At 37.1% G+C, this 71,663-nt stretch overlaps 3 protein-coding genes, 1 long non-coding RNA gene and 2 pseudogenes across 9 annotated transcripts; 3 read left to right on the top strand and 3 right to left on the bottom strand.

Moving 5' to 3' along the window:
* Positions 1–848: 848 nt before the first annotated feature.
* LOC148847243 (protein argonaute MEL1-like) lies at positions 849–11,242 on the top strand. 3 transcript variants are annotated; one of them, XR_016100860.1, is made up of 24 exons: positions 876–1,323; positions 2,585–2,790; positions 2,903–3,052; positions 3,147–3,289; positions 3,449–3,558; positions 3,764–3,867; positions 4,020–4,158; positions 4,273–4,389; positions 4,524–4,631; positions 4,728–4,799; positions 6,082–6,201; positions 6,273–6,444; positions 6,525–6,646; positions 6,808–6,945; positions 7,034–7,176; positions 7,259–7,321; positions 7,424–7,487; positions 8,055–8,190; positions 8,271–8,344; positions 8,427–8,521; positions 8,608–8,639; positions 8,731–8,974; positions 10,518–10,632; positions 10,742–10,979. XR_016100860.1 is itself a non-coding variant. In XM_088950211.1 (22 exons), the coding sequence occupies exons 1-22, from the start codon at positions 922–924 to the stop codon at positions 8,910–8,912; spliced, it is 2,892 nt and encodes a 963-aa protein (XP_088806337.1). In that variant the 5' UTR covers positions 849–921; the 3' UTR covers positions 8,913–9,101. The 3 variants fall into 3 exon arrangements, 1 of the variants encoding a protein (XP_088806337.1); XR_016100859.1 differs by having other exon boundaries at positions 10,518–11,242; XM_088950211.1 differs by lacking the exons at positions 10,518–10,632; positions 10,742–10,979 and having other exon boundaries at positions 849–1,323; positions 8,731–9,101.
* LOC148847244 (cytochrome P450 71A1 pseudogene) lies at positions 9,620–10,832 on the top strand (annotated as a pseudogene).
* Positions 11,136–28,680, bottom strand: LOC148847245 (cactus-binding carboxy-terminal, cactin). 2 transcript variants are annotated; one of them, XR_016100861.1, is made up of 14 exons: positions 28,123–28,680; positions 27,917–28,008; positions 23,387–23,486; positions 18,732–18,803; positions 18,492–18,554; positions 18,155–18,295; positions 15,791–15,886; positions 13,269–13,553; positions 13,045–13,180; positions 12,811–12,956; positions 12,316–12,492; positions 11,954–12,220; positions 11,661–11,841; positions 11,136–11,418 (listed from the first exon to the last, which is right to left on the bottom strand). XR_016100861.1 is itself a non-coding variant. In XM_088950212.1 (13 exons), the coding sequence occupies exons 1-13, from the start codon at positions 28,300–28,302 to the stop codon at positions 11,722–11,724; spliced, it is 1,875 nt and encodes a 624-aa protein (XP_088806338.1). In that variant the 5' UTR covers positions 28,303–28,680; the 3' UTR covers positions 11,430–11,721. The 2 variants fall into 2 exon arrangements, 1 of the variants encoding a protein (XP_088806338.1); XM_088950212.1 differs by lacking the exon at positions 11,136–11,418 and having other exon boundaries at positions 11,430–11,841.
* Positions 28,681–33,388: 4,708 nt separating this feature from the next.
* On the top strand, positions 33,389–34,599 carry LOC148847246 (gamma-glutamyl peptidase 5-like; annotated as a pseudogene).
* Positions 34,600–52,122: 17,523 nt separating this feature from the next.
* On the bottom strand, positions 52,123–53,004 carry LOC148847247 (uncharacterized). Its single transcript, XR_016100862.1, has 2 exons — positions 52,622–53,004; positions 52,123–52,491 (listed from the first exon to the last, which is right to left on the bottom strand). It is a non-coding gene; the product is annotated as an uncharacterized LOC148847247 (long non-coding RNA).
* Positions 53,005–54,261: 1,257 nt separating this feature from the next.
* On the bottom strand, positions 54,262–65,400 carry LOC148847248 (polyadenylate-binding protein 7-like). 3 transcript variants are annotated; one of them, XM_088950215.1, is made up of 11 exons: positions 65,282–65,400; positions 64,642–65,032; positions 63,688–63,806; positions 63,409–63,602; positions 62,652–62,911; positions 62,441–62,547; positions 62,163–62,352; positions 60,421–60,716; positions 60,101–60,253; positions 54,944–55,147; positions 54,262–54,856 (listed from the first exon to the last, which is right to left on the bottom strand). In XM_088950215.1, exons 2-11 carry the CDS (start codon positions 64,832–64,834, stop codon positions 54,659–54,661), a joined length of 1,914 nt encoding a protein of 637 aa, XP_088806341.1. In that variant the 5' UTR covers positions 64,835–65,032; positions 65,282–65,400; the 3' UTR covers positions 54,262–54,658. The 3 variants fall into 3 exon arrangements, with proteins under 3 accessions (XP_088806341.1, XP_088806342.1, XP_088806340.1); XM_088950216.1 differs by having other exon boundaries at positions 65,156–65,297; XM_088950214.1 differs by lacking the exon at positions 65,282–65,400 and having other exon boundaries at positions 64,642–65,177.
* Between the last annotated feature and the right edge of the window lie 6,263 nt (positions 65,401–71,663).

The following is a 71,663-nucleotide window of genomic DNA, read 5'->3' on the forward strand; positions in this document are numbered from 1 at the left end:
GATTATTTGATGCTCACATCACATCTTCCGAGCTGAGCTTCGTTTCTTTCCGCTTCCTCGTTTTACCCGACCCAAGAAGAAAGGAATGATTTGTCCCTCTTTGTAACAAGTCACGAAACTTGTCCTTTTTATTACACAATTACCATGTTAACAGCTGGTGTTCCACCAATGACGTGGACATGGCCATATGCATCGTTCATTCGAAAACTCGTCCTCTAACTAGCCACATGTACATACAATCCCTCAACCTCGTGCGACGCAGTCAGGATTTTGGTTGTCTCGACCGTAACACTCTGTTTCCTCATTGACTCATAATTGCTGAGCCATTGACTCAACTCTCAATTCTTTTAGGTTGCGTTTGGTTTTGGGTAAAAACTCCCTACATTTTCCCTCCTTTCCGGAGTTTTAATTTTGCTCCGTCTCGGAAATACGTACTTCGTATTTTCCTTTAAACCAAACACAGCATTAGCGTTTTATCACAGATTTTACCCTCAACCTACATTTTATTTACGGCAACACCAACATACCACACGATCAAGTGCGATCTTTGGCTACCAAAGTTTTTAATTTTAACCAATGTTTTTGATTCTTTTCAGGTCAATCATCACCGTTCTTTTACATTTCACATCATCCGTTCCCAGCTCCAGTTATCATAGGGTCGACGTATCCAATTGTCTCTCACTAGTAAAAGTTTTAGTAGCAAAAACGAGCTATACGAAGTAAAATAAAGAAGGAAAATAAAAAAAGAAAAAAAAGGGAAACGCTTTTATATGGTCTTTTCGGTATTTAAAGAAAAGCTGAAGGGTGAAGGAGTCTTTTTATTACTTCCCGCTACAGAAATATATTACGATCAAGCTTTTAGTTTCGTTATAAAGCAGTGAAGCACGCTCTCTCCTACTCTTCGTTTCTTCTCGATCAACTATGTCGCGTCGTAGAGGTGGCCGGCGCAATAATCCTCCATCCGAACAACCGGCGCCGGTGGCGTCATCTCAGCGAGGTAGAGCTGGAGGCAGGCTCGGTGGCCGGGGACCAGGGGGAAGATCTGCAGGCGTCTCCGCCCCAACTCCTCCTCCATCTATTCGTTCTGCTGCAACTTATGAAGTGGGATCGACTTCGTCTACAGTTTCTGCTTTGTCTCAAGAAATAGAGCAGAAGCTTAAGGTGGAAGCTCCGTCGGTTTCAGGGTCTGAAGTTACTCCGGCCTCGTCAAAGGCAGTCAGTTGTCCCGCTAGGCCAGGTTCCGGTCGAGTGGGAACTAAGTGCTTTCTAAGAGCTAATCATTTTTTAATTTCATTTTCAGAGAAGAACCTTCACCATTATGACGTGAGTATCCTCTTAATTACTACTTATTTAATTTTTTTTGACATTCTCAAATATTTATTCTGTAATTGCGTTGGAATTTGTATATAATGTGTTCTATCTGTTGGACCATTTTTTCTTTGATTTTATTCCTCACTTTTTGAGTTGCCTATTATGTTTTCATTTTTGAATTGCCTATTATGTTTTCATTTTTGAATTGCCTATTACTTTTTTCTTGAGCCATTCTGTGATGCACATCATAAACTTACTCATTCCACGTCAAATGTCCTCGAGTTCTGGATTTTCTTGGGTTGTCTAATTATTTATTGACAATTTTTATGATGCCGGAAGGGTATTGAATGGAAGAACTTTGATTGATAAGTTGGTATAATTGTCTTTAATTAACACCAGTTGATTGGTTATCAGTTTTCCCTATTGCTTATTGGGAATCTAGCCGATATTTTCTCCCATATTCATTTTTTTATTACTTGCGTTTTGTGGCCTACATTAAATGCGTGTTTTTCCTTGACATATTTCTTTTTGACAAATCATTTTTTTTTCTTGATTTTGAAGCTTTGAACAATTTCTAAGAAGTAATCACGGTTATTCTTTAGTCTTTAAGATCATAAGAACTTACGACCAATAAATTTCTTTCCCATGTTTGAGGTATTTGGAGACCACATGGAATGAAAAATTCTTTTGGTCGTGTTGGAATCCCACATCGGAAATGGATTGTCTCGTGGATTTTAAGGGCGGAACAAAGTCATTTTAAGTGTTTTTTTTTTTTTTTTTTTTGAAGATTGACTCACCGCTAAGCTTTAGCAATATTCGGATTGATTCACCTCTACCATCATACTGATGAATCTGTTTAGAAGATCTCAACATGCATTCAAATGCTTAAAAAATTTAGATTAATTGATTATATTTCGTACGACTTCTGAAAACGCAAGGATGCTTGGGGAAAGTACTTCCCATGGTATTAGGAAGTTGGTACACTTAAACTGAGGTGCTAATACGTTCTCAATTACAAATCCTACTCTTTGCCCAAATATTATAGTTTCTATTGCACATAAAGCATTAAGGTTAACAGCTGTGAAAAACACTTGTATGTTGAAACATTGAGTAACCAATCTGAACCAAAACTTGGTATAACCAATCTACCGGTACTTGTGGTTATGACCTACGGTTTCATTAAGCTTTTAGTCTTTGTATCTTTGCTTTTCTAGATTGTTTCTTTAAAGGTTGCACTTTAAAGAATGTGCTCTTCTTGGATTGAATGGCATAGGTGTCAATTACTCCAGAGATTACTTCCAGAGTAGTTAATAGAGAAGTCATGACTCAGCTTGTTGCTTTGTATGGCCAAACTCACTTGGGTAGAAGGAAACCAGTTTATGATGGCAAGAAAAGTCTTTACACAGCAGGCCCATTGCCCTTTACCTCAAATCAGTTTGTCGTCAAGTTGGTTGATGGTGATGCAAAAACTGGACCAAGGTTTGATAACTGTATTCCTAATTCAGTAATCTCAATGCATCTTTGGTTGTTTGTTTCTTGTTCTCCCATCGGAAAAAACATGCTTGTAATTACATGCTTTTTTGGAGTGTAGAAAGGAGAGGGAATTCAAGGTGACTATAAAGTTAGCGTCCAGAACTGATACATACCACCTACAACAATTCTTGAGTGGCAGACAAATGGACAGTCCTCAGGAAACCATACAAGTTCTTGATGTGGTTCTCAGAGAGTCACTCTCCAGAAAGTAATTTAATAGTCTTCAATGATGTTGACAAGATCATAGTGCTACAAAGGTACAAATCTATGTTCACTAATCCTTTTCCATTCTATGGCAACAGCTATACTATTGTTGGAAGATCATTTTTCTCACCAAAATTTGGCCAAAGGGGTGAGAATCACGAGATAGGTGAGGGATTGGAATATTGGAGGGGCATTTATCAGAGTCTTCGTCCTGCTCAAATGGGTTTATCCCTTAACGTCGGTATTCACTTTTTCTTGTCCCCTATTTCAAGTTTGGTTCCAATATCCTATTTTTTGGCGATTAGTTTTAATTGCTTAATTGTCATACTTGAGCTTTCTCATTTCTGTAAATCTTGTATTGATAATGATTCTATATGTTGTACATTTTTATTGTTTGAAGATGTATCAGCAACATCCTTCTACGAGCCTCTTCAAGTAGTTGATTTTGTCTGCAAATATCTAAATGTTAAAGATCTCTCAAGGCCAATGTCTGATACCAATCGCATTAAGGTGCTCTGTACTATTTTTGCCCCTGTACATTTTTTTTTAAATATTTTGCATTATTTATTTAGTTTTTCTACGTTACCTCTTAATACTGTTTATACGTCTGTGTTCTTACATTTCTATGCTTTGTCTGTCCAAGTTGTGTGGTGCATAAACTTCTTATAATTTCTCCTGGTTTTCTCTAACAGTGTTACCCTTCTCTCTGTGTCAGATTAAAAAGGCCCTAAGAAATGTTAAGGTTGAGGTGTTGCACATGCAATACAGTAAACGTTACAAAGTTACTGGGATTACAACTCAGCCTACAAGCCAGTTGATGTGAGCTTGTTGGCCTTTCCCAGTTTTTATTTGGAGTAATCGTATTGGAAATTTCATGAACGAGTGATGGATTATATAACTTACAACAGTCTATTATGTTCTTCTTGTTTTGTTTGATGACCATGTTTACCATACCACTTGTGTCCACTTAGGTTTCCCTTGGACGAGAGTGGGAAGAACATGACTGTGGTCCGGTACTTCTTTGAAAAGCATGGAATTAAATTGAAGTATGCCTCCTTGCCAGCCCTACAGTCTGGAAGTGATACAAAACCTATTTATTTACCCATGGAGGTTTGCTTGTTTCTACCTATATTGTATTTCTGATCTCTCTTGTCCATCCAAAATTAGTTTTGCATTTTACTGGCATTTTCTTTCAACAATTTTAAAGGTTGATTTTCATTTCAGGTGTGCAGAATTGTTCCAGGGCAGCGATATTCCAAGAAGTTGAATGAGAAGCAGGTAACTGCACTCTTGAGAGCAACCTGTAAACGTCCCCGTGAAAGGGAGAGTAGTATTCTACAGGTATAGGCAATTTTAACTCATCTTTCTTCTTGATAGTTGCCATCATTTCTTCATTTGTAATTAGTCCTAGTTGTAAACTCTTCTCATCTTGTGCTATGTCCATTCATAATCGTTATATCTGTCATTATATGCAGATAATGAAGGAAAGTAACTATAACAAGGATGAATACGCAATGGAGTTTGGAATTCGGGTAACAGATACGCTTGCAACAATTGAATGCCGAGTTCTACCACCACCTATGGTAGTCATGTGGTTGAATCCCTCTTTTATCCATTGGTGTAATTTGTTATTTCCGATTTATGGTTGCATGATATGCCTTGTACTTTGCCTATTTCAGCTCCAGTATCATGAAACAGGGCGAGAAACCAAGGTTCAACCGCGTGTTGGCCAGTGGAATATGATTAATAAGGTGAAAATAAAATTCTTAACATTTTACTCGTTGCATCCGTATTTTATCTAGTAATTATGATCTTTATGATAGATTTCCATTCAACTTATGCTTTTTTCTATCTTAATCTGTCTAAATTTTATGATGTGTTTACTTTGCTAGGAATCTTATAATTTGAATTTATAATAGACTGCCTTTCCGTTTTTGCAATGCATATTTATCGACTCAGCTTTTTGGGGATACATGAGGGATGAAACATTAAGGAAATTGGAAGCCTGGTGCAGGAAAACTCAGCAAATTAGATGTCAAGGTGTTGCCTAGGTCATCAATAGTGCCTGGCCTGAATGCCATAACTTGTATGAAAAAGGGGCTTTTCTAAGTGATTGAATGTCCATTTGTGTGACAAAATTCACAGGGTGGGGCTGCAGTGCCTTGCTGTAATATTAGTACTATGGATGCTGCTTATTAGTTTGTCTGTGTGCGTGTGTGTTTTGAGAAGAGAGAAACGAAGGGTTAAAAATGGGGCTCTGCCTCCTTGGTTCTTTTTCCATTTTTGCCACCGCCAAAATTTTTAGTATAAAATTATAGCCTACTCTAGTTGTCGATAATTTGTGACGTGTAATTGCTTGATTAAATAGCGTTTTGTGGGTTAGTTGACTTTGATATGTGAATTGGAGTAACTTGTTTGTACAGAAAGATCAGTGAATTAAGAGTTCTGATAGAAATAGAAGGGAATGAAAATAAAGTGGTTGGTTAATGCCATGTTGTTATTAAGCGAGATAACATGGGGATTAAGATTTAAACCAAAGCCAAAGGGAATGGGTTCTTTTGACATTTTAAAAATGATAAACAATTTAATTGCCCATGGTAGGACCATGCTTGGGGTTTCTTGGTGCTTGCAATGATGTTTTGAGCCCATTAGCATCCTGGGTCAAATGGATTTGCATGTTTGGCACCTGTTTCAGTATCCCATGTGTTTTCTCTATTCTCTTTCTTTTAAGACCATGTATATCTTGTGCAGATTAGTAGTTTTATCCTATCTTATTTGATGAACCACATACTGTAGAACCCATTATGTCGACTACTCTTCGGTATTATTCTTTAACATGGTTGCTAGCTTTGCATCTATTACACCCTTTGCCACCATGAATTGTTTTGCTGGATGTGTTCTATGATGCCTAGGATTAAGATCTTTATGCATTTTGTATTGTCAGATTTTGCATAAGGTATTCTGATACTTTCTGTCTATTGGTTAGTGTTTTGGCATCAGGCTTACTCTTTGTTATCTGTGAAACTGGTGCAGAAAATGTTCAAGGGAGGAACTGTAAATTACTGGGCTTGTGTGAATTTTTCACGTTTGAATAGAGACGTTGCAATTCAATTTTGTCAGGAGCTGGCTGGCATGTGTACTAGTAAAGGAATGGTAAAACTTTTAATTCCTCTTCTACAGTTACTGTACACACAGTTAATGAAGATCCTTCTCTTTCTTGACAGGTTTTCAATCCAAACCCTTTACTAAATATGGTTCCAGCTCGACCTGATCAAATCGAGAGGACTCTTGCAGAAATTGAGATCCAATCCAGGAAGACACTAGCAAGCAGGGGAGTGACAGGAAAGCAACTTGAGTTGCTGATAATAATTTTACCTGATGCTAGTGGTCATTATGGTAAATGTAACTTAAGCCTGGATTTTTGGCTGCATGAAATAATTCTTTTCCTCAACTTATGTGTTTCTATTTTCACACAGGAAGAATAAAACGAGTGTGTGAAACAGAGTTAGGAATGATTTCTCAGTGCTGCCAGCCACAGAAAGCTGGAAAGCTCAGCAAGCAGTATCTAGAAAATGTTGCTCTCAAGATCAATGTGAAGGTTTGGAGTTTTATCTTGCCGATGATTCTGTAGTTTAAACCTGAACGTCTGTGCCCTTGATGAATTCCATTGCCCTTTAGATAAAATCAAAAGCTGAATTCTGTTTATCTCAGTATCTTGGCATTATTATTGTTATTATTATTATTATTTTATGATTTTAGGCTGGGGGGCGGAATACAGTTTTAGTCGATGCCGTAGAAAGAAGAATTCCCCTTCTTACTGATCGCCCTACCATTATCTTCGGTGCTGATGTAACACATCCACCTCAGGGAGAGGATTCAAGCCCTTCCATAGCAGCAGTACGTTTTTTTTTTTTCTTTTTTTTTTCTATGTATATAATCCTATTGCAGAAAACTTGTCCTTTGATGATGATGATAAAAATCATAGGTGGTTGCTTCAATGGACTGGCCAGAGGCAACGAAGTACCGGGGGCTGGTTTCTGCTCAGGGTCCTAGGGAGGAGTTGATCAAGGATTTATATAAAGTTGTTCAAGATCCTCAAAAGGGTGTAGTTCATGGAGGATTGATTCGGTAAGAAAATGTTATGCATGGCATTTTCGTGTGTATTTTTTGTGCATGTATATTCTATCATCTCCTTGTTGGCTCTTGGCAGGGAACTACTGATTTCTTTTAAAAGATCAACTGGGCGAAAGCCTGATAGGATCCTTTTCTATAGGTATATATTCACTTAATGAGTTCCCAATAAATGATATTTGATATTTATTTTAGAAGTGGTTAGATGTTTTGCTTCTAACATTTTTCTTTGTATTATTCTTAGAGATGGCGTTAGTGAAGGACAGTTCAACCAGGTTTTGCTTCATGAGGTAGATGCCATCAGAAAGGTGAGAAGGCAGTGGTCGTAGAGTAAAAAAATATTCTCTTCTTTCTACAAGTAAAATTAAATACAAAGAAATAATGCAAAACTTTGACCACATGATGAGCTTTACTTATGGAACAATAACAATTATAAGAATTCCAAAAGAAGCTCAAAGTGAGTCGGTCCTAATGCAGATATATGAATGGTACGGTAGATCCAGGCTCGCTACAACCAGCCAGAGAACTTGCCTACTGAGCCACCATTAATTGGTGCCTCCTACATTGGATGACTGGAACAAGATTATGTTTCGTCCTTGAGGCAGGGAATTTTACATCTCTACTAGAAGTTACCCAATCATAATGTAGGACAGTAGGAGATATGACCTTGAAGAGGAGTATGGACTTAAGCTATAATTGAAACATTGATACCTAATACCTACATTGTTTGAAGAAGATGTAGCCTAGCCAAAGTCAGTTGGAAATCAAGTCCAACACGATTTCATTGAGTCATAATTAGAAGTGCCAAGAATTTTTCTATCTTTGGTTTTTGCCCCCAGTCATATTTCTTTATACTATGAGGTCTTATTTTTCAGGCTTGTGTATCATTGGAGGAGGAATATCTACCTCGAATGACATTTATCGTAGTGCAGAAAAGACACCATACACGGTTATTTCCAGCAGATCACAATAATCGTGATCTTACTGATAGAAGTGGCAATATTCTCCCTGGTATCAAAATTAGTCTGATGAAATTATGTTGATCCGTTCTCATCTTTGCATCCATCCTTACAAAATGTCCTTGTTTTTAGGTACTGTTGTGGACACTACTATTTGCCACCCTACAGAGTTCGATTTTTACCTCTGTAGCCATGCTGGAATACAGGTTGACCCATATGACATTTTGCATGTTTGTTCAATTTGTCGATTGCTTCCTTTCTTCTGACTTGTGTATATTACTTGAGAAGGGTACTAGCCGGCCCACTCATTACCATGTCTTGTTGGATGAGAACAAATTCAGTGCCGATGCCCTGCAGACACTAACCAACAATTTATGCTACACGTAATGCTCTCCATACATTTCTCTTATTAGTTAGAGTTTCTTGAAGCAAAATCAACTGATCTGATTCTATCGTCTGTTTTATTTAGATATGCAAGGTGTACTCGGTCAGTGTCAGTAGGTTTGTCTCAACTTCGCTGCTTTGAGTTCAGTCGAAGCATTATTTACGTAGGGTGGTTATCTGATAATTGTATTTCCCATGATGTTTGCAGTCCCTCCTGCGTACTACGCACATTTAGCGGCATTCCGTGCCAGATATTACATTGAAGGGGACTTATCCGACAGTGGGTCTTCTGGTGGAGCTAGAAGCACGAGGGAGAGGGAGAGGAGTGGTACAGTTCGGTCTATTCCTCAGATAAAAGAAAGCGTCAAAGATGTCATGTTTTACTGCTGAGTTGAGAGCAGCTTTCTTTTGAGTGCCTTGAGTTACTACTGTCTTTATGTCGGGGCCGGGAGGTGAGCTTTGTTGTTCAGTTGGTTCTATTTTTTTTTTTTTTTGTTTTTTTCTGAAATACCTGCCCAGTTGTGCTCTTCACGGAGGATTAATGAAATAATGTGCTTTTATATTTGGGACCCTGGAAAACTTGTTTACGTGGCCGATGAAAGAATACGAACTATTACGGGCATGACGAATGTGAGCTATTACGGGTCCGGATGTAGTAGGCAATTAGGCACGTTAGGTAAGCACAGCGAGTGAGGGTTGACCTATTCCAGTTAATGCGCCTTTCTCTCCAACCTTCTGCCGTTTTGGGTTCTCTCACCTCTTCACTTTCAGCCGCTGCAACTGATTGGTTGGGGGGCATTCCAATGGCCGAGCAGTTGACCTGCCCCTGCCGCTTGGAACATCCGATGGCCGAGCAGCAAGGAATTCTGTTGCCTTGTTCACTCCCTCTTCTTCTCTTCTCTTTTGTCTTCCTGTTCAGACTCCGGGGATGTTCGGTCAAGTTGCCACCGTCTCCAACGAGGATTCCAATCATCGGAAATGTTCACCAACTTGGCACGCTTCCCCACCGCTCTCTCAGGGCCCCGTCTCAAAAGTATGGGCCGCTCATTCTATTGCATTTGGGCAGTGTCCCTCTGCTCGTCGTTTCCTCCTTATAGATGTCTATGGAGATCGCTAAGACGCAAGATACTAACTTTGCAACTGGGCCTTCTACAACTGCTGCAAAGAAGCTTCTCTATGGCTGCAATGACTTGGGGTTTGCACCCTACAGCGAGTACTGGAGACAGATGAAGAAGATGTCTGTTCTCCGCCTCTTGAGCGTCAAGAGAGTGCAGTCATTCAGATTTATAAGGGAACAAGAGGTTGCTCCTTTGATCGAGAAGATATCTCGCGCATGTCAGTTGCGCAACTCAATTAATCTAATCGAGTTACTTACCATTCTATCCGATTACTTGATTTCTTGAGCCGCTTTCAGTAGCAAGTTTGAAGAAGAAGATGATGATAGCAGACGGATCGGGCCTTTGACAAGGGAGGTAATGTCACTTTTGGGAATGCTTAGTGTTCAGGATTTCTTCCCTTAGGATGGATCGATACAGTAACCGGATTGGATGGGAGGCTAAAGAGGACGTCTCAAGAGTTGGATAAGCTCCTGGATCAAGTGATCGGAGGTCATGTTAGTACTACTGATGACCAAAGAAGCAAGGACCAGAGGGATGGAGAAGACTTTCTGGATATTTTGCTCCAAGCTCAGAAGGATTCAACGCTCGATATCCCCATCACTCGAGACAATATCAAAGCAATCAGTTTGGCAATATTCATTTCCGTTTCTGAACTACCAAATATTAATTAAGAACACTTTTTGATCTTCCCAGTTTAGGCCTCCTTTAAATGACATTACAATTGTTGGCTTTCTCGGATATCATATCGAAATTGATCCATGCGTCGACCTACAAATGCAATTTTGTACTCATTTTGGCTTTTGCCCTCCAAATAATGTATTTCTTAACTAATTTGCTCATGTATCTTATATGTCATGTTCCCACTACTGCTTCACAGGACATGTTTATTGGTGGAAGCGATACGACGGCCATTATTGTGGAATGGAGCATGACCGAACTCGTCAGGAATCCCAAAGTGATGAGAAAAGCCCACGAAGTTAGACGTGCTGTGGGTAAGAAATCCAAGTTTGACGAAGATGACATTCCTCAAATGGCTTATTTAAAAGCTGTTATCAAAGAGACTCTAAGATTACATCCTCCTGCTCCCTTTTTGATTGCAAGAGAGTCCATTAGAGCTATCAATGTCAATGGCTACCATATCCCAGCTAAAACCAGTCTTCATCGATGTTTGGGCAATTCAAAGAGCGGCTGAAGGTCAAGAGGTGGGAGAACCTAAAATGGCAGAAGGTTGGAGAGAAAGGCGCATTAACTGGGACAGGTTTTTCTTTTTTATTGTTTTTTATTTTAATTATTTTGATACAAATAATAAAATAATAGATAATTCCCAAGGGAACAAAAACGTATAGAAGAAAGGTGCATTAACTGGGACAGGTGTCAAACAACTATTAGGTGCTCCCTCATTGTGCTTACCTAACGTGCCTACTACATCCGGACCCAGTCATTACGGGAATGATGCTTGTCATTCGGGTTCGCGTTGGGTTACGCAGATTCTGAATTTCTTTTTTATTATTATTATTATTATTATTGCAAAATGGAAAGGAACCATTACAAAGATGCATAATAGACAATCATTGCTTTTTTTAGAGTTTTTACAGTTGAAAACAGTGACAAAATGGAGGAATGTATCACAATTTTAGTGATCCGCTGATACCTGAACACATTACTCCATATGGGCTTTAGATTGTTGCAATAGTCCTCGACTGCTGTCTGCATTTCTCCATGCTAGAAGGTTGGAAACCAACACATTATTCTCTCTCTCTCTCTCCCGGTGGAATGAGCTGAAAAAGAATTTCCAATAAATTCAACTCTGCTTTATTTAAAACTAAAAAGGCAATGCATTGCAAGCTTACTTTCGAACAATTATCAACATTGTAAAAAGAAATATATTGTTACACTGAACCTATGAAGAATAAACTATAAAGTACATCTTCAACGCCTTAAACCATTTTGGTTCAGTACTCGGTAGATGCAAATAGATCAAGAAACCTCCCGCAGTGTAGGCAGGAGGAAATATATATACCATTTGTCGTGGGGCTTCTTTGACGTTGTGCTGTTTAAAGAGGAAAACCATGAAGCAGATTTCACCGCCGATAACGGTACCGTTTGAAGTTGAAATAAACATGCAGTATACCACGTTCAAATGTGCACTTGAAACCCTTCTTGTGGGAGTACTCCCATTCTTTATTCACAATCCGAAATGCCTATAATGTGGTTGGTTACAATAAATCAGTTCACAGCACATTGATAACAAATTTAATTCAAATGGAAACTCAAGCACATTGCTGCAATTAAGGGGTAAAGCGTATAACTTACAATGTCCTCGTAGGGAGGTCCTGCATGAAATCTTATGATGCACGTCTCACTATTATTTCCATCCTTTTCAATGGTATATACTGGAGCTTTGGTTTTGTCAACAAGGTCTGGATAGAAAATATTGAACTTGTAGCCCTGCACGATCTTTGGAGGTGGGTTGTCATGGTCATAGTGAGTCTGGTTGTATTTATTCCACTCGTACCCGGTATGAACACGATTGAAATACTTGGGTTTTCTTGGGCGATACTTGTCGTGCCACCAATATACCTGCGTGTCCATGTTGAGATGGTGAACTTGCTAAATAGGAAGGAGATGATTACCAAGTGATGCAACAAGTTTAAATAGTTGAGTTAAAATCACACCTGTGAATCCAGGTTCACTTCAGCACCAGACCCAAATACTGCATCTCCTTCCTCCATAGCTCCCATAGCTTTCATGGCTTTCAGTTCCATGTTATCTTCTGCAGGAGCTGGCTTTGATGCCATTACTTCTTGAATCCGCCTTTTCTGTTCTTCTAAAACAGCAACACGTTTACGTTCCTGTTGAAATAATCCCAAGTTATATACAATATAAGGAGTCCTAAAGATGCACTATATAAATGGTGTGGCCATTCGAGGACTGAGCCACAAAGCTTTTTAGTGTGGGTCTCTGTCTCAAACCATGGGCTAGGATTTTGTTCCTTGGCCACACTATTTATCTAGTCAGAGTTATCTTTCCACAGTAATGCAACTGCAAAAGTATATCATCAGATTTAGTACACTGCTAGGTGTAAAAAATTAGTTTTGCAACAGTTGACTGCAACACGATCCTTTTTTGAAGGCTGAACTTTAATAGAAGAAAGCCATTATATAGATTACCAGCTCGGCCTTGTCCTCCTCAGGGTCAATTGCTTCCTCATTCTCATCACCATGCAACAACTCGGGTGAAAATGAACCAGGCTCCACTTCTTGCTCACTAGTTTCTTCATTCATTATAGGCTCAGGAGAGTAGGGTTGGACATCATCTATATAAAGAGAAAAATATCAGCTAGAGCGCTCAAAAAAGGGCTTCTCAAAATTTAAAGAATATGGGCCATAGCTGAGAGTCCATACCTTCAACAGCAAGCTCAATATCCTCTCTAGGCTTTGAATCATGATCACTTTCCAAGTTATCTTCACTTCCCACAGGTTGCTCTAGTCGTTGTAGATGTTTACGCAATAGATCACTGTGAATCTCCTTCAGACGAGCCTGTAATTTTAGCAATTAACCTGTAAGTTCTCAATCAGAAGTTGCAAATTAGCAACCAAACCATTCAAAAATGTGCACAACTATGTACCTTTGCCTTGTATATCGTGAGACGTTTCAGAAGAGCCTCCCAATATTCAACCACCTTGGCTGCACCAGAATCCATTTGTGACTCAATCTGGCACTTTAATGCTTCCAATTCCTTGGAAGTTTTTCCTTGCAAAAGGCTCTGAACATCAGTTTCAATGCTTGAATGTAAGCCCCTTTCTTCAGCAAGCAACTCGGCAGGTGGTTCTTCTCCACGGACCCTAGCTCGATCTAGTGCATCTCTTTTTCGAGCTTCAGCTAACTCCCAGTCACAAACCACCATTAATGCCTGAAAACAGAAAAGATTATCATATACATGCATTTAAAGTTACTATAGCAGCAAGGGAATGTGCCAAAAATTGGAAAGATGTAAATAAATAGGGCAATAGCGCCTTCTGACAATGGTACAATGATTCAAAGCAGTATTTCAGGCAATACCTACGATATCAAACAAGTCTCTTTTTTTTATGCAAATCTATAAATTAAATGTATTATTCAAATTACATACCAATTCAGAGTTGAAAGACATTCAAATAAGTTTCATTAACGTTCTAGGATATTCGATGTAGCCATATAGGTTAGAAGGCCTCCACCCTCGAGCACCTAAAAGTCTAGACAAGTCCTTGGCCTAAAAGGACAGGTTTCCTACAGACCTGTATATCTATAGCTGGAGTATACTTGCAAAATTTTACTTTAATTATTAATATGATTTTGTACTTCACCATTTCCAAAAAAACAGATATTAAGAAAAACAAAAAAGTATACGGACTTAGAAATGGAGAAAGAGCTGAAACTGAAGCATGGTTTTAAAAAGCTATAGGCAATGCATTAAGGCACACGCCTTGAGGTGAGGCAGAACACCTAGCCTCAAGCACCTTGTTACAGCGACAAGATGCTACAGCATATGGCTTCATTACTCCCCAAAAATTTAAGAAAACTTGATATTTTAGTTGGTTATAGATAAAACAAGACAACTTAAAATCAAAATTCTCATAATCTCTTTCTTAACCCCAAAATATCTCTTTTATTTTCTCTTACTAAATGTACATGTTAGAACAACATCTCCACTCACGTGAGAAAAGCATATCCAATCACGTGTTCACCCATGACATGTGAGAGTAGGACCCATTTTTTTAATTTACAAACTAAAATTAATAGTTATGATTTTCTCTGATAAAAATAAATAAAATAGAAGAATCAATATAATAAAATTGAACACAATTCTAAACATTTTTTATCCACTCTCAATTACTTACAAGCCATTTAGTTCCAATAAAGAAATTGTATATGACAAAATTTCATTTGAAATTTTGTAGAATCTAGGTTAGTTTGTATTGAGAAAAATATTAGAATATATGAAAATTTATAAAATTATTATTTTATTTAGGTAGAAAAGGTTATACTTGTAAAAATGAAATGTAAAAACTTTTAAAAAGTATCATGTTAAAAAGAATATAAATGTAAATAAATCATATCTGAAAATATAAAGAAATTACAAATAATTTCAGCTTGTTGTGTACATACGAATAAACTAGGATGTATGCCAATTAAATGAGTGGATTATTTTATTTAGGTAAAGAAGGTTACAACAATGAAACAAACTAAAAAATAAATTTTCAAAAAACATACTATTCATATTAAAAAGTACATATGTTAATATGTATATGTGTGTAATTGAATTTTTCACAGAATTACATATTCTGGTTAAGAAAATGACAAGCTGTATGTTCATGCAAATTTTTCCAGCAGGCTCCAAATAAACAAAGAAATGTAAACAGCATGTATTGCATTTTTTATCAATAACTAATGCTATTCATCAGTGTTTGATTATTGTTAAAAATGGTGGGCAATCTGTAGCTGTGCCAAGCACCCCTTCACAAATAGCCTAGCCCTGCTACACATCTCACTTTTACAAAATTTACAAGTTACAGATTATATTCCTGGGGGTCACTCCCCAAAACAATATTGAGATCTATTCATTTCCAGCCTGGTGAAAGAGTTGGCTGATCTGCTGGTCTAACAAGTACTGCAATTTTGAGACCACACAAATATTATTATGCACAACTAAGGTTATCAAACTGAAGTCCTCTCCAAAATCCAAGCTCATATGGATCCCAAAAATATCTGTTTATCTAATTAGTAAATCCGGTTTTGATATGATTGTACTACTATATGTATATTGTATAATTAACAATTTATTTTGAAGACACTTTTAATTGATTTTGTCAGTAATTCATAATATATGGAACTGATCTGGGTCCAATCCTAACTGGATAAGTTGGAAATTTAAATCTAAATTACTCAATGGTGGTCCAGGATATCCAGGATCTTGAGAAGGGTGGACTGGAAATGGACCTAACCTCCGGCACTTTTAGCAGAAATTGGGCACTCAGATTTGGATTTGCATTTCACGCTTGTCAGCCCAAGATTTTACCATGAACGGAGCAAAATCTCCTATGCACAATGTAAGACCAATAGGCCATTCAATATTTATATGAGATTATGGGTATCTGAGGGGGGAAATACCTCCCAAAACTCTATATGTGTTGGTGTTGCTCTGTCCAGATCAAGATGCATTTTTATGTCATCATGAAGTTCTTCCATTTCTTTCACTGTCAAACCCTGTAGTATGCATTTCAAATGTTAATATCACAAGTGGTCAGAACAAATGCCATCAAAAAGAAAAAAATGTGGGCATGATTTAGAACTAAAGAGCATAAGCATACATCACATTTACAAGAAGAAAATGAATGGTCTAAGTGTATGATAAGAGAATTATCTCGCAGAAACTATAGGCTAAAACCAAGTCAATGCATATGAATAATGCTTGATAGTAGTTAGACACTTGGCAAGGCAATTACGGATAATGTTCACTTGGATTCAGAGAGCAGCAAATAGTCTATCTGATGCTCTATAGGGGAGAGTTCATCACACATACTTGGCAAGGAAATTAAGGATGATGTTCATTTGGGTTCAGAGACCAACAAATAGTCTAGCTGGTGCTCTATATGGGTCTTCATAATAAGATTTGAAACCTGATTAACCATTAAACACCTAACCTGGTTAACTCCTCTCTAAGTTGTATGTTATATGGGCTTTCTAGTGCCCATTTGGGAGGACATTCACGAAACAGCTTTTGGCATTGTATAACCCAAGAAACCCAGAAAGTAAAAAATAGGCTTACATGAACCCAAAAATTGACTTTTGATGAAGCTATTGTAGGTAACTTCTTGGAAGCAGCTCTGTCAATGCAGATCAATCATCGCAGAAGCCCTCCCAAACGGGCTCCTATTTGGTTAGGCCCAATGGAGCCCAAACTGTATTAGAAACTGGACCAGGCCATAATAAAGCAGCCTGATCTGGTCTGGTTTCTATACTAAAATGTTTTGTTCTGGTCCGAAAATTTCTCAGACCATAATTTTATGGTTTGGTCTGAGATTGTCTGGAACCAAACTAGACTGGACCATGAGCACCCCTATGCACTGGTCAGTAAAAGAGCACAAAGAGACTGTTTATTTAGAGAGAGATTTATCTAAAGGTCAGAATGGATTATACAGAAGTATGGAATTTAGTGTGTGAGCAGCAGGGAGCTAGCCTATATTTGTACCAAGGCACACTTGTATATCATTCTTTATCCACAATTGATAAAATGTTCATTTGTTATTGATAATGCTTGAAGGTCTTGCAAAAAAAAAAAAAAAAAAAAATCAGATTCTGATGGAAACCAGTCCCTATGTCCATGCCAAGACGTTCCAAGTGCCTCTCAATTATATGTTGCACATTCTCAAGGATACGGCCTTGAAGTTTAGTTGCTATTTTTTCTAAATTCTCTCAGGTTATATTCTTCAAAGAATCTGGTAGAACTGCAGATGGGTAATAGAGCTGTGAATCTCTCGAATTGTCAAACCATCCCATTGCTAGGTTTGGAGTTATTTATTAAGTGTTTGATTGGCTTCTCTCTCTTGATTAGTAATCTGTTTCATTTTAGAAGAAACAAGAATTAATTAAGTAGTTTCTTTCTTGACTTTTAGCCCAAGTGATATTTTCCAACCTGTCCAACAACCCACTCCCTATTATATTGCATGCCTTATCATTTTATACAAACTTCCCTTTTATCCCTAGTGATTTCTCCAGCCCTGTCCATTTCTTCTTTTGATCAATAACCAACCATTTTATTAATAGTAATTTAATGTACGAGTATACATCCATCCATCCATTAGAGATTAAAAAGAACTTTTTGTCTCCCCATTCATTCTTTTCTTACAATTGTGCCCAGAAAATCTGATCTCTCCCCACCCTTTGTCTGGTTAATGCATCAGCCATCTGTTTTCTGTTCTTTGTACCCATTTGAAACTTACATCCATCTCTCTAGCCATCCATCTATTTTTTTAATACATTTTTGTACTGCCAAAAAGCTCCCTCTCCATTCTGCAGCCACTCCACCATTTTTTAATTTCCTTCAACAATTAGCTTGTTGAAGTTCATCATCCTTGCCCTTTGTACACCTTCATGACAACCATTATCTCAGCTCTTAGAGAGTCTCCTACTCTAATTGGACCTGAAAATATGGCCACTATATGAACTTCCTCATCCCTAAAAATGCCTCCCAATTCCATCACCACCTGTCCATTTCAACCATCTCATTCTAATTACACGGTTGGTATCCTATTAATCTCTCCCTTGTTATGCCATGTTATTGGCATGTAACCATAATATGACAGGAGAAGCAATGACATACTGATAAAAAACAAATGATTCATTCATATCCTCCTTTGTGAATTGCCTTTCTCTTTTCCTGAAGAGAATCTCTACTCTCAAATATCAGAAAATTATATAGTACTAGCATACTAAATGGAACAAAATGGAATTCAATGAATATGACATATTTACCTTGAAGACCATGTAAGGTTCATTTATTTCAACGTCAAAATCATCCGATCCATTAAGGTTCTTGGATAGAATATCAATAGGCTTTGTACGCCCCTCACGCAGTCTAATTTCTGACCTGATTTTGCTTTGATCAAAATGGAACTGTAGATTAAATATGTTAGCAACTAAAGGATTGGAATATTCAAGAATGCAAGAGAATTAAGGACTACATATCATAATTACATCAACAAAATGCTAAAACAGAAACCATCATAACTCCAAGACAAAAATAGATACATAATTATTTCAAATGAAGCAATAGCAGGAAAATGAGTGATGCAATGAATCTGCTCCATACCTCTTCTTCTTTCTTTTCCCAGTCTTGGAACTCAGCCCTAGCCCGTTCCCTTGCCAACAATGCCTGCAAAATCAACAAAGGTAATTTTCCCATAGTAACCTGTATTTGTCTATGACTCTATATACAACAGAGAAAAGAGAAAAAGGAACCATAAATTAACTTGTGCTTTGCATAGTTCCTTGTTAAACTTTATCCTTGATGGGAACAACAATAGTACAAAATGTTAAAAATTGAACTAACCATTTCCTCCTCATGTTGTGCCTTTTCAATTGCCCTTTCCTCCCTCCTCTTTTTCACCTTTTCGATCTCTGCCTGCACCAAGAATATGAATGTAAGTGTTGTAGAGTTTATTATTAAAGGTTAGGAATAATGCAGGAGCAGAAGAATCAAATATGGAATTTTCCTAATTTTTTTGTATTTTTTGTATATTTGGACAGTATGGGTATTTTCGTCATTTTAACTGGTCCTGTGTGGGGCCTGGGCTATAACATCTTCTTCCCCTAGTTTAGTAGGGCTTATCTTTCAATTTTCAGTTTATTTGCATTAGTAGATAGAAAGTTATTGTGTTTCTTCATGCACAAGACAAGGAGTGGCATTTTTGTAATTACGGTGAACAGTATTCCGGGCCACAAGTCACTCTATATAAATAGATGTATTATCTTCCTCTTGAAGCTAATGAATGAATGAATGAAGATTTCTTAAGAGCTCTCTCCTGTTGTATGGAGTGGTTCCTACAAACCCTAGAGTGATTCTAGGACCCCTTGGAGTGATTCCTTGGGATTTCTCTCTCTTTTCTCTTTCTCTACCCTTTCTCCTCTCTCTTTCTGTCTTGTGTTAGTTTGTCCCAGCCCTACTACATTAGTTTTGGTATCAGAGCTAGTGGTTAATCACCATGTTCTCACAAAGTGACCGATTCTATGGGCCTAGAGTATCATTTAAACAATCTCATGGGCCTAGAATCAATGATGATAGGGTTTTTGAACCATATGAAGGGTCTATGGTTGATTTACTTGAGAACTTGGTGGAAGAAAGTAGTTCTAGTAATGTTGGTTATAAGAGTAAGGTTTTCAAGAATGTTAGAAGAGAAAGGGAAGTGCCTAATTTCAAAGGAGATGAAGACAGACAAGCATTCTTTAATTGGATTGCTATACTAGAAGAATATTTCAATTGGCATGATATGTCTGAAAAACAAAGATTTAGATTTGCACACATGAAGCTCGCGAGTATTGCTAAAGTATGGTGGAGAACTCTTGAGCAACAACTAGAAAATAGAGGTGAATTTCCTATTACCACATGGGCAAATATGAAGATAAATTTGCAAGAAAAATACATTCCACAATACTTTCATGATGATCTATATGTGGAGTTGACTAATTTCAAGCAAGGTATGCTATCTATAGTTCAATATATGCATAAGTTTAATGAATTATAATATTAGATGTGACATTATAGAAAGTGAAAGGCACAAATCAGTTCATTCCATGAATGGACTATGGGATGATATCAAGAATGAATTGTCTACAATTCAGATTTATGACTTAAATCATGCATTTGAATTGGCTCTTAAGATAGAGAAGAAGCAGTTGATTACAACAAAGAATTTGAAGCCAATGAGAAGAAAGTACAAAGTTGAAGATAAAGAAGATGATTTCTTGCATGTTGATGCCCATCCTAGAGATAAAGTTGTGAATGAAGAATTTCAACCTATAGAAGTTGTAAACATTGAAGATCAAAAGAGTGTAGCCAAGAGAAGATTAGAATGGTTGAAGAATGAACTTCCAACACCCATGATCAACTTGAGGTTAATGATCAAGAAGAGATAGAAGTGGGGCAAGATGCAAATGTGTTGGTTGTAGTAGATGTTAGTAAGGAAGTAAGTCATGACTTTACCTTGCAAGTTCAACTCGATTCAATTCAAGAATTACAAGTTGACATAGTACAAGTTCCACCAACATCAATAATGGCAGAAGTTCAAGATTTTGCTGAAGAACCAAGGAGAGGTGGACACATAGAGATGGAGATTTCTCAACTAGAGATTGAAGGAAAAGTTCCAAATGCTGCAATTGAGATTTTGGATGTGAAAGCTCATAGTGATAAGCAAGGGGAAGATTCACCACAAGATAGGTTGATTGGTGATGTAAGTGGTCAAGAAGCTAATGTTATTGATTATTTAACAACTAAGGTTATGGAAGGCAATATTTCATACATATAATGCTTTCAAGATCCATTTATAGCTTTGTGTGTGACATCTACTCTACAGTCCAAGTATGTTGAAGTAGTTATGGGAATTACTACTCCTTTTGTCATTGAGGTACATCAACTTTTCATCCTCAAGATCTTCAAAACTCGACGACGGGTTTTTTTGAACCAGGGGAGAATAATGCAAGAGCTAAAGAATCAAATATGGAATTTTCTTAAATTTTTGCATTTTTTTGTATATTTGGAAGTATGAGTATTTTTGTCATTTTAACTAGTCCTTTTTCATCCTCAAGATCTTCAAAACTTGACGACGGGTTTTTTTGAACCAGGGGAGAATAATGCAAGAGCTAAAGAATCAAATATGGAATTTTCTTAAATTTTTTGCATTTTTTTGTATATTTGGAAGTATGAGTATTTTTGTCATTTTAACTAGTCCCGTGTGGGGCCTGGGCTAAACATCTTGTTCCTCTAGTTTAGTAGGGCTTATCTTTCAATTTTCAGTTTACTTCCATTGGTAGATAGAAAGTTATTGCGTTTCTTGATGCACAAGACAAGGAGTGGCATTTTTGTAATTATGGTGAACAGTATTCCGGGCCACAAGTCACTCTATATAAATAGATGTATTCTCTTCCTTTTGAAGCTAATGAATGAATGAATGAAGATTTCTTAAGAGCTCTCTTGCTGAATGGAGTGGTTCCTACAAACCCTAGAGTGATTCTAGGACCTCTTGGAGTGATTCCTTGGGATTTCTCTCTCATTTCTCTTTCTCCACCCCTTCTCCTCCCTCTCTCTCTCACATACTCTCTCTTACTCTCTCATTTCTGTCTAGTGATAGTTTGTTCTAGCCCCACTGCATCAAAGAATCATAATGATTAAATAATGACAAAAAGAAAAGACAACAGAGCCATCTGGCCCTGATCAACAGCGAAATACTTGAAAATTTATGCATGCCCTTGCTTGACAGAACTTTATGATGTAATTCTCTAATCTCAACAGAGCTTGCTTCTGTCAGGAGGGAGAAAAATAGCAAATATAAAATATAAATTGGACTTATTCCCAATATGACTTTGAAACTTAACTACACATATTTCCTCTCTACATATCTTTTCCTCTTTGTGTGTGTGCATGTTCTAATGTCCCTTTAGCCCCCACGGGGGAGAGGTGCTATACACTAGACCTAGTCAGTCAGTAAGTGAAAAAGTGCATGCAGAGCCCACAGGCATAATGCAAAAAGCCTGCCTATCTGCGGGTTTGAACCAGCACCTCCTCAGGCCAAGGGATGCTGTGCGATCAACTCAACCATAGGGGTGTCACAAATCTGCATGAACAACTATTGTGATTGCTCCGCTAATATATGCATTTATTTATGGGAAACAATAACTTTCATTTAATTTTAAGGAAAACCAGTACAACTGCCACCTTCATAGGCAAGGTGACCCCTTAACACAAACAGTTTATGAACATGCCCAGAAAAGATTTTCCCTACTAACTCCTTGCTTCGCTAAGGTATCGGCCATTGCATTGGCTGACCTCCTAGTCCATTTGTGTACTTCAAGCTCCCTCATTAGGTGCATAATTTCCCTTACAGGCTGTCCAAGGGACCAAGTGCCCAAACTGTTTGTTTGCATCCAACCTACTACCAATTCTGAATCTCCCTCCACTTCCAATTGTTGAAAACTCAGTTGTTTAGCCAATTTGAGCCCCTATAAGAGTGCCAAAACTTTATCTCTAAGAGAGTCCCCAAGCCTATCAGGCCAGAAAACAGGGCCAGGACTCTTCCTTCCCCATCTCTAAAGACACCTCAATTCCAGAGGGCCAGGATTACCTACAAAGCTGCCGTCAAAATTCAACTTTACACCACAAAGTAAGGAGGGGACCAATCCTCTTAAAGAGTTATAGATGAGCAGGAAGAGCTTGCCCTGGGAAAATTATGTTATTTCTCTCTTCCCACACTGCCCAAATAATTTCTGCCCTTGTTGTTCTCCCCATCTCTAGTGTCCTTGATCTCTGCAGCTAAGGGTCTTCAGCAGCGTAATCTAGTAGCTTTGTTGAGGACCAGAAAACTGTGGGAAAGGTTCAAAATTTCGCAGCATATAGGTCTGTATCAGTGACCCCCCAATATGCCCTTTTTTGGATAGGTTTCGGGGTTTGACTTTAGGGGGTATAGAGGCCTTAACCCCCCCCCCCCCGAACAGGTTCGGGAAAAAAAACTAAAAAAAAAAAAAACGCTCAATGATACAAACTGATACGCCCCATCTGTGGGAGTTGTAATTTTGCGTGTGCCTGGCCAAGGGCATTTTCCTTGGGGGCCTATTGTACTTTGTTCTATTAATAAAAGCTACCTCACTTTTTTCCAAAAAAACATAAAGAAAGATTCCTCTTACTCAACTAAACCTTGTCCCAATTATATGGGGCCTGCTACATTTTTTTTCTTTTGATGGATAACTTGAAAATGTTACTATTAAAAGATGTGTTTTGTATGACTATTTACTAAATACTTGACATCTTTACTATTAAAAGATGTGTTTTATATGATTTTGACAAAATTTTCTCTAAAATTTGAACTGTTGATATAAGCCCATAAGAAATTAATAAACATTAAGTATGATCAATTTATCCCTGGTCAGGAAATCAAGTTATTCAATATTTCAATGTAACCGATCATCAAGCACTTAATCACAATATAAATTGCTTACCATCCTTTCTTTCTGTCTCTTTTTCTCAGCTTTGACCGAAAACGTTTCAAGCGGTACACCTTGTGCAACATCACGCTCAATCTTCTTTCGCCACACAAACCTACATACACAATGAACATATCAGAATAAAATATAAACAACAAAACAACTATTTTTGTTAGTTTATCATGTTAAGCTTGTTAAGTCATTAATTCCATCCATTTGTAACATATGATCTATATATAAAAAAAAAATGAACTCCTAAAAAATACAAAATTAAGAAAACCAGATACTCCAAATTGCAAACAAAACTAAATGCAATTTGAAAAGTGAGAAATAACAAAGAGAGTTCGAAACAGAAGAATCACATATAGGTTCTCCTTTGTCACAATGAAAGTACTTTCTTCCTTTTTGTTGATAAAAAAAACATTATCAGAGAAGGAGCAAGAAGGATACAAAGAAGGAGATCAAAGGGATGGCCATGAAAGGGCAAATAAAGAAAGAGGTTGCTCAGAAAAATTTGACTCACAATCTAATTGTCACTTAAACCTCCATCCTTGGAAAGTATGTGTCATAGCATTAGTTGACCATGGTACTCAGGAAAAAGATATTACAATTGGGAAGCCAGAAACCAATTGGATGCTATGAGAGAGGTGCCTAGAAAATATATTGTCAATAGATCAACAATATATGTATTTGTGCTTGAGTACATGTGTCACCAAAATACATTCTATTAGATCATTGATTTTCAACAATGATGTCTAGGAATGTGAGGGCCTTTGATGATCTTGAAGGAAGAACATCTTGTTGCCAGATTGGAACCCCAGTTATCCATGGCATCGATAATGCAAAACCTCTCAGGCTCTCTGGAGTCTGGCCTAGGGACACTATCCATCTCAATTCTTAGGTCCAATCATGTCTGCATACACACAATCATATAATATGAGGAAAAAAAAAAAAAAAAACTTGCGTTCCCAACTTCTCATAAAAACATAACCAAGGGCCACCCTGGCCGGCCCAGTGGCACAACTAGCACCTTGTAAACTATATAAAATATAAAGAATGTCCAAGAGATACCTTGCCCAGCAGAGAAGAAGGAAAATACAGGCCACTCACCTTATCCCTCCTTAGCAAGATAAAACTTGATGCCAAGGAACTTGTGTATTGTAGGAGATAACAAGATGTAACACCCAAAAAATGAAGCTTGACCGTAGTGCCCAGAACAATTAAAAGGGGATCATGCCAACCTTTGGAGCTCTTTAGGAGTTGGCCTGCAAAGAAGTACCTAATGACCACTTGACCATGCATCAGCCCCTCTTACTCACTTTCTCTGGCATCATTTTTTTATCAATAACTGGAATTTAATTAAAGATTAGAAACAGATACATAAAAGGACACAGGGAGAAGTAAACTCGCTTAACCCTCCCCAAGTAAATGTTCAATTACAACAAATCCCAAAACAAAATTTCCCTTCCCAGCCCTTGTTTTGCAAGTGCATCTTTTTTCTATCAATAGCTTTGCAAGTGTATCTGCAAAACAATTAACAGTCCTCTTTACCCACTGTAGTTCTATCTCCAAGTCCCTGGTCAACCGCTTAAACTTCTTTTTCATTGGCAAAATTCCACATTCCATTCTCCTCCTTTTGCAGCCATCCTATGACCAATTTAGAGACACCTACCACAATCAGCTTTCTGATATTCAACTCCTTTGATCTTTTAATCCCTTCCATTGCCGCCAAAACCCCAGCTCTAAGTGAATCACCTACCCCAAATGGGAACCAAGTAAAGGGCAACAACTTTCCCTCTTCATCCATGAAAACTACTCTTATCCCTGAGGAACCTAGATTACCTTCGTTGCTACCATCAAAATTCAATTTAGTGAACCAACATCTGGTGGGGACCAAAGTGGACATGTCACAGACTTGAGGGGAGCTGAATTAGCCACTACCTTCCAATTCTTGAACAGATCATCTGAAGATATGCCCTCAAATAATTCTAAGGACTTCACCCGATGAACCACCCTAATAGTCATGGTTTCAATGATGGACGCTCTACTTCTTTCCTTTTCAGAGAAAATTCTTTGATCCCTTTCCTCCCAAACTGTCCAACAAATAGCAGCCCTTGTACATCTCCAAATCATTCCCCCTGCCCCCAATCCTCCACCTGTTGTTCCAAGATGCCTAAGACCACTTAAAGATCATAATACACAAAACTAAATTTATTGTTAAAATAATCAATCCATAATTATTTTAAACTAACAGTATTTATAGTATATTTTCACATGTATCACTCACATGCTTCATCAACAGCCCAAAACTTTGAAACTTTCTAAATTTGGCACTCCAACATATTGATCCCAAACAACTCCATGAGTTGGGGCACTCAGAGCTGGACTAAACAAAGATTGAGAAATCCAAACAAACGCCACAGCTGGCACTTTTAATTTTCCTCGATAAGTAATAATTTTCAAGCCAATACTGCCTGCCATAACCATTTAAACAGAAGGGCCCTATTCATGACAGAGTCTGGATCTGCTAACAACAAGACTCTGTTGCTGAACTCAGGATCCCAGTAATGTTCAATTACAACATTTACTGTAGCCCAACATGGCCCACATTACACCTCTAATATCGTCCATCATCTTACCACCCAAACTAGCCACAATTAGTTGAACAACATTGTGTAGTTAGCAGCACCATCGGTCCCAAATGTCAGGTATTTCTTCTTTCTTCTTCCTGTTTCAAATAGAATCAAATCTCATCTCAAATGCCAAACAGATCTCAAGTTTTGGACTTCTCTCAATTTCACTCTTATTCTTTTTTTCTTTATCTTCTTGTTTCAATTCTCAAGCCTTAAATTGACAAAATGGGATGTCAAATGTCAGACCAACAACCAATTTTAAATTTTGAGTCTTATTATTTTGCAACTTTCAATGAATAGGATGTAAGAATCCTCTTTGAACTTTCATTTTGTTTGGTGATAATCTAATCGGGTCTCATTTGGATATCCGTAACTTGATCAAATCGAATTCAAATCTAAAGATTTTTTAGATCCATCGAATTTGAACATCTTGTAATTCCTAACAAATTGAATTCGGATATAACCCTATCCAAATTTGATTCAACCCGTTTGCATCCCTACTCTCACTTTTTTCTTTCATTTTTTTTGTTTGATTTCCTTCTCAAGAACATTCTTTTTCAATAATCTTCAACCTACAAATACCAATTTAATTGAACAGAAACAGTATAGTTGTTTTTTTTAAATAATGATGTTTTATGGTGGAGATTATTATTGTTTTCAAACCGAGGAACAAAGCATCCTTTAGATGATTCTAGCCAGGATGAGGATATTGAGTTGGAATTATGGTGAGACTAACAAGATTAAAATTAAATAAATAAATAAATAAATGCATTTGAGGAAGATTGAAGGTAGCACAAAGTGATGATGGTTAAGATAAAGTTAACTGAGAAGGTCTAGTCTAATGAAATGAAGGTCATTGACTGAAACAATGAGGGATAAGGATAACAAGGAGGATTGAATGTATGCAGTAAGAAAAGCTCCAGAAATGTCCTTTGGAAGAAGATAATAACCCCAGTTGGAGCAAAATGGAGACACATAAGTCCTGTATTAAACACTGCATACTATAAGGCTGTTGCTGTTAATGATAACAATGACAACTTGGTTAAGAGGTTCAATGGAATGTCATACACCTTATTGTATCAGAAGGAATGCAAAAGAAAGGAATTCATTCCCGACCATGGATAAAGACACCTAAAAAGAGTAAAATTATGGAACCTTCCAAAAAACAAGCAAGGTAGCCTGCCCTGCAAAACTTCATTCCATCTCAACCAGAATACTGAGTAGCAAGGTTCAAAGCATTGATATGATACACCCCGCATTGTATGGATAGAAAACGTTAAATACACATAATTAGGGCACCTGGCCACTTTTAAGGGTCAATACCTTTGGTATACTGTCCTGACCCAATTCATAAAATTCTAGTTAATTTTTTACCTATGTTTAAAGGCCATTTGAAACGTCTGATAGACAAGAATTGCATATCGAGCGTATATACTTTGAACCTTGCTGACTAGGTAACAATATTTAAAGAACACACTTGAACCTGTGGTTGATCTTTTCATCCAATGGCTTCTTCTTCAGCTGAATTTCTTCAAGGAAGAACCACCCACCCATACATGGGGCCAGCTTATCTAAGTCCTAGGGAATTCTTCAAAATAAGCATCTGACTCACCAACTTGAGTTTTACACTATCAAAAATAGTTACTAGGGCTCACACATATGTATGTGTTGTATCTCTTACAACAAACACAAGGCACCGACACTCCAACCAAATATAAACTCGACAAAACTAATGAATGCAAAATCAATTGCAAATCATAGATAAAACCAAATGCAACTGACAAACGAATTCTCCTCTTCATGGGAGAAACAATACAAGAGAACCAAAGTAGAAATAAATGCTTGCCATTGCTTAACAGTGAACATATTTACGGCCACAAAGGGGCGAATTCATCAATGGAGAAATACTTACTTCTCATTGAGATTGGAATCGCCGAAGGGATTCGAGTCATTGGAGTAACCAGAAACTGTCTGCGACTTCAGTTTCTTCGCAACTCTCAATGCCTAAAAATCAAAAGAGAAAGAAGGGGGGGGATTAACACAAAGAACCCTAGAAAATAATCAGAGACAAATAAAGAGCCCAAAGCCTGCAATACAAATGGAAAAAGAGAGACATACTTTCCTCTGTGCTTTCTTCGCCAAGTACTCGGTGATTTCTTCCTCTGTAATCTCCCGTGAAGACCTCTTCTTCTTACGCCGATCACGTTCATAGCTGCTTTCAGAAGACTCCGAGTCCGAGTCACTCGACCTCCTCTTCTTCGTACTACTACTACTACGACTGCTTCCATGCCTCCCCATCAACCCTCTTTAGCTAAACTTCACAATTAACCCTAGAGATTGCACAGAATACTGAACTCAGCCGGCTAATTAAAGTTGCGACGGGCGAGAGGGGCCCCGCCGACGGCGGTTGGAGAGTTTCCCCGAATGGGGAATGGACACTTATATTCGGCTATTCGGATTTAGGAAATGGAAACGGGAGCAGTGACTCAGCGAATCTTCTGGCGATTCCGTTGTCCGTGGGTGGGACACACACAACAGTTTAAATACGTTTCTTCAAGGGGAGTAGATTCCAATCAAAGAGTAGCGATAGGAGGACCGCAAGATTGAGGCGTAGGTCTCAAATAAGGTGTTCAGCCCACAGCGTTGCACAGTACATCCCCGCTGTATATTCAGAACATCTCTCAATCATAAATTCGTAATATCAGAAATAACGATATGATCTGACGATGTTTCTAAGACATGGCGGGGTTGTGCTGTGGGAAGCTGTGGGGCGCATTCTTGTGAGGGCTGATTTGAACTCCCAAAAAGCATCATAATTTTGAGGGTAAATTATATATTAGTGGCAATTACCCTGTGAACTTTTATTTGCAACAAAGTCTCTTGAATTTCCAAATTCAGACAAAGACCTTAAGTGATGGAAGAAGTTAATTTACTAAAATACACATTTAAAAACTTTTATAAAATAGAAATCTTTTGCTTAAAAAACACAAGAAGCTTCTCTTAAAATTTAGAATTTCAACAAACAATTGATATTAACTAAACCAATAACAAATAGAAATGAAAAAAAAAAAAAAAAAAAAACACTAAACTAAATAGAAAATTCTTTATGAGCACCCTGTACTTTGGCTGGACTGACAATTCGGTCCCCTAACTTTGAAAGACATTTTAGTACTTGACAATTCGACACCTGTTGTTAAGTGGCATATAAAAAGACACAAATAACCATCAAATATCATTTAATTTTCTTTATCAACCATTCCCTAAAATCAAAACCAACCTACAGACACACGAAAATAAGGCTAATTATGTAGAAAATTCAAATTTCAGATGTGCACTCAATGCTTTTTTAACCAGCTTTCAATTTCCCCCAGTTGTAAGTGATGAAAAAGGTGCTCCTTCAGCAGCTAAAACGAAACCAGAAGAGAAAATCTCAAATATCTCGTCGCTTTAGTGTTAACTGAAAACCAAATGGAATAAAACATAGTTACCGATTGACACTTTGCGTGTATCTTTTAGAGACTGATGATGTTATACATCTCTCTTCCAGCCACCTAAATACTGATAGTGGATATTGAATCTTCTACGAATACGGCAGAGAAAATTTGACCTGTTAAAATGAAATGGATCCCCATTAACTGTCCTCCCTACTCTTCCCCTCTCAATCGGATAGTCCAGCCTTGCTCTTTAGGTGCTGCTTGAAACCCAGTTGAGATGGTTGAATTCATAAAAAATGATTTTGCATTTTAGAACAGAATAAAGTAATTGAGTGAAGATAATGCCAGAGACACACAGATACAAAGGGAGATGCGTTACAGAGCAGAGCTTTGGAACTGTGAAGAAACTAAGCACAGTTGCTTCTTGCATGCTTGGGGCAGCAGAAAATGTTAGCAAAAAAATGGTTTTGTTATACAGTTGCTTCTTGCACACTCGGCATGCACATCGAAGCTATTGTCCATCGACAATCAGGGTGAGGGAACTAGCTAGGAAGGTTTCTGCTTTCTGGGCTTTCAGGATTCACGCTCACAGAGATCGCCTTGAAGTAATAGTAATGCAAGTAGAGAATCCAGAAGGAGATTTTGTGGCTTGAGTGACAATTTGGTCCAAAGACTGGGATTTTCAGGACTGATGTGTTATGGTTACAACATCCGGCATCGCATTGCTCTACAGTCATAGGTAGCGGCACGCACAGCAGACCACACAACAGTAGGCACCGTCTGGCAGTGCTGCACAGTAACACGCACCGTCGATAGCTTGCAGCATGCACCGCACAGCACACACCGCGCACACGCCCGGCACCGCATGGCAGCGACACCATGGCATGCAGCATGCACCGCCAGGCAGCAGCGCGCACCGCGCACACGCCCGGTACCGCACGGCAGCAGCACCATGGCGCGCAACACGCACTGCCAGGCAGCAACGCGCACCACACACACTACACGGCAGCACGCACCGCGCACACGGCCGGCACCGCACGACAGCGGCACCATGAGGCGCGCGCACGCACTACGCGGCAGCAGCAATGTGCGCATGCACCGCGCGGCGGCGGCACCATGAGCCGCGTGCACGCACCCAGCAGCAGCAGCAGAGCGGGGCCCACACAACAGCTCATAGGGGTGGGTCCACCCTTATCTGGACACGTCAAGCCAACTCGCTGCTAGCTATCTTATCTCTTTATCCCTTATCTTATCTTATCCTTATCTTATTTTAAGAGTTAAGAGTTTTAGTTTGAGTAGGAAATTATGAGTTTTAGTTTGAGTTGGATTACCTTAGCTTAGCCGAATCCAACAAGGAATTCCCTTCTATAATATCCTATTTAAGGAGTTACGAATTGAAGTAAAGCATTCAGTTTTGCAGTCAAGAAAAGAGTGAGAAGAGTTTGGGTAGTCTCTTGGACAAATCACCCGTTCAGTTTCCGCAATAGGGTCTGAACGCAAGGGAAGGCGCAAGGGAAAGTAGAGCTTTCGCACCGTGGACCGACCCGTGACGGAATCCTACGTGCGGGACCATAACAATTGGTATCAGAGCCAAATGTCATGGGCGATATGGAGCAGCTGTCTTCCAAGGTGCACGAACTGAAACACCAACTTGCAGAAACCAGCATGGAGGTTCGTGAAGTTAGGGAAGACGTCCAGGAGATGCAACGCCTGCTGGAAGCATTCCTCTCCAACAAGGAAATGAGTTCGGAGGGAATCGCCAACACCAACAGATGCCGTCCGGACTGGGCAGAGGCATGCAACGAACAACAGATCGCTGCCCCTACAGCCGTAGTTATTTCCAAAGATCAGCGCACGGAGGATGAAACTGTAAAGTCTCCTCTTTTGGTCAGGGACAATGTCACGAACATTATTGTAGAACCTGCAGAATGTGCTCCTTTGACAAAGACAGGTGGGCTTGGCGATTTTAAATTTGACTGAAGTCCATATTGAATTTACAATTAATGGTTGTTGGTTGAAAGTCCATTGTAAGGTTGCAACTAATATCAAGTTTATCATGATATAGCGAAACATCATAGATCTGCATTTTTTTGTAGGCTTAATGTGGGTCCGAGATGGGCCAGGCCTAGGAGAAATATGGGTGCCTAGGCCCAAAATTTTGCAAGCCAGATAGGTAGGCCAGGTCAGGTCATAAACAACCATCCCTAATATGTTACTGACATTACCATCCATGCCTTATCCTAGCTATATGGGGTTGGTTACATGAACCATGTTTTGCCAATCCATTCAATTTAAAGCCATATCTACTATTAAATTATTAGTGCCAATTCATTTCTTACTACTGCCCATGTTCTTTTTGGTCTACCCCTAGCTCATATGTGTCACCCGTCATTGATCTCTTGAATTTTAGATCTCAGAGGCTATGTAAATGTGAAATATAACTGAATTTTGTTTTTCCTAATTCTGTATTTCATGATTTGTGGTTTATTGCTAATTCTCCACTTCTTTGGCTACATGAAATGTCATTATTAAACTTATTTTCAAATGTAATATGTGTAGTGTGTACAAATTCTTAAATGCGTTACAACAAATAAGAGCATGACACTATATCCAATAGAAAGAAATAGCAAAGAAGAATTTCATAAATGTATTTGTAATGTATAAAACACTCAAAGGTATTCCCACTATTTATGTATTGCATAGCTTAGTTGCTAAAACCTTTAGAAAGTGGGCATAAGTTAAGCAACAACCATATCTAATAAACAACTTTTCACAAAGAAGTGTTAAGCATGAGTTGGATAGAAGTAAACTTCTTGAAAAGTTCCCTGAATTCTACTTCTGGATGAAAGATATGTGCACTCTCATATCATGAGAGTGAGAGCAACCACTTTGTTCAAAAGAAAATGCCAAAGATTAGGAGATAGGACTATCTAGTCTACCCCTCCCAAGACCCCAGATTTCAGGGACCACCATTGAATAATGGACTTTTTAGATATGTGCAATTCTACATTGTTTGTAGGGAAATCCCAACTATTGTCTATCTTAAGTAGTTTGAGATGCAATTATGCAAATCACAATAACTGGTCCTTACAATATCATGGAATATAGTCCATCATAGCAGTGTTGACTGTTAACATATATAAAAACTTCTGCAGCAACCAACTCTAACTTCTCCAACAATCTTTCTTTTTTTTCCATCAGTAATTTTTATCACTAAACTCCTTACATGTTTTTAATCATCAACAGGATTCTTATATTCAGATTCTCTGAAATCTTTCTACTTTAGGACAAATGCTTTGCTTCATTTTTTTGAAATGTCAAACCGTTGCATAGCAGTTCTGCTGTCTGAAACAAAGTTAATCATGATACTAGCAACCACACTTTGAGTGATGTGGATGCAATGTCAATACCAGTAATCTTGCGTGTATATTTGCCTCAATTAGTACATAAATGAATTGGTAAGGAGAAGAAAGCTAATCTTTGTTATTTTTTTTTCACAAATCCCCAATGTTGCCAACGCAGGAGTAGCTGGAGCTATAGCTATCTTCTTATACATAGGTAATTACATAGAACCTTACCTCCACTTCTCATTTCCAGCCGTTCTCGTGGGTCACCAAGAAGGTCAAGCAATCCTGAAGTACCTGAATGTAAGCCATGATTCAAGAGCAACTCTGAAATTTCCTAATACACGTTTTCTAAAGCCTGAACTCATAGCTCCTTGCTCCTTTGTTCTTACATCTTGGCCTCCAGTAAGTCCTTGGGTAAACGAGGGATCAAAAAAGTTGTTTAGCAGCCTCCATTGCTTGTCCTCAAATCCAGCGTTTCATAGTTGGATTTGAGACTTAATTAGGTGCTAACACTTCCAATCCGTTTTCATACCTTCTAGTTCAAGCAGCTCTCTCTCTCTCTCTCTCTCTCCTCCGTTTGTGTGAGTTTGTGTTTGTGGGAAAATGAAACTTGTTGGGGAGAAGAGATATGCTTTGTTACTAGCAGCTTGGGACTCTGATTACGTGAAGAATGTATATGGTGGATACTTCAATGTATTTGTTGATGCATTTGGGGAAAAGGGGGAGCAGTGGGATTTGTTTAGGTTGTAGAAGGAGAATTTCCTGACGCAGATGAGCTTCATAAACCATGGATTTGTGATTAGTGGTAGTTCCCATGATGCTCATGGAAATGACGCTTGGGTCTTAAGGCTTTGCATCTTGATTCAATGTATGCCATGGAGAAGAAAGTGCTTGGAATTTGTTTGGGCACCAAGTATGCTATGATTCTCAATCATTTATTAAGAGACTTACCATTGCTGTTTCTTCCTGAAACATTTTTAGTTGATGGTAAATACAAAATATATACTTTGTTTACCTGAAACGTCTATGATCAGTCCCACACATGCATAGCTGAAGTGACTCCACAATTTTCACCAATATGTATTGATCGAGTCCGGATTTCCTACCCACATGAGATCACAGGCACACATGGAAAATATCTCACGCTCTTACATGTTATTATGCATGGGGAGATGTTTCCAATGCACAAATGTAGTGATTTGTGAGTAGATGTGGATAGAGTTCTTGCGGGTAGGAGCTCTTGTTTTTAGGTGTTGTGCAGGGCATTGGGTGGGCATGATAGGAAGAGCATCTAGTGTGGTTGGGACATTGGGTTGAGGAAAGTCAGGTTGGCTGGTGATCTGCATCCAAGTAGCCTTGTTGGTGATCTGAACTTCTGAAGGAAATTCCACCTTTCCTTTTCAGTGCAATGTCCAAACAGCCTTTACAGCCTTGCATCAGGAACATCTCCGTATTTATGTGTTTTATTTCATCGGGAGATATTCCCAATGCAAAGCTATAATGGCTGTTGGAACGGGTTCTGCATTAACTGAATCCCGTTTCCTATTAGGGATTCAAGTCCATCATGAATGCAAAAAAGACATTTTATATAATCTCATTGACCGTCTTGTCAACAACTGTATGCAGGTAATTGTTTAGGTGTTCAGATAATTATTGCTTCACTAAATGCTTTCTCTCAACTTCTCTGATCAAATCAACTAACTCTGAGCTGTAAACCAATTTCCAGAGAGAATTTTCTGAACAAACGAAATCAAGAAATGGAGATTGCTGAAGCAGATAGGAAGACTTGGGGGAAGATTTGCAAGGAGAGATAGAATATAATTTCTCTAAATTTGCAATCGCCTTTTTTGTTTTACATCTTACAAATTATGTTTGGTCTGGAATATGAATAAGCCCAGCTTGGGGTCATGCAACAGATCCTTTGCATTAGCAATGAATAATTGTATACTCTTTCTTTTTTTATGTTTTTTGTATCAAGTGGCTCATAGAAATGGAGAGGTTGTAACATTTGTATCTACATAAAGTTCTTGCCTCAGGAACCAAAGAGTGAAAATGTGGATAAATACAAACTAACTTTAGCTGTAATGGATGTTTTTTTTTATTAAAACCTCAGTTGAATACAAATTTACATCTTTTTTATTGATGTACTTTTACATCTTATTATCAGTGTAAATATGCATTGATCTGTCATTTGTCAATGCATAAATGTAATGTTGTCAAACACAGGCAAACGTGAACCAATTTACAAATTTACCCTGAACCAGGATTTACACTCAATTTGCATCGTTTCCAAATGCAGCCTTAATATTTAAAAAGTGGGATGTAAATTTCCAAATGGCTTAATTCCCTATGCAATGTCACTGATTGGTAAATTTTTATGAATCAACCTCTTGGTGCCCTTCTATTCAACAACATAATTTAGAAACAAAGAAATCAATCTTGTTGAGAAGAACAATAGGCTTTAGAACACAAAGGCTGCGGTAGCTGAACTGAATAACTTATTGTGGGCGTATTTTCCAATGTGATGTTGTTTTCATTGTTGCTGCAAATTTCAAAAACAAAACAAAGCCGGTTAGTTTGAAAACAAATTGATTTTTAAAGCAAGAAACTTGTTTTTGGTTGTATATGTGTTTTATGCTTCCAAAGCTTTAACAAAAAAGAAAGTGTATTATTGAATTTCTAATTTAGATAACATGCTTTTATTTGGTCGTTTAATATCATATTTCATAAACCATATAATATATATACCATAAAATTTTCTTTTGTTTTAAAAACCACTATTTTGATTGTTTCAAAAACATGTATTGATGTTACCAAGAAAAGAAAAACATGTATTGTTGTTTGAAACAAAACCATATTGTTTTTTTTGCTTTTCAAAACAAAAACACCATTCAAAAGCATGTTTTTTTTCTCACTGCTGTGACAATTTCAAAAACAAATGAAGACAAAAACATTCATATGTTGTAGACCAAACGCCCCCTAAATAATTATATAATAAAATATTTTAAGATATTATCATATATAGCAATCAACCCAATTTCAGCTTCATCTAGAACGAGCTCACAACTTACTTAATAACTTATTCATTAAAAAGCAATAAGTCGTATTTTGTTTGGGCCCCATAATTTTTTTCTACCCGGAGCTATATTTAGATAGTCAGGATCAGCATCAAATTGGTCTAATTTAACCTAAAACCAGAAAGAAACATATATGCTCTTTCTTTTCCTCTTACTTCTCAGTTTGAAAATCTACCAAGCATCATCAGTGATCCCATGATGGTTCTCGAAATATGTCTTTGTTTTGAGAAGCAAAAATAAGTTTGTTTTGATTTCAAAAAATAATCAATTCATATGTTTGAAACCGTTAAAATGATGGTTTTTAAAGACGAAAACAAATTTTAGAGTACATATATTATATGATTTATAAAAGTTGATGAGAGATCATTATACCAAAACATGATTCTTACACCAGAAATTCTAGAGCACATTTTTATCTCAGTTTTGGTACAAAAAAACATGTATATAATCAATAACATGTTTTCCATGTTTTTATCTTAGTAACCAAATTTTCGTCAAAGTAGATGGTTTAATTTGTTTTTGTAACTCAGAACAAGAAAAAACAATTCACATGGACAATACCCTTCTAATTTTCTAAGGCCCCGTTTTGTTTGCAGGAATAAGGGTCTGGAATCGTAATCAGAATGGGCTATTCTGGTTCCAACTATTTGGTTGGGCGGAATTGGAATCCCATTCCTATTCCTGGTGGAATGGCAATCCCCCATTTGAAGGAATGGTCATTCCCTCCCCCTTCATTGGGAATGAAATCCAATTCCTACTGATTACAATGATCATTCTCATTCCTGTCTGAACCAAACAGCTTATAGGAATAGACCATTCCGATTTTGATTCTAATTACGATTCCGACTACGAACCAAACAGATCCTAAGTTTTGGTAGGTGTCAATCTATGCCTTGAAAATGATGTATCATTAATTATTATTTATTTTCTAAAACACAATGTATTTAATAAACAAGATTTGATTTGGATAAATCAGACCAATTGGTCAACAATGAGAAATCATGCTTCACTGTTCATAGTAAAATGCCCACCACCAAAATTAACATGATAAAAAATGTTACAGGTTTTTATCATAAGTGAATGCCAACTATTTTATGAGAAAAACTATTTCCATAGTTGGCAACAAATTTTCAAGCCCACTTAAGGATGCCCCATAAGTTGATCAACTCAAAGTGTTTCGAAAGAATCGAAACAAAAGCATTTTGGACAATTTGATCACCTCAAAGTATATTAGATCACTCCTATCCCGTTACTGGAAAAACCTAATTTTTGTTATAGATTATGGAAAGAATTACACGAGCAAATGCAAACTGCTGTATGTAGTAGTAGGTGTAAGCATTGTTTTGTCAAAAGTAAAAAATCGAATCGAAAATTTTAAGTTTGATGGTTTTGATTTTCAAGTTTGGAAGTTCCGTTAATGGAAAAAACCAAATTAACTATTTATATAATAAAATACATATATTAAAATATTTGTACTAGAGATTCTCAATTATTATATCTATTGCTCCCTCAATCATTCTATGGAAAGAATGATGTAAAAGAGTTTGTGAGAATAAAGTCTCATCACCAGGGATGCTCCTCATGGATTCTATTAAACCATGATTGGTGTTATGGGTGCTCATGGTTTATTTTTTAATTAAATCAGTATCATCGGTTTCTGTAAACTGATAATCAAGACCAAATTGAAGTCAATCAGTTAATTGGTGGACCATTTCGGTTAATCATTGATTCGGTTTGTTGGTTTTTTGGTTTTTATATTTATAATATATATTGTTAAAAATATATAAAGATATAATAAAAAATCAGAAATATTTAAAATATTATATTTTATATGATAAATGATATATGTAATGCATATTCATTAATTTATAATATATAAAAAATATAAAAAGTATACATAATATACATAAATGTACCTAAAATATATAGAATTATATGTATACTAGTCTATTTGGTTAACTGCCGGTTTTCTACATTGGTTAACCGTAACTAAATCGGTACCTTCAATTTTTTTAAAATACCAAACCGATCGGTTCAATTACAATCAATTTTTTAGTTCACTTCGATTTTTTTGTTTTTCTTGCTCACCCCAAGTTGGTGGAAATTAGTATTATGGATGAGGAAACAACATAATATTACATCTTCCAATATTCTCTGTTTTTTAAGTCTTTCATATTCCCATCAAACCTCTCTCAAAGAGGTTAATTGTGTGGTGGGTTATTTGAAAATTCTTGTATCAGTTTCCCTTCAAGCTTAACATGGATGGAGTTTTTTCACGATGAATTCCTTACTCTTCTAGATGGCATTAAAATATGTATTGAGAAAGGCATGGTGGAAAGCGATAATCCTATTTTGGCGGATTGTTCAGTTGGTGTTACCATGCACTAAGGGTGATCATTTCAGCCCGGCGTGGCCCAACCCGCACAAGCCTAGATCAGAAATTTTGGGCTTGGGCCTAGGTTTTGTGTTCAGGCCCGGCCCGCATATATTTAAATATTATAACATGATATGTATAATTTATATTATATAATATATGAAATAATTTTATATGCATGTTATGTCATTTAATATAAAATATTATAGATATGTAATGTTTTATATATGAGTGACATTGGCCCAGAATAAGGCCCCGCCTGGTGTAGGCCCGTATAAACCTAGGCTAGGAATTATGTTTTAGACCTAAAACCTCGGACCGGGCAGGGCCAGAGCCTAAGTTATAGCCCTTATCATAAGTGCAAAGCCTGGCTCGACTCATGATCACCCCTACCATACACCCTTGGCCTACTAGTTATTACAAGGATCACAAGCATTTTTAGCATTATGTGGATTTGGGTTTTATTCATTCTCTTTGAAGGAAATAAACGTGCTGACTATTTTAATTAACTTGGGAGTGAATAAAAGAAGTTTTAAGATTTTCGAAAGTGAATCAGCCCTTCCTAGAACCCTCTCTAAATTGCTTAGAGATGATTATATGGATCTCCCTTCTTTGTATATTGTTAAAATCTATCTAGTTATTTATTTATTTTTGTATGATATATTTGTTTGAATGTGATTGAATTTGTGAAGGATTAGATCAACTCTCTAGGTTTGGGGTAAGGCGGGCCAAGTCCTCCCCTATTATATTTTTGTTTGATAATGGTTAATAATGGAGCAAAGCTTGGGGTTAAAAAAAAAATAGACATATTTATCAATTCGATGAGAGCATATAAACTCTCCCACTTGGTAGAATCAATATTCAATTCAGTATTTTTATTTTATTTTTTCAATATTTTTATAAATGATTTAAATATTGTCTTTCATGTACACCATTTCTATCCTATTATCCCTCAGAACCAGGGGTACTATGCCTTGAAAATCCCTATAATACCCATTTAAATCTCATCTATATTTTGGTCCTTCTACTCATGTTCACTAGTTTGTGGTGGTAGGATTTTCTTATTCAATCTCTTCCTCTCTATAAAATTATAAAACATGAAACTTGAACTCATGTTTGAACATGTGAACTATTAATTTCTTGGGTAAATCTCTTAAATTATTCCTAGTGTTTAGCGAATGGACATCTTGATCTTGTTAATATTCATTAATATTCCTACGTGATGTATAATTTTTTTTAAAACCTAATTTTACCCTTCGTCTCTTTCCCTGGCGGCAGCTACCGTGAACCACTCTGCAACTGTTCCACTCCCTGTTTCTCCGTCGCCATCGCCACCACTACCGTCATCTATATCTGACCACTTTCGCGGGTGACAGTGATTTTGGTATCGTTTTCGCAAGCGATGGCGGCCACGGCAACTGGTTTTCAATTCCGAATCCAGTTCCCAATTCTGAATCCAGAAGAACAGAACCTGCGGTTTCCGTCTCCATCGGTCCGCAAGTAGTCCAGTAGAACAGAACCGCAGGCTATGGATCTGGCAGTCTCCATTATCTGACACTTGGACAACCAAACTTGTCTCGCTTTTGCCATAGTTGGTGAACGCCGACGTCGTTGGAGCAAACATGGGCTTTGGCTAGCTGCTAGAGTCAGGAGGTGGTGGGCATTCACAGGCGGAGCCCCTGTTTTTGTGCAGGTTGTATATGAAGAAGAATGGAGCTCCGCCCCTGATTTAACATAAAAAATAAAAGAGACTGCTTTACTGAGAAAAACTGAAAGAGCAAAAATGAGCTTTGGCTAGCTGCCAGAGCCAGGAGGTGGTGGCATTCACAGGCGGAGCCCTTGTTTTTGTGCGGGTTGTATATGAAGAAGAATGGAGCTCCACCCCTGATTTAACATCAAAAATAAAAGAATAAGGGGTGGAGCCCCTGTTTTACTGAGAAAATCCGAAAGAGCAAACATGGGCTTTAGCTAGCTGCCAGAGCCAGGAAGTGGTGGCATTCACAGGCGGAGCCCCTGTTTTTGTGCAGGTTGTACATGAAGAAGAAGAAGAAGAATGGAGCTCTACCCCTGATTTAACATTAAAAACAAAAGAGAAAGGGGCGGAGCCCCTGTTTTACTGAGAAAAACCGAAAGAGCAATGCTAAGCCGCCGGTGCCAGGTGAGCTTTGACCGCCCGCCAGGATGAAGACCGTGTAGATGCTCGTAAAGGGTCCCATTGGGGATGTTTTCATAGACCATGAAGGGCTGTTCTAGCTCAACACAGGACCCAAGCAGTCGAACGAGGCTACGATGGTTCACCTTACACAGGATTCTGATCTGTGCCCTTGGTGTTCCGAGCTTAGCGCACTTGACAGCAATGATGGTGCCATCCTCAAGGACGCCCATGTAGACCTCTCCGTAGCCACCTGCGCCAAGCGTTCTTAGCCTCTTCATTTATTTTCTTTTCCGGTGAAGTTCTTGGCAGATTTGCCACCACTGTTGGCGTTTAGTATCTCCTCTCTCTCCTTGGCCAAACATTCTTAGCCTCTTTGATGTGCTGGCGGTGGCATCATCAGTTTCATCTTCGCCAGCGGTGGCATCATCAGTTTCTCTTTGTCGAGCCTAAGCCCAGGAGCAGCAGATGGGTTTAGAGGAGCAAATTTTACATTTCGCAATGACAATTGTAGAAATTTTAAGAATACCGGGTACCACGTGTCGATTTGTTAAACAGTAAGGGTAATTTAAGAGGTTTATCCTAATTTTTTTAACAATGATCTAAAAACTAATATTATTTTAACAAGTTGACCCATTCAACCCACGTGGTCAAACCAGTGAACCATTACCCAAACAAAAAATTGGGCTGACCTTCGAGTACAGTTTTAAAACACTTGGTAGGAATTGATCTCAATTATCCCCAAGAACCAGCCATAGACAATACCAAATGATCTAAGAACCAATATTATTTTAACGAGTTGACCCATTCAACCTGGGTGGTCAAACCAGTGAACCATTACCCAAACAAAAAATTGGGCTGACCTTCGAGTCCAGTTTTATAGGGAACCACAAAGAGAAAAAACCCAAATTTGATGGGAGAGAGCTTTCTTCGTTGTTAAGTCGGCAACTTGATTGGCTTCTCTGAAAACATGATGATACTCCACTCTGCTTCTAAGATGCTCTTGGGTCTTCTTGCATTCCTGCAAAATTGTCTTCAATCTCCAAGGCTCTTCAGTCTTCTTTTTAAGGCACGGGATTACTAGTAAAGAGTCTCCTTCCATAACGATGGGAAAGTCTTTGTATTTCAAAGTTAAGTTGTGGGCTTTCCAAGCTGTTCAAACTTTTGCTACTAGACCTGTTCATGGATCAGGTAGTTCGATGGACTGACCCGGCACAACTTGTTATTAAGTCAGGCTTGATCATAATTTTAGGCCTGCAGGCTTGGGCTCGGGCCTAAAGCACCAGGCTCGATTTTTTTTTGGGTTTTCTCAAAAAAGCTCAGCCTTAGCCTGAGCTCGACTTGATACTATATACTAAATAATAAAAATATATTTTATTTAATAAAAATAATATATAATATTTTTCCGTTGTTCTTCTTCCCTTTTTTTTAAGTAATAGTGAGATGTTTATTATTTTTGAGTTTTGAAGACTTTTAATATAAACAAGACACTTTTTTATTGAATAAAAAAGAAAAAAAAATTCTATTTCAAATTTCTAGTCGGGCTTGAGCTCGGACCTGAATGTATTCTTTTCATACATATACAAAACCCAGCCCAAACCATAAACAGGTCTATTGGCTACACTAATAGAGGTATATCCAATAAAATAGGCTTTAACTTCCAAAATACTTCCAATAGAATTTCTCACAACGCAATCAATGGCAAAAGAGCATCACTCTTTGCCGAGGCACCAAATTAATTTTGATAGCCTTTCCTTAAGGACACTTCCATAAAATGGGTTTACAAGTCTCTTTGCACGATCTAACCCCCTCTAGATTATGGTTATTTTGACTATTAATATACTGACTTAGAGCCCGATTGATAAAAATAGCAAGATTTGCACTGAGAATTTTAAATATTTTATTCTTTGGTTTGATCTTTGTTAGCTCCTATCCTATCCAGGTTCTCCCCCACCAAGATTTAAGGTCAACATTGTCAATTGGTCCCTCCAAAGAGTTTACAATGGCCAACCACACTTGCTTTGCAATAGGACAAGATCTGTTCAAACAAATAAATGAACAGTGTGTAAGAAAATTTTACCTCCAGTCGCCATAGTCTCTCTATAGGGATCTACTGAACCAATGGTAGTTGAGATCGACACATCCTTCTTCTCCTACTATTCTGACCCTGTTGGATCTGGTTCCTTGCTTTCGGATTGATGCAGTCGAACCACCCAACAACTACACGTCAATTAGAGTCGGTGAATGGCGAGAACTGTAAAATCTCCTTAGTGCTGATTTGACCTCTCTTGTATTATCTCTACTTGAGTGCTGATAGAGAACACTCTCTCTTTCTCTTGCAAGGAAGAGCCAAAGAAAAGTAGAGCTTGAAGAAGAAGTCAAGAGGGATCACACGCACAAGGGAGATGGGTCCTCTCTCTACTCATTCTATTAGGCAATCTTCCTATCAAAGATTTTGCCTAATTAGAGGGAAATCAATTCTCATAATTTCTCTCAATCAATCAGCCCCATAGTTTCCTTAATTGTAAAATGGGAGATTTAAAATTCAAATCTAAATATCATAATTCCCTTAATTTATGGGGTTTGTTTTATTAGAAAATTGTATAAGTCCAATACCCTCATAAATGAGCTCCAATTAGGGTGATTGGATTTGGACCAGCTCAATCTGGATCACGGCCACCATGATGGGCCACAATCCGGGTCCTACCCAACGGGCAAATTTTCTAACACCACATCCTGCGCCTCCCCACATTAAAAAGAAAGAATAAGAAAGTTTTAATTTTAGGAGGAAGTTGAAGGCTCCACACCCTACATCCAAGATTATTAATGTGCCTAGAAAAATAGGGAAAGGAAGGGAAAGATAAGGAAACCTTTACAAACATTGTATAGATTTTCTTGCTTTTCCCTTCCTTTCCCTACTTTTTCCTTCAAACCAAACATAGCATTAGTGATAAACACTTCATTGTAGGCCGATTTCACTTATAAACTTTTTTTTTATGGTGTGAGTTGTGAATAAACCTTTTGGGTTTAACCTCCATACCATCCTGTCTTCAATATTATCCGAGGGAATAAATATTGTTCTAATTTTATGCTAGTACGAAAGCATAACCAAGGAACGGATGTTTTCCTCCATTTCCTGTCATGATTGATGACATCAGAAACTTGAAGATCCTCCCTACTCGAGTCAGAACTTTGAGCCACCTCACAAAGGGTGAAGTCGTCCATCCACCTATCCCTGCATAGTTGTCCCGCTCCCGACAGTCCAATGGCTGTGTTTGGAAACAATGCAAATAAGTGTGAATGTAAATATGTAGAGTGTAAAATGGTTCATATAAATTGTAAAATTGGGTTAATTTTGTACTGAAAAATTTACCTTCTTACCAAACAGATTTTTAGCTGTAATGTATGCAAACATGAATTCCAATAAAGCATATGCTTTTTTAGGTTTTTTTTTTAATCAAAAACCCACTTAAATGCAAATTTACTTCTTTTTCATTAATACACTTTTACATCTTATTATCAATTTATATATGCATTGGTATGTCATTTGCCAATGCATAAATATAATGTTGCCAAACACGGATAAAAGTGAATCAAAGTGTAAATTTATCTTGAACTGGGATTTACACTCCATTTGCATTGTTTCCAAACACAGCCATAAGGTTTATTCAAGTTCTACATGGTTAATTTCAGGCATACAATTAATCCATTAAAGCTAGCGTGGGCTTGTAGCTTTCACCTAAGTCCGATTAAATTTGGCCATGGGCTTGAGCTGTGCCATGCATTTTAATGACATCGTAAGTGCTTCTGTTTTGTAGCTCCATCAAGGGAGGGTGGCTGGTTCGTGTATTTTGGTTCACTGTCTCTACATTTGGGCCAAGTTGCAAAATCTTGGATAGCAGAGGAAGCTTAGCAGAAACTTCAAACTTGAGGGACTTTTAGGCTATGTAAGGGAGTTCTTATTTGACAAATAAGTGCTTAAAAATAAACGTTTATTTTATGAGTGTTTGGTAAAAAACATTGATTCCAAATAAGGATAATATATGTATTTTGAAAATGGCGTGCTGGGCCAAGATGATCTAGAAATAGAAAATAAGAACTTAAAAATAAGCTTAGAATTTGGGTTTTTTAAATTCGACTTATTTTCCAAATATAAATAAGTACTTTATTGGTGTAGTCCTATCTCAAAATAAATGTTTATTCGAAAAAGTATTTAAAAATAAGCACTCCTAACTTAAACTCTTAAAGGAGAATTGTGAACTGAGAAAGCCAATTTTTGTTCGTGGGCAGATGGTCCAGTATTTCCGGATTCAACTCAGAACTTCTATAAATGAGACAGGATGGGCTCCACCTCCACATGGAACGCACCCCACAATCCATCCCCTCCGTGATTTGGGAACATCTCCCCCATAACAAACATGGGAGATATTCCTAATACTAGAGGGGATGGGCTGTCAATGTACTCCATGAGGTGAGGAGGCCTCAAAATTCTTTTTAAGTATGTATTTGGTTTCGTTGGCGTTTATTGAAAAAATGTTGTCACATCAACGCCACATAGGTATTGGCGTTTATTGCATATGAAGCAAAATGAAACAACTGTTTGATTTCACCATTTATCAAATAAACGGTAAAAACTGAAATGCTTTGATTTTTGTGCATAGGGCATTTGGGAAAATGCCAAATTCTTGTTTCCCCCAACGCCCCAACGTTTATTAAAACCAAATGCAAATGTGCCACACTTTAATGGGTATTAATCTGAGGTGGAGAATAAAAAATGTTTAAAGTGAAGCCCAACCAAACAACAAAAACATGAAACGTTTAAATTGAAAAAACACAAATAAACGGCCACCCATAAATGTAAACGGAACCAAACACCCTCTAAATCATTGAAGAGAATATTGTCCAGTTTGGATCGAACCAAAAATCAAAGGGATAAGTGGATTGCAATCCACCTAAAAATATATGAAATTGCAGCCCTCTCCAAGTTTACTAGTAGCCCCCCTATAAACCGATCCTACCCGTGAATTTGACATCAATCCACTGGCAGGATTCAGTCCACCCCTAGAAATCCCAACTCCACCCTATTGAACTACAAAAACCCCAAAATCGAAATACCCACTGAATTACGATTTCATTGGTTAATTGGGTGGTTCGTTTCGATTGAAAATCAGTGGTGCTTTAATCAGGCACTAGGTTGATGTGATACTGTCTTTTTTCACCCAACACTAGTGTGTTTAAAAATCAATGGGATCGTTTAATAATTCTGGGTAATAAGCTATCTTCTAGTTTAACCATTTGAACTGGTCCAAGTCTGACAACACTGATTGTAGAGTCTTGTGGTAACCACCTAACTCAAGTTTTGTATGTTGGGAAATGAGGTCATTGAAACTTTAGAGGAGAAGCTCTAAGGTGCATTTGAAGACATTGTTTGTAGAATGTTATTTTCCCCACTCAGTTTCACTAAGTTTGCTATTGAGTTATAGGTAAATTCGTTCTCAAGATACAATAGAGCCTTGGGCAAGAATCTGTAACTAGCAAAGTTGAAGAATCTTCGAAGAAACCTTTTGTGAAACTGTAGCAAACCAGATTGACACAAAGAGAGAGAGAGAGAGAGAGAGAGAGAGAGAGATTTTCAAAACTATTGTGTGAAATGCCTAATTCATGCTCCTTAAATAGTTTATGAAGAGTTATGAAGAAAATGTAGGTCTGGTTCAGAGAAGACTCATTGAACAGTCATGATTTCCAACATTGTGACTAATTGAAAGGGAATTAACAATTTGATCACATTAACGACAATCAATGGTCAGTATCACATCAAAACCAATGCCGCCCTTTACAAGCCACATGCGCCTCATTGCGCCACACACACGCATGCGTGCGCATTGTGCGGTAGCAATCCTCCACTCTCCTCTTCTAATTCTAAGGAGCATAAGCTCCTATTAAAATATTCAAAACAAAACTCGTAATTTTTTAATGTGGGACAAGTTCAAAACTGATTTTTGTAAGAAAAAAGTTGTTTTCTAAAACAAGTGTGCAGGTGTAATTTCTCATGTAATTGATCAATCAAACCCATTGGATTTAATATCTAATGAGATTAAAATCCAATATTATATACTTGGAAGTTGGAACTTTGTAGGTCTTCAATGGGAAAGAGTGATGGATAGAAATAGAATCACTGTTCAGAGTTCTCTGTCTATGTTTGTCGAAGACTCTAACCTTTAAGTGTCAAGTGTTTTTTTTTTTTATTTAAGTTTTAATCTTTAAAATAATTAAATAAATGAATAATAATATAATATTATATTATATATAATTATATATTTATTAATTGGGGATGGGTCGGGCAGGATTGCATTCCCCATCCCCCCGTCCCCGAACTTGACCGGGAATTCAGGGATAGTCCCATCCCCGACCCAACCCCGCCAAAGTACCCACCCGACCCCGTCGGGTCGGGGAGCCCATGTGCTTGTCAAAGACGGGAAAAATTGCCACCCGTAATAACCCCCAATGACTACTTATATGCTCTGTTTGTTTGCACTAAATATAAATGCATGTGATGAATTAGTATTTTGCATCATAAACAAATGCCGCCTTTTATTTTTATTTAAAACCCAAAAAAAATCTCCTTTTATGGCAAAGAAAAATCTCACTCGCGCTTATTGATCCTTTCCCACATAAAGTGGAGTCTACGTCATTTTTAGTTTTCATTTACTTCTCTCAAACGAGTTGAGAGTTTTTTCCTACAAAGTGGGATTACATCAGTACATCACTTTTCATTTTGCTTATTCCGAATACAAATAAAACAAAGTGAAACCTAGAATACATGTATTATATGCGGCTTCCAATCGGGGGATAGAGAGCAAGCAGGCTACATCAAACGGTTGATTAATAAAAAGGTAAATCTCTTAAACTATCCCTACTGTGATAAATTATTCTCTTATTATTTGTATATTATCTTAAATTATCTTTACTGTTTTTAAAAATTGATATCGCCTAAGTATCAACGGAAAGAAATGAAATGTCAACTTTGTCTTCCATTATTTTTCAAATTTTAAAATAAAACCCAATTACAATGATGATATTTCGGAAACGGAAAATCGTCATGATAAAACAGTAGCCAGTTTTGTGCTAATGCTACTAGAAAATACAGTCTCAGGCTTTGGGGGGAAGGGCAAGGGCTCGATAAAAGCGAATAGTTGCGTGGGGGATTTTGGAAGAAAAAATCCTTTTCGGATTACAGAATTAGAGGTGCAGGATAATTGATAATTTGATACATCCTTACCTGAGTTTGACTCTTATTTGGAGTCGGAATATCACAAGAGTAGAAAGCGGATGCTCTTTTGTCTCTTAACAGAGAAAGGTCTGAGTGAGTGAGCACGAGAAAATAATGGTTCCAGTCCCGGTTTCCTCGTTCAGAAACCCGGCACCACCGTCACTGCATCTTCTCTGGTTTCTGTGTCAGAGTATGCTCAGTTGCCAAGGTGGTGATCTCCTTATGTGGGGACTCACTCTAGAACAGACCTCCCTTGTTCACTGTCTTCAACCTCGACACGGCGGTGACAAAGTGGAAGCAGTGGTGAACCATCTCCCTCCCCCCCCCCCCTCTCTCTCTCTCTGTCTCTCTCTCTCTCTCTCATACATAATCCCTCCCTCTCACTTTCTCACCATCCAACACCCCAAATCAACCATCAATATTGAACAGAACACCATCGAACCAGTTCATCCCATTTTTTTCTCCTCTCATTCTTCTTTCTCCCCACTCCAGTCCATCCTCCCACTTCTGCTGTTGAAACAATACTGTAAATAGAGCACCATCATCCTAAACAAAGAAAATCTACCAACCACCGCAAGCTCCCGTTCCTAGTTCTTTTCCTTGTTTTCTTCGTTTTTTACCGTTGTTACAATCTGCAACTATCCCCTTCTATTGGTTCATTTGGTCATTTCCGCTGTTGAATCAGAATAATCTCCTCTCATTTCGGTTGTCCTTCCTTCAAGCTTTCTAACGATGCCTTCCCCTCCATCACTGTTGTCTTTCCAAGCTCGAGTAGAGCATAACTAATGTCAAACAAGTAGCCTCTTATACGTTTGAAAACTACAACAGCCTAGCTTCTCGTTTAATAACTTCAGTCTCATCGAAGACAACGTTAGAAAGCCCTTACCAAATGCAATCTTTAATGTTCACCCCCATCGTCTATGCTCGCCGCTGCAATTGATGTGAAACAGAGCGCCTTCGGTCGTTGAAGTTCCCCTACTACAGTCCTCTACTTCAAGGCAAATGCCGTGATGGCTGTCCCCCGAGTTGTCATCCTTCTTATTTCGACCGAGTATTTAGGTAATAAAAAAGGTCACATTAAATTGAAGTCTATCCGAGTGAGATACCGACCATTTCCAAAAGTCAGCGCGTTCACATGACACTGACCGACCGTTTTTTTATTTCAGTTTTAGAATTGCTTTATGTTTTTTAAATTTCAATTTATTTTTTTTATAAATTTATTTTTATTATATTTAATTTGTGTTTTATTTCTTTTTTATAGATTTGAAATTCGGCCAGGTAAGACAGAAGGTCTAGCTCGAGAAGTTCGAGGGTCAAAGGAGAGATCCGGAGATTGTTACATCTGATCGAATTTTCAAATATTTTTATTTCGTTCATTTTATTTATTTGTTTTTGTTATTTATTTTCATACACTTGTTATTCTCAGTAATTTGGTTTTAATGAATTCTACTTTTTTAATTAACTAATTTTATATTTCTACAACTCCCCTTTGTGTTCTCTCTCTTGGATCTGAGTACGTAATTATTTTTCCCTTGTTTCTCTGTGGATACGACCTGTCTTCATCACTTTACTACTAAGCGTGTCGTTAAACACTCTAGAACACCAGTTTAAATATTTATAATTTTATTCCGATTCTCAAACAACTATTAACGCAATAAAGTGATGAGAACGAGTCGTATCCACAGGGAAGCAAGGGAAAAATAATTACGTACTCAAATCCGAGAAAGAGAACACAAAAGGGAGTTACAGAAATATAAAATTAATTAATTAAAAAAAATGAAATTCATTAAAACCAAATTTGAACAGTATTGAGTATAACAAGTGCATAAAAATAAATAACTGAAATAAATAAATAAAATAAACAAAATAAAAATGTCTGAGAATCTGATCAGAGGTAACAATCTCCAGATCTCTCATTCGACCCTCGAACTTCTCAAGCTAGGCCTTCCGTCTTACCTGACCGAATTTCAGATCTATAACAAAAAATAAAACACAAATTAATTCTAATAAAAATAAATTTGCAAGAAGGAAAAAAATTAAACTAAAAATTAAAGAACAAAAAATAATTTTAAAACTGAAGGAAAAAAATGGTTGGGAGGACTGGTTGTATTAAAAGATGGGGTGCTATCTATGGTGACGCAACTAGACTTAGAAAACTGTGCTAGTCGATGTTCAGCTCTGATATCAGCGAAGGACTGAGTAGATACAGAGATGGATGGCTGATACTTGGGCGCACCAAACCTACGTACAGACAAAAAAAGAATAGCTGCACAATATAGGATCCGATACACTATCTCTCAAATAAAATGCAAGAGGGGAATGTCAAATCTGGATGGGGCCGAAATTTGGAGGTTGGTTGACCTTCCAAGTTATCTTTATTTGCACACTTTGCTATCTTTGTGATAGCCATATATATAGGTATTTCCCCAATGTTCCCTTCCTTGTTTTGAGGAGGAAACTTAATCAATTTGAACGTTTCAAGGGAAGATCAAGTTAAGGCCTCTCTAGATTGAGACAAATGTCTTATACTGACCAAGGATCTAACTACATGGTCATCCAGTCTAGACCGAGTCAAATGGATATCCATTGAGCCAATTAGAGCTGAAACTTGGATCCAGAATAATCCAATAATATTGGTATCTCTATGCATAAAAATATTTTTAAATAAATTTATTTTTATAAAAAATAAATAAATATGTAATAATTTAAAATGATTGTGTGAAAGTATTGCATAGAAATAGCCATAAAATAATCATCTTCCATCAACATGTAACTTATCACATAGCCATTGGATATTCCAACATATTAAAAATGAAACGAGGGCCTATGACTACTCTACCATTAGTCTCCACGCATGGGGAAGTAAGATGACTAGGCAGTCAATTTATGTAGCATCCTGCGGTACTCTTGCCACCTTATGTAGCATCTTGCGAATGATGACTGAGAAATGACAATGCAGTCTCCACGCATGGGGAATTAAGATGGCATACTTCCCATGGATTAAAACCAATTAGGTCCATTCATGATTCAACAACCATGCACACAACCTTTAGAGGTTAGAGAGGTTGATTGAACAAAGTTGACTTAATTTTTAGTTTTCAAAACCATTAATATATTAATTTGCAGAGACTAGAGAGTCATTAAAAACAACAATGAACTTCATCCAAAAAAGAGAAACTATCTAAAACCTCCCCTTTATCGATAATATCTAAAACTTTTCTTGACTTCTGACCTTCAAGGAGAACCCTCTGTTAGAAATATTTCAATAAATGCCAAGCAAAAAAAAAAATACAAAATTACTACACTAACCATGGTTTTTAAAACCAACCCAGAAGCGGAACTGTTCTGGGCATCATTTTCCGGTTTGACGGTTCAACCATCTGGGGTCAAACGGTTCGACCCATAACGTTATAAATAAATAAAAAACAATAAAATATTTATAAATTAATAAAAAATCATAGAAATTTAAATAAAACACAAAAAATACAGGAAAAAGAACAACATATGAAAACAATAAAAAATATCTAAATATAAAAATAATAAAATACAAAAATTCTAAAAAATACAGAAAATTTTCCAAAAAATCCAAAAAATATGTAAACAAGAATATGTAATGTCCAATCATAGAACATGAACTTGTGCAACATGTGAATTACTTACAGCATTTTTCAGTTGTGCGCCATTACCAAAGCTTGATTTTCCAACTGGGATAGGAAGAACTTTGGAATCACTAATGGGGTCAGAGACAGGATCTGTTGGAATCTCATCAGCTGATTCAGGAAGAATGGCATTAAACATGGCCACATCTAATCTATTCATGCATTGCTCCATCACCTGGATATCGAGAAAAAAATATTGTCATGTCATATTTAGAACTTAGACCTGACTCTATATTGATAGGGCGAAGGAGAACAGCTACTAGAATATCATTGCAGAAAGACTGATACCTGAGTATGATATAGGAAGTGAATTCTAGAAACATATAAAAAAGGGGCTACTTATAAAGGAATTCCATCTTCACTCTACATGTAAAAGGGTCCATGCTTAAACTATCACTTAACAACATCCATGCAATGGTCAATCCATACAATGCTTAATGCTTATGCACCCAGATTAGCACCGGATAATAAAGGCCAATTACAAATGGCAGCTGGGGCACTTGATTGGTGCAAGTACATTAGTAACAAATAATGAAAATATAGACTACCAGTCTAGCCAGCACAGGCAAACAACCACACTCATGGCCTCCAGCTCAAACAGGGCAAAGCTTTTCACAAGCATCGCTGAAAGCTTCTTTCCAAAGGTGTAAAGAAAAGTTCCCCTGTTCTTGGTCACCCAAACTCCCTGAGTTTGATGCCATTACTTTATCATTTTCTACCCCAGTGGCAGACTGCATATATGGTGTTAGAGTCTGGAGAAACAAACAGAAAGCCAGGTCTGAAAGCTAGCAGTAATTCATGATGCTTAATCTAGAAAAATCTGAAACGTTAAATTAGGGGAGAGGTGGAAAACACTTGGAATTGACCTGCCACCACACAGATTCAATTATTCGGGAGAAAATCCAGGCTTCAACCTTTTCCAGTGCAGTTACAAATGTATGCGGATCCTCCCAGTCATCAAAATCATTAGAAGAAAAAAAAAAAAAAAACAAACTTCTCTTTCTTGTTCAGAGAACTTTCATTCCATTTTAATGGGGAAGATTTCTTTTCGTTTCCCATTTTACCACCATTAGCTTCAATTTGGGGATAAGCACAAATTGATAGTTGAGATTCCCCAACAACCTGGCTAATAATTGCCCTTAAAACGACTGAATTTGACAACCAAAAAGTTAACCTGCATTCAAAGGAAAGCACAATCAGGTGGAGCGGGAGAGGAAATAATCAAGTTCCCTAGTGTAACCTAAGTAACTGTATCAAACAGTTAAAGAGAGTTGCAGTCTCTGCAAACAAGTTCAAGAAGTTGCCTAATCAAGTTCCCTAGTGGGCTCGGGTAGTCGGGCTTGGTCGCAGGCAAGTTGCCGTTGCAAGCCTGCAAGTGCTGCTCCAAGATGTAGACAGTGGGATTGCTCGCCAATGCCCAATGCTGAGTACCAAGTGCCGCTGCAAACTCGCCATTCACCGCTGCAAATGCTGGTGAATCTTTTCACCGTCGGATGCCGCTGCAAGTGCTGGTGAGGGTGACTCTTTTCGCCTCTGAAAGCTCGCCGGTCGCCGTTGGCGTGTGTCATTGTCGGATGCTGGAGGTGATGGCAGCCGTAGGTTGTTGGTCGGTAGGGTGTGAGGGTTGAGAGGTCTGAGGATGGAACTCGGGAAGGGTTAGAATTCTAACCCAAAAGCTAATGGGAATAAGGGATTCAAACCGGGTTGGGATGTAATAGGAATTTTATTTTTTGTTTTTTTTTTATTTGAAACATAAAAATAAAAAAAGCTAACTCGCGAACCGCTGCCCGGGTTGAACGGTTTATCGGTCCGACCGCCTGGGTCAGCGTATTTTTTACCTTTTCTACATTTTTTACCAAATTCCGATTTTTAGTAAAACTGGACTCAGGGGGCTGACCGGTTACCGTTTTTCCGGTCCGGTCCGGTTTTGAAAACCATGACACTAACTCGTATCAGTTACGACAAACTTAGATCTCCTGAAAGCAAAAAACGTGCAAACTTGCTGAAAATACATCATCCATACATGATAGCATGTGGTGGGATTTTGTTTGGGTCATATTAAAAAGTATAAAAGATGGCATCAAGTGGGTTAGGGTTGCTTTTTGAAGTTTGAAAATTAGATTTTATGAGGTTATAAGAAAACATAAGGAACATGTATGGTTTACAAAGTCTTCTATTTATTTACATGGATGGATATGATTATAGTACAAAATTTGGGAAAATAATCACTTTTAATACCATTAATGGGATTGGCAAAATTTTCCATGAGAAATTAGGACACAATTTATTGTCTCATATCGCTTGTTATTTAGGCTCTGTTTGAGAAGTGCTCTCAAAGAATCGTTCAACCTAAAAACTTAAGTTGTTAGACGAAATCTTTAAATAGGTTGATATTCTCTAACATGTTCCTTCACATAAAAGTCCAATGGGCTTGAAGCATGAACAAGCACAGGCCCACCCATACCTTGTGCTGAAACTTATTGAATTATAATAGGGGTAACAACAATTGAATACTAGACTACTTGGTCAAAATAGTTCCCATTCAACCTAAAAGCTTAAGCTGTTAGGTGAGGTCTTTAATTAAATATGTTGATATTCTCTAATAAGTGCAAATTCTAGAGTATTTGTATGTCACACTTCCCCTGAGAACTTCTGTTTTCCTTTCATCTTTTATCAAACCAAACACAGTCTCAATCAGTTAGTTGTGCATGTTGACATAAATCGTATTATCTACATTATTTACTCGAATTATGCCCGATCCTTAAAAGATGGGACTCATCTAAAGACGATGCAAGACTAATATTTCTTAAATGTAGAATCCTGCTGTGACATCGAACGAAGTTTGGCGGCATGGTACCAGTGAGCTATACTTATCAAATTCCATCCCCATAAAGAAAAGAAAATTAACGATACATTGTAAGCTATATACTTTTTGAATCTATGATTTCTCACCATACTGTTTTGTGGTATGGTACCAAAAATAAAAATTATTACTCAATGTCGAAACTCCAGCATGAGCAGCAGCTCAATGTCACTAAAGCAACTATTTTAAACGGGTCATATGGTCTCATCCACTCTATGAGTGGTTTGGACCTACAAATTTGATCAGAAACATGAATTTTAATCTCCAATATCCTATTTTACTGCTACTCAAAATCCAAGTTTGTAATCAGCTCCAGATAATCAGGTCAGACCACAATAATTACAATCTACTACAGAAATACCTACGGAAGAAAAAGCTTCAAAAGAAAGAATTAAAAAGGACAATGTTCTAATGCTCACTATCAAAATTTAGAAGCCCTAGAGCTCAAATCCGGAGCACAACCTCGGATAAGGTATATTTAGTTGACCGCAACCTCAGCCGATAAATAATTTGGATGAATAGAATCCTGTCCAGAAACTTTGGTCTTGGAGAGTCTTAGCACTTGCACTGCTTCTTCTACCTTGGCAGCCAATGACTCAGGTGACTCCAACAAAAGAAGCAGTTCTGAGTTATCCATCTCCAAAAGCATTCCAGTTATTTTTGCAGCAAGATCAGGCTGCAAACAGAAGATATATACATTTTTATTGAATTTATACAATATCTTGTATGATAAACAAGAACATGTTCATACACCTAATCTTACCTTGTGTTTCTTGACAAGGGGATAAAGGCGCTCGCCAAGTATCTGTTTCTGGTGTTGGGGGGTAGCAGCAGCAAGCATGCTGCTCAACATGTTTGATCCTTGGGATGCAGCTCCAACAGAGTTAGAAGCAGTAGATGGGACTGCGGGTCCATTGCTCACATCACGTGAACGTGCATTTGGAACATACTTGGTCTGTCCAGCTCTCTGCCATTCAAAGCTCAGAGACATTATTGGATATAATGGCAGATATACAACCCACAATTCAGGACATGAATCATGGCAGATATCCATCTCTTATGAAGATAATCTACAAATCTAAGGCAGAAATGCATCTCTTCACCGAAAAGGAAAATGGAAATGCATCTTAAAGAAAACAAAAACTCCTATAATGTCTCTTGAATTGTACAAATTTCTATATAGGTAAAAGTACATTAAAGTTTTTTTATCCCAAAGAAATTAATTTAAAAAATAATGCAGTATAAAAGGTGTTCATTTTTTTATCCCAATGGCACCAATGGAATGACTGTCTGAATGTGGCAATGTATCTTTTGCCCTAGAACCAAAACTCCATATCACAAATATTATTTGGGTTAATTAACAGGAAAATTGCCACATTCAACTCATGACTAAAAGCATGACTGCAAAAAGCATAATTTCCATTTATAATACTCGTTAATAGACAAGCATATTTTCCTGAATTACAAAGAGAAAACAAGATTCATGCAACTAACTCCAAACTGTTGTGAGTTATGATGCCTGGATAGCCCTCCAAAAGGTGCCTTGTCATGTCATATACTAATTTTTAGTGTAAATACTGTATCTGGCCATGGCTGTCAAGGTGTCACCTAGGCACCCACCTAGGCGTTGCCTAGTGATGCAGTTCAGCTTTCTATGACAAGAAAGGATATAAGAAACCAATTCAGTGGACCCATAGAGCAGCAAATGGATTTGCAGACCAGCTAGCCAAACAAGGGGTGAACAAGGGATCAATGTTTCTGGGCTCAACAGTAAGAGTGAAAAGTAAATTTACTAGTTTACTGATAAAAAAAAGGATATAAGAAACCAGTTTCTAGAGGGATTTGAGTATATCCCAAAATTACTAAAATATATGAAGGAAGAGGAATAGATAGCTGCACACATATTTGGATGAGGACAGTTTCTATTTTTTATGTTTTAAAACCGGTTCTTATTTTCTGTATAGAATTTCCTTTTTTGATAATTAAGAGTTTCCTAATTTGTTAGTATGCCTATAATTAGTAGTTTCATATTTTGTTTAGGAAACTATTAGGTTGAATCAACTACCTTTTTTTTTTGATGAATGTGAATCAACTACTATTTTGCCAAGTTTTTATACTTAGGAATTTGAGATTCTAATTAAGAGTCTTCTGCAGTTTTAGTAATTACTAATTACCAAATCACAAGGCAGGCGCCATTATGATTTTATTACTGTAACTGCATTTTATTGTATATGTGTTTATACATCCCATAATGTGTTATATATTGCTTATGCTTTGTTTCAAGGTTGCTTTTTATTGAAACATAAAAGATCTGAGGGTCTTCCTCTACTATAGTATATACCTTCTTTGTGGGGGAGAGGGTTTGGGAGTCAAGGTGATTGCCCCGTTGTTGTTCATCTTACATTTCCAAATTGTGTGGTACATGAATTCCAATCAGAATCAAATTGCAGTTATCTCTTAATAAATCACCTAATTTCTACTTCCAGTTTGTCCTCAAGGTCCTGAAGGTTAAAGGGCATCTACTAAAGCCCATTTCTGCAAAAGCCTATAAATTAGATTACATACTTTCATAAACAGATATCTTTTAAATATTGTTCTACTCCTATTTACCAAATATCGTTGTATAGAAGAATCCTGTAAAACACCACTTTCCCTCTTTAAGCAAAGAGATAATTGGATATGTGTAAAAGCACATGTAGGCCATCAATCATATCTGCAAAAGGAGCCCAACTGATACCAAATGAAGAGAAATGAATTCCACACATATTACCCCCCCCCCCATTTCCTTGCACATGGTACTTATTAAATTGTCATCAGTATTTTTTTTGATAAATAGCAGTAATTATTTTCTCCAGGTTATTGATAAAAAGAAACTAATAAATCTTTTCTCCAGGGCCAGTGATCATGCAGAGGCCTCTTGGAGAGACAAACTTCCCCAATTGAAAACCAGTGATCTTGTTGCAGAAAGCCTGACAAATGCCATAAGCAGATATCAAGAGAAAAGGCATTTCAAATCCCTCTCACAACCAAGAATATGAATTATTGCTAAATATAGAACAAGAGTACAACAAATGCTCCAGACTCCATTTCTAGTGATATTTTTTTTCTTCTAAGATGAGTTCTGACAATCTCACGTGAATATAACGGTTCATTTTCCAAACTTAGTGAGAACAACCTCCGTACACTACATAATTCATCTTCTGGAAATAAAACCCTGTAACCTAACCTTATCAATAAAGTTTTTAACAACCTCCGTACACTACATAGTTCATTTTCCAATAAAGTTTTTAACAATTACAACAAAAATTCTATAACCTCCTCCCAGTTTGAATCTAACCCCTATTTTCCTCAAAACATGCATCACTCCCTTCAACTCCCACCACCACATGGTACCAACAACAATTGGTAAAACCAAAGTAATGACAACAATATTACTCTTTGAAGGGTCCATTCTCTCCTCCCGAACCTTCAAAGCTACCTTCCCAAAGAGCTCTCTATTCATCAAATACAACTTACACCCCTACCCCCTATTTATATTCCTCAAAACATGCATCACTCCCTTCAATTCCCACCACCACATGCATCACTACCTTCCCAAAGAGCTCTCTGTTCATCAAATGCCACTTACACCCCTATCCCCAATGCCCCCCCCCCAAAAAAAAAAAAAAAAACAAAAAAGGGACTTCTTGCAACAAGCCACCAGTACCCCAATTCAATAAATAAAATGGGTTCTTTTTTATTTATTTCTCATTAACCAGAAAATGCATTAACAAAGAGACATATAGATAATGAATCAAGTTATAGCCATTAAAACAAATCACTTCTTGCTTCTATTCCTACCCTTTTTCCTTGCAAACCTTCCAAACATAGTTACTGTAGTGGTAGCTTCATAAAAGGGATAATAAATAAAGGGGCTCAATAGGGCACACACTTCCCAAATCAAGAAGATAGAAGCTCCCCTTACAACTCATAGATCTATTCTCAAATTTTCCAACACAAACTCCTACTTATTTCCATATCAAACCCTTACTTCCAGAGGAATACTATGATTCTTGTCAGGAATAAAACAAGAAAAGGATGGGAATAAGATCATATATTCCCAAAAGTTCAATTAGATAAAATTTAAGTTGCCTTTGTCCATGGAAATTTCAAGAGTTGCAAATTGATTTTTGTAGTCGTGTCCAATGCTGGCATAAAAGACACATTTCTAAAAAAACCCTGGGTCCCTGAATTCTTCAGGGAACATAAATTGCCACTCCCAAAGAAATCAAATGTTCACTCAACCAACTTAAAAAAAAATGCTATCAAGGGATAATTGGATATATTATCAACTAAAATTATCCAGAAGAAAAGATTGATAATGAAGTGGTACTCTTTAGTCTTACCATCAATAAGAAAACGTGATTTTTTTAATTGATGAAACCTAGATTATATTAAAATATGTGAAAAAAAAAAAACATTACAAGTTTATTTTCATAACCATAACATCAGCCCAACAACCAACACTATGTTACAAAAGTGAAAATTTTTATTGAATAGATCAATAATATACTGATACTTTCCATTTACAATGCAATTTTACATTTAACAAGAACAATAGGTATAGATGACAAGGCTGATAAAAAACAAGGTAGAAATGACAAGCATGTTATTGGGAAAGCCTGGTTTGAAGTATGTCTTATGAAATTCATTCATATGTGGCATATATTTAATGTAAATATTTTTTAATCCATATATATGCAGGAAGTTGCAACATAGCCATTGTTTGCTTTTTATGGTTCATGCAACAAAGATGGTAGCATTGCACATTGAATGTAACTAATCTATGTTATGAAGTGGGCCCAAAAAGAAAGAAACAGACAAAGTTAAATATAACCATGTCAGCATAAAATTTGCTACAGACTCATTGCAAACAAAGAAATGAATTTATCCAGTATATAAATATGATGCATCATCAACCAGATCAAATATGGTTTCAAATTTGTTGGTAGAACTGGAAGATGGGAAAATGGAGATAAATGTTTCACCAAATAAAGTGTTCCTCAATAACATTAATAGCATTAATGAGCCTTGGCACAAGTTTTGGGTTGCTCTATTGCGACCTGGGTGACCAGGGCTCAAATCATCTTAGAAACAGCTTCTTTGTATGTGCAGGAGCAAGGTTGCATACATCTGTCCCTCCCCAGTCCCCACATTGACGGGAGCCTCATGCACTGGGCTGCCCTTTATCATTAAAGAGTCTGTTTGAATAGTTTTCTAACAGTAATTTGTAGATATATCAACATATGAAATCTCTATGGTAGCGGTATCCATATGCATCTAAGCACCCAAATTATTTAAAAAAAAATTATTACCTAATACACATCATAATCATTTCCATATACTAAAATGATTGAAAGTGTAAGCTTCATAGTCCGACAAAAGCATTATCAATTTTTAGATGAATTAAATCAGCAACATTACATTCTCAGAAGGAAGATAATTGCTTTTTAACTTGGGAGATTTTCCTCCTCAAAGTCAAATAAGTTCACTTTTTACAGATATTATACAATACTGCATTTAATACATTGATGGAACTGGATAAGTTTGGCAGCTATTTGGGAATAAAAAAGCCTGGGCTGTTTTGAAGCTTAATGTGCATGACAAATTGGCATGGGTTTGGTAAAAGAGTAATTGCAATCAATTTTCTTTTCATTAAAAAAAACAAGTAAAGAACTAAGAGGGGTAACTTGTCATGTGCGGGAAGCTTCAGAGCTGCCCGGGCTTTTTTTCCAAACAGCCAAGATTTTCAATAATAGAACACAACCAAAAGTCATATATTATAGTTATAGTCAGCACACTTTGACAACATATGCAAAGCTACCCATAAAAAAAAAAAGGATAATGCATTAGAAGCCAGTAGTAAAAATAGAATGCAAACCTGCTGGTTGCTTGAATCTTTCAGTGAATTTACTGACTGAGTTGGTTGTTGCAAATGTGGCATAAACTGGACAGAGTGTCCACCACCTTGGGGAAGCAAATGCCCATTCATTCTGCCCCTGTTTTGTCTATGCTGTCTTGGAGTATTAGGTATCTATCATAAAAAAAAAAAAAAAAAACGCAAAGAAAAACTAATAAAAAACATGGAGTATAAATTGGTTGCACTAACCCCATTTTATTAACATAAAGACAGCATTTATTATTTTTCTTGATAAATCAATTGTACTTATTACTTATCATGGAGAACTAAGTAGCACTTACTACAGGAAGAGGCATAGGTTGGAAAGCTGGTCTGGCTGGAGGTGCATAACCACTGGGCCTCCATCCTGGTCTCAAGCCCAGAGGTTGATACATAAGCCCTTGTCGAGGAGGAATTTGTGAAACAACACCTGGAGGAGGTGTGTAGTAAAGAGGTGGATATCCAGCAGGGATAACAGCAGTTGAGGGACCCCCTAATCCTGGCATACGCTGTGAATACTGTAGCTGCAGTTGTGCTTGCCTCTCCTCTTTCCTTTGTGCTATAGCCACATACAAAGGCTTCCGGTGGAACATGCAACCTTGACATACCCAAGGATATAATTGCCAAGAAAAAGTTAGAAATTTAAATTTTTGTAGTTAATGGTAACTTAAATGTTTATGATCTATACTGCAATGGTAACCCATTTCTTAATACTTGTAAAATATTTCCAGATGTATCATGTGTTTATGAACCGACTCTTTGTTGGAAAAACCTTTACTTTTCCCTGGATCTGGCTTCAAGCTATTACTAATAATTTTTCTACTGTGCTAAGAACAAATCAGGATAATAATCAAGTTTATACAGGAAAGGCATTCCTATTTCCACTGTAAATAGCACATTTTCAAGGATAGATATGACATCATCAAAAGTCAACCTGACAAGGTGAACAAAAGTAACTGCTTTCTAGAGATCATTTCAGGTTGGTTTAGAGAAGCTTTTTCACAGTCCTCCCAGGCCCAAATACATCTTATATGTTTTGATTCATTTTTTTTCCTTTCATATTATATGCTTGTAGGAGCCAGTACATAGTACATACACAAAAACATTTCTCCCTAATCATAAAACTGGAAGTGTGAAGCCAGGCATACTAGGTTCAGCAATCTCCATCCACATATACCAATCCTTAGGAGTTTCAATGGCACCCAATTACCTGAAATATCATACTAAACCTAGCAGGATTTGGAGCCTTAGACCCAATTAATAACCGGATCATGTTTAGTCCAAGCATTTATGCAAAATTATCAAGAAAGTTCTAATGAAGTTCTAAAAGATAATTGGAATAAATGCAAGTATATGAATATTAGTTGTTACTATTGTTATCCTTTTTACCAGTAAAGTGAAAGCCAATTAAATAAACAAATTAAATGGGCAAGAATTCCATCTATATACATGTCTTAGCAAACCCAGAAAAGCATAATAAGAACAAAAAATTAATGACACTATTCCAATCAACTAAGAAAGCCATGTGCTTGATTCCTCTAAATCCAAAAATATAGAAGATGTTCAAAAACTGTTATGAGCCATAGTTGTCCCTCGAATATAATGGTGGCTCCTTTCCTTCCAAATGCTCAGCATATATCAAAAGGGAGGAGATTCCATAAAAAGAAAAAAAAATCATGGGCAGATAAAGATCTATGTAAGCCAACCAAGTAAATAGTATTTATTTATGCATGGTAAAGTAATGTATCTACTCAAATTTACTTCTTTCATATTTAACTATTATATGAAGTTCAGTTATACTTTTTTTTAAATGGTCAAACATGAGGAATAGGTTACAGTTATTTCGCATATCAGGCTACACTACTGCCAAAATGTACATAGACCCTTAGCCTATAAAACCGGGGCACGATGTATAAAATAAAGTTTTGGTCATGTATAATTAGACCTTACATAGCTAATAGATCGACAGTAAAGCACATATTTCTACATCCAAATCATGCAGCTTTTTAATTATTAAAAAAAAAAACAAGGATAATGAGCTTACCATGAAGGGTAGATACAGCTTTGTTAGCCTCCTCAGGAGTAGAGAAGCATACAAACCCAAACCCCTTACTTATTCCTTTTTCATCACGCATTAGCTTCGCAGATGTAATAGTGCCACATTGATTAAAGTATTCCCGTAGTTCATTGTCATCAACGTCATCATCAATGTTCTTAACATACACATTTGAACCCTAAAGTGACAAGCGCAAGATTTAGGGAGAAAAAATACATATATTAATACATGCATGCATGTGTATGTGAGAGAGATGAAGAAATTACCTTGTATTTTTGGATTTGCTCCTTACGCCTTTCCTCAAACTGGCGGCGCAAGATTTGCTCCCGCTCTGCCTTTTTCTGTGCTCTTGCGACATATATAGTCTTCGAGCCTATTCAGCATATAATTATGGGATGAAAATGCCAGGATATAAATGGGACTATAATTTCATAGTTCCTACTTGTGATATTCAGGATATTAAATGGGTTAAACTACCTAATTGTGCTCCATTCATTGCCTCCATTGCCCGCTTGGCATCATCTGAACTTTCAAAGTTGATGAATCCAAAACCCCTCGAGTTTCCATTGTCATCCTTCGAGATAACCAGATTAGTAATTTTCCCAAACTCAGAGAACTTCTCCTGCAGAAGCTCTTCGGTCACATCCTGGTCCAGGTTCTTCATATATAGATTTGTGTATTTAGCATCGGGGCTGGGTAAAACCCGATCACTCTTTTTTATGAAATTTCCAACATATCTACACCATGCAAGAATTAAATTGAAGTTAATATCACAAACCATGAAACTGAACCATAGTAAAGGTTAATCTAAATAAAGAATGGTTGGTGGCAGGATTGGACACGTATATACTAACTACACAAGAATAACAGTAAAAGCAGTAATAATAACAACAGCAGTGAATATCAGATATCAGCAGGCAAAATTAGATAACGATTGATCTATATAAGGAATGACAGCAGCAGAACTGAACATGTGCATGCTACGACAAAAAAGAAGACTAACACAAGCAATAGCAATAGAAGCAAATAGCAGAGATCATCAGACAAAATTAAATGAAGATCAACCTAAATAAAAAATGACAGCAACAGGACTGTTCACGTACATATTACAACATAAGAATAATAATGACAAAATAACAAAAACGACACTTCAACAACAATACTAATAGCAAAAAGAACAATTTTAATGAGAATCCAATCGAGGAGAAATAAGAACAAACTCAGTTGCACTTACATCTTTTTTCCACCAACAGTGGAACCATTAAGTTTCTCGATAGCAGTTTTGGCAGACTCCTCGGTTTCAAATTGCACAAACCCATATCCTTTGCTTTTTCCATCTGGAGAAATCACTACTTTGCATGATAAGATGTTCCCATATTTTGAAAACATCTCATGAAGCTTCACATTATCGATGGAATCATTCAGATTCTGGGTAATAACCAAAATAATTTAGTCAAAGTTCAAATGAAAAGAACAAAGAACCAATATAGTTTGCCATCAAAAATATAAATACCTTCACGAACAAATTTCCAATTCCACTCTTTCTTGCATCTGGATCACGATGTGACCACATAATCCTCATCATTTTCCCATTCAATGGAGTGTGGTTTAATTTTTCAATAGCCCGGATTGCTAATAAGAAAAAGAAAAGTGAGGAGAAATAAGTCAAATCAAATTAAAAAGAAAAAAGATAGAAATAAAATAGAACAAGAAAAGGATTACAACAATAGAAGACACTAGAAAGGGAGGACAGCTTTCTTTCCCTTTCCCGCAACCATTAAAAAAAATGGAAAAGGAAAACACCTACAATATAGGTCAAATAGTAAGAGTATACCGAGCAAAACTAAGAAACCAGCCAAAGTAGATATAAAATCTAATGAAACATATCCAACAAACATGGTAAACAACAGAGAAAGAATCCAAGAGAACTGGAATAACTATCGTTTTAAAGAAAAAAAGAGAAAAATAAATGACAAAAATGAACAACCAAGTTGACGTTCTTCCCTTTCTCTATAGATCGGAAAATTCATCTTCATCATCAAAAATATAAAGATGTGACAGCAAATATCAATCCAGTAAAGTTAGAAAATGATAGATTACAATACAATTAAGATAGCCCAAGAAACAAAATACAAATGATTTAAATATATATATATATATATATAATACAGAATAGTCAGCATTGTGATCCAAATAAGAACTTGCTTGGCGTTCTACCATGTCTTCATGGATAAAAAAAAATTGTTAACAAAATCACAAAAGCCTTGAGTGCATATATCATTACAGTACAAGAAAGGAAAAGGGGAAATGATAGATTAAATCCAATTAAGAGAACCCAATGTATAGAACAGAAATAATCAAAAACCAAACAGAAGAACCAGCATTGCCCTCCAACGAATTCAAAAGAGAATGAGAAAGCAATAATAGAAAATAATAGAGAAAAGGGGTCATTCACTCCAATCAATACCGTCTTGGGTAGTAACAAAATTGGCGTAACCGTAACCGAGGGATCGCCCTGACATGGAGTCTCTACAAACCCGAACAGATGCAAGATTATCAATGACGGAGAATGTATCGAAGAGCTGCCCATCGGTGACGTCGGGATGAAGGTCACCAACGTAAAGCGATGCATGGGCAGGGACGGTCGAAGGAACCGCCATTGACGAAGCAAAACAAGAAAAACACTCCCGAACTGGCAAACAACACAACGGAGACTGCGAGTGAGAAGAGAGAAGCCAAAAACAACTGCTCTTCTACGCTGGTTTCTACAATGCAGCCAGGTAGAGATATAAAGGAGTTAGGATTGATAATTAATAACCCTTTCCTTATTTGCTCAGGTTTCCTTTTAGGGCTTGCCCCTGCGAGAAAAAATCAAACTTAATAAAGAACCCAGAAAAAAAATTGAAGAGAATGGTTTAGAGGAAAATCAGATATAACGGGGAGTGAAGAACAGAGAGAGAGAGAGAGAGAGAGAGAGAGACGGGTTTGTGTGGATTTGCATGCGCGCGGGAGTTCGGGGGGCTTTATTATATGGATGGGAAAGTGGGGTAAAAGGGAGAAAAAAAGGGTTAATGAGGGTTGAACCCTGACTCAGTCCAACTTCTCACCTCTTTCATCAGTCACAGAACAGTAAGAGATTTTCATGAACCAAATCTTAACCACAAGCACGCCCTCACTCTGGACCCTAATCCTCCTCGTGTCCTCCCCTACGCTTGTCTATTTTCTTGACTCAAATTTCTTTAAATCTTTGTTTCATGCTTTTGTTAAAACTCCTTTTCATTTGGGAACTTTATTGCTTCCTTGTTACAACTCTTGTATTCATCATGTCATTTGTTGTATTATTTTTAAAGATTTTTTCTTTCCCTTCGTTTATTTAACGGTTTATTGGGCAAGTTTTGGAGTTTAATATCAATAAAATGTAATATATTTTAAAAAATTCAAAAATAGGTTAATTTTTTTAAAATAATATCAATAAAGGGCAAAAACATTGGTCGTCTTCTTCTTGTCATTTTGTTCACCAGAACCGTCGCCGCCCGCCACTGCCGTTCGCTACCGCCACTGCCCACCTCCGCCTCCGCCTCCGACAATGTTGCCAGATGTGACCGAAGGTAGAGGTGGCGGTGGCAGTGCTGGTGGTCATTCCTTTGCCCGCCACCGCCACCACCTTTGTCTCCACCCATCTTCAACAACGTTGTCGGAAGTGGGCAAAGGTGACTGCATTGGAGAGAGAAACCACCAGTGCCACTGCCGCCACCTCTGCCTCCGACAACGTTGCCGGAGGCGGAAGCAGAGTTGGGCGGTAGCGGACGGCAGTGGCGGGTAGCGGCTCTAGTGAACAAATGGCAAGAAGAAGATGATGAATAGTATTTTTGCCCATTATTGATATTATTTTAAAAAAGTTAACATATTTTTAATTTTTTTAAAATATATTACTTTTATTGATATTAAACCCCAAAAGTTGCCCTTTTATGCTATTACCCCTTTATTTAATTTAGAACCCTTCTTCGTTCTTCTCTTAATTTGATTGATGCTTCAGATAATACGAATACCCTTTAATTAATATTATATAAATCCGGCATTATTGGGATTTAAAAGAAAATTAATGGTATTGTAGTTTAGCATTGAATTTACTTTGATAGTTTCATTTATGTAAACTATTATCAATTTTCATGTTTTAATAATATTGTATTAGTTAGTTATAATGATTGGTTGTTGAAGGCATATAGCACTTTCCAATGTTACATTTGTATTTAATAAGTAAAATCTATGATGCCGGAAAGACATGATACTGAAAGGGATTTCATCGATCAAAGTCATCTATGAATTTCGATAGAAGCCCACCTGACTGTTTATAATTTTTATGATGTCGATTGATTGGTTATATGTTTTTCTAGTGTCATGTCTTTTTTAGTATCACCGTCGAACCCAACAATCAATTGGGTCCAAAATTGTAGTAAAATTATTAAAAATAATTATACATAAATTCAATTTGATCGACCGGGTTATTAAAAAAACAAACTAGATTTTGCATAAAGCAACTCATTTTCATTCCCACATTCTTGCATCAGTGTAATTGTAATTGTACCACAAATAAATGAGGCCTTAGGTACACAATTTTTTAGAATATATTAAGATTTGTTTTTTATAGTTAATATAATTAAAAGAACTTCCAAAATTTGCTAGTGAAAACAACGAAGTTATGGAAGTTTTTAGTGAGACTGAAAAACATATGGAAGTATTTAGAAATTACACATGTATATATGTAAGTGTAAAAGAAAAAATATTCTAATTGGAAGTGGGGTGCAACTTGGGTGGACCCAATGATCCCAGACTGACCCAACATTTGATTTTTTTAGTTGATATAATAAAAGAACTTCCAAATTTTGCTAGTGAAAACAAAGAAATCATGGAGGTTTTTAGTGAGAATAAAAAGCATATGGAAGTTTTTAGAAATTACACATGTAAGAGTAAAAAATTATTCTAATTCAAAGTAGGGGTGCAACTTGGGTCGACTCAACCAATCTAGCCTACAATTTTACATGGGCTGGTATTGGGCTCAAAAGTGACAGGCTTTTTTTTTTTTTTTTTTTTCTGGATTAGGCCCGAGTCTAACCCATATATAGACCTATTCATGGACCGGCCCGGCCGGGCTTTCATTTTGTATTAACAGAATTTTTTAAGGCCCGAGCCTGAGCCCGACCCTCATAAAAAGCCTGAAGCCCAAAATTTAGCCCATACTATTAGCGGCTGAATAGAGAGAGAGGGAGAGATTATAAAGAAAAGAATAAAAAATATATATATTAAATTATAAATATATATTTTAATAAATATTATATTATTTATATATTTTATATAATATATAAAATACATATTATATATTTTATAAAATATATAATGCTGAGTCGGGTTGGGCCAGGCCGGGCTCGGGCCGAGCTTTTTTGACAAATCCCAAGCCTGGCCTGAAACACAATCGGGCTTACTGTGTTAGGCCCGCGGGCCTAATTATATGACCAAGCCCGATCGGGGTGTGGGCCGGGCCATCGGGCTACCTGGCCCATGAACAGGTCTACCCATATATATATATATATATATTATAACTCTCATCGGGACCACATCTTACTTTTCACAAACAAAACAAATAACTCTCATCTTAACCTATTCTCTTTCAACTTTCATATAAAGTGGGGAGTGGGGACTACATCTTACTTTTCACAAACAAATAAGACAAAGTTAAATTTGAGGCAAAAATAAACTACAATTTACATTCAACCTATTTGCACTTTAGTGCAAATGAGATTGGCATTGCAAACAAATTGAGGCAAAGTTGAAAATCTCTTTCATGTTTCACCTTCACTCCGGATCTCCTCCTGACAAACTCTTCCCACATCCCTACCCACAAGATTGGGAAAGCATATTGTGTATGGTTTTCAAAATTGGACGGTTGAACCAGAAAAACTGGGAACCGGTCAGGTAACCAGTTCTGATTTTCCCCCAAACCGGATTTTCTCTAAAAACTGTTGATTTTGATCAGCAAACTGCTGACTCGGGCAGTTAATCGAATGGTTTTGACCGATTTTCATTCTTTATTTATTTTTTTTGTTAGAACAGTCCGACCGTTTGGTTTGAATAGTCAGACCATTCGACCTGGTAATCAGACCCCTGACCAATTTGGTCTCCAGATCGGTTTTAAAAACCATGATCTTGTGAGTAGGGATGTGCGAAGAATTTGTGGGTAGAAAATCTGAGCTCTCAGAAAAAGCACAATATCAAAAACAAAACATAGAAATGGTGAATGTAACCGTTTCCAGTTATGTGAGTATTTTTATTAGGCCAAAACCCATTTAATTCATTCCTGTTCATTTAAACCTATTTATTCTGTTTTTGATTAACTATTAATTCATTAATAACAAAGTTATTAAATTTATTTTTAGACGATAAATAGAGTGAATATGAATTTAAAAGTAACGCAAATGCTGAAGAAATCCATGTGTGGACTCCATGCAAGAGACGTTAAAGCACTAAGAAATTAGACAAAACAATAGAGGTTTTTAGTAACCAGGGATTTTGATTTATCTGTTTTTTATGCGTGTATTGTAACCAAATACTTCTCTATGTAAAGTTCCCACCCATTTCCTTAATTGTCTATTGACACAATAAATATATTAAACAGTTTGATGCACACTGTGTATTCTTTGAAGCTTAGGGGTGCAATTTGGGGGGTTTGGGTTAGGTTTTTGTCAAAATTTGAATGTATCCGATCCAAATCGATCCAAAGACCAAGCTTGAAGCAGTGTAAAATGTTAACTCGGGTTGATCCGAGTTGCACCCGTATTAATAGTTAAAAAATACTCCTTAATCTTAACATTTATTACTATTAAGGGCACAAGTTTGAGTATCCTATTTCAAGAATTTAAACAGAATCAGGGGCAAATTTTAACAAATCCTCATCCCCACATAGGCCCCGACGGATACTCAGGCTCTCCGATCTGGTGGGGTTGGGTATAGGGAATGCTTTGGTGGGGTTGAGGTCGGGGATGGAGCTAAAACTGAATCCCCGATCGGGTTCGGGGACGGGGATGGAGAATGCAATCCCCGCCCCGCCCCGCCCCGCCCCGGCCTAGATATATATATATTATAATATTTTATATTATTTTATATAATATTTATATTATTATATTATTATATTATAATTACACAAATAACAAAAACTAAAAAAAGTAAAAGACAAAAACTTAAAACTCTCAACTCTCGAGAGTCACTCTCTTCTTCTACCTAGACATAAGACACTCAACAGAGAAAGAAGAAAGAACAGAGGGTGGCGCCTGAAACTCAAAACCCTATCCTTCTTCTTCTTCTTCTTCTTCCTCCGTTCTTTGTCTATCCTATCGTCTTCAGTATCAGTAGTTGCCGTCGGTGCTCTCTTTCTCTCTCAAGTGAAACAACGTCGCAAGCCCGCAACGGCCCTTTCCTTCTCTTTCTCTCAACTTAGTGCTCACAAGTTGCAGATCTGAAACTTTGCAACTCGTCTCTTTCTCTTTCTCTCAATCCAGTGCTCACAAGATGCATATTTGAAACTTTGCAACTTGCCTCTTTCTCTTTCTCTTAACTCAATGCTCACAAGTTGCAGATCTGAAACTTTGCAACTCGTGTGAATCCATATGAATCTCAGTCATGGCCATCACATAATCAATGTGAATCAATCTGAAACTTTGCAACTCATGGCCATCACCTAATCAATGTGAATCTTAGATGCAGATCTGAGATGGAGGAGCTTTCCTTTCTCTGACGGGGAACTCAAAAGAAATTGGGGATCCGAGTCTCCGATGGGGAACTCATCCCCGATGGGATTGGGGACGAAGAATATAATCCCCGCCCCATTGCCATTCATATCCCCACAAGTTGCAATAAGGAGAAATGTGTGCTTGGTACTAATAGTGGAAAGACATTAAAAGGTCTACTAGTAATGGATTTTTGACATGCATTCTCATGAAATGGGGCATCCGCTTTATATAATAATAGATAAAGAGCGAGGGATGCACCCATATCACTCTTGCCCTTTTGCCCTTAAAAAAATGTAAATGAAGACAGAATATTAACGGAGAGTGGATGGATAACAAGAAAATAAATTTATATTTCTTGTATCTATTAGCATATATAACAAGTTGGAAATCTCAACATACATTTTGACTTGTTGAAAAAGGAAATATTTATTCTTATTTTCTTTCTAAAATTTAAAATACTGTTGGTCACTTATGCCAATTAGAACTATTCATCCTAAAGGGGTCTCTTTATTTGGCCATGTCTTGGCTACTCTAGCCCATTTATACCAAATGAATACTTAATTCGGATTTAATACAAATAATAAAAATTTAATCCAAATATCATATACCCAAAAAACATATATATTGTATATGATTGATACTTGCATATATATGCACATCATATGCTTTTACACTAGTAATCAATAAATTCTAGACCCAGCAGAACACACCGATCAAAGCTTTCCTTGAGTAATTCAGCAGTCCAAAGGTTTTACATTTTAAATTCAAAAGATATGTATAAAGAATGGATTAATTTGATCACATGCTTCTAGCTTTTAAGCTGAAAGTTGCCCCATTAAAAGAGTCTGGTAGGCTCTGAAAAGGATAAAAATAAGGGGTTTTAATAGTTCAGTCTACCCCTAAAGTGGAGCTATGATTTCTAGGGGTGGATTGAATCCAGTCCGGATTGATGCCAAATTTACAGGCAGGACGCGATTTATAGAGGGGCTAGTAATAGATTAGGAGAGGGCTGCAATTCCAGATTTGTGAGGTGGATTGCAGTCCACTTACCCCTAAAAATAAAAGAGAGGCTAGTAAGGGAAACATGCGGGGGTGTTTTTGGGTTTGATCATGTTGTATTGTTGCCAAACTCATACCCGAAGGCACATAAATCCACCCCTACCATGGTTGGACAAAAGCCTCTTACCACCTCTTGATCCTAAATTTTAAACACCAAACCCTAACTCTAAGCCCTAAAATTAAGATATAAAATGCATTTGGGGGATGGATATGTCCTCTGACCAAGTAGGAGCCAAATATTTGTAATTTTTTTGGGTATAAACAATAAAAAACAACATTAGAAACTCCTCCGGATAGCACAACCCCAAAGATCCTCAAGTCTAATATGTTCCAACTCCTTCAAAAACAAATATTTGAGCTACCATCTCCGGTAAGTGTTTCTAAGGCTGCGCTTGGTTGCTATGCAATTTTATTTGCACTACTACAAATGTATGGGAGTGCAAATGAAAAAAATGCAAATTATTGTTTAATTTTATTTTGGGTTTTACTTTATTCTGTTTCATGTCTTAATTTACTTTTTTTGTACTGAAATTAAACAAAATAAGCAAAAAATTTAAAATAAAAATAAGTCAGAATTTACACTCAAATCATTTACACTGCCATGGTTTTGCATCAGCATAAATCTGCTTGCGTTGCAACCAAACGCAAC

The sequence above is a fragment of the Nelumbo lutea genome, chromosome 6 (assembly GCF_056320005.1).
Source record: "Nelumbo lutea isolate HS-2025 chromosome 6, American lotus-T2T, whole genome shotgun sequence".
NCBI classification, from domain to species: Eukaryota; Viridiplantae; Streptophyta; class Magnoliopsida; order Proteales; family Nelumbonaceae; genus Nelumbo; species Nelumbo lutea.

Coding starts and splice junctions, on each gene's coding strand:
- LOC148847245 (XM_088950212.1), bottom strand. CDS start 28,302: ATGGGGAGGCATGGAAGCAGTCGTAGTAGTAGTAGTACGAAGAAGAGG. Junction 28,009..28,122: donor CGAAGAAAGCACAGAGGAAA/GTATGTCTCTCT, acceptor TTTGATTTTTAG/GCATTGAGAGTTGCGAAGAA. Junction 11,842..11,953: donor GACCTCCCTACGAGGACATT/GTAAGTTATACG, acceptor ACCACATTATAG/GCATTTCGGATTGTGAATAA.
- LOC148847248 (XM_088950215.1), bottom strand. CDS start 64,834: ATGGCGGTTCCTTCGACCGTCCCTGCCCATGCATCGCTTTACGTTGGT. Junction 60,717..62,162: donor AGCTGTATCTACCCTTCATG/GTAAGCTCATTA, acceptor GGGTATGTCAAG/GTTGCATGTTCCACCGGAAG. Junction 55,148..60,100: donor AAGATTCAAGCAACCAGCAG/GTTTGCATTCTA, acceptor TTTGAATGGCAG/AGAGCTGGACAGACCAAGTA.
- LOC148847243 (XM_088950211.1), top strand. CDS start 922: ATGTCGCGTCGTAGAGGTGGCCGGCGCAATAATCCTCCATCCGAACAA. Junction 6,647..6,807: donor CTCTCAAGATCAATGTGAAG/GTTTGGAGTTTT, acceptor TTATGATTTTAG/GCTGGGGGGCGGAATACAGT. Junction 7,177..7,258: donor GTTCATGGAGGATTGATTCG/GTAAGAAAATGT, acceptor GGCTCTTGGCAG/GGAACTACTGATTTCTTTTA.